Consider the following 50,550-nt stretch of genomic DNA (forward strand, 5'->3'; position numbering starts at 1 on the left):
TTGCGCTGTTATAGAGGGTGAATCTCGAATCCAGCTAGGGCACAGGGATGGTACCTCAGATATTTGTGGTGAACCCCCAAGTTCCAAACTATTGCACTAAGAAACCAAACAGCAGCTAAGCACATGCTGAAAGACCAAATTCAGAATTGAAGTTAATTCACAATGACAAAGAATTGTGCTAAGCTTAACAGAATAAAAAGAAAAAATCTGTCATATTTGATCAGCGTACAATGTATACCTCTATATGACTAAATATAGACATAGGGATATCACATCATCAAGTTAAACCCCACAAATGTAGATACAATTATTATTTGTTAATAAACTCTATGGAAGTAGATTTTAAAACATGTAAATGAAAACCATATTGCAAGCCTTTTGAATCTTCTTGATTGGCAAATGAAAATATATCAATCATGTGCTGAAAAGATATAGTGAAATAAGCAATGCTGCATCCTGATAATCAACTTCTCAATGATGCCTACTCTGAATATTGTACTGAAATTTGTAATTTTCCTTCTGTTACCATCTTCTGCATCAGCCAAATTCTCACTCCCTTCACCCAGTTTTTCACACTTTGCTTGCTTGTGTTTCTCAGTCTTCTTCATAATCCTTTGATGTATATAGTTTTTCTACTGATCCCCATCACTGCTGAAACACATTACCAGAAGTATAGTAGTCAATGCAATTAATTTGCTATCCTAAAGCTCTGGAGTTCAGAAATCCAGAATCTAGAAGTCCAGAATCAATTTCATTCATACAAGATCATCGTGTTGGCAAGGATGGTTCTTTCTGGAACCCCTAGAGAGAATCCATTTGTCTGCCCTATCCAGCTTCTAGAAGCTGCCACCATTTCTTGGCTCCTGACCTGTTCTCAATCACAGTCAGTCTCCTTCAATCTCAGTTATCACATCCATTCCTGACCATTATGCTCTCATCTTCCATTTACAATGCAGCATGTGATTACTTTGGTATCATACATACCGGGCGATTCATATTGGTCCCCACGTCATGATCTTCAACATAATTGCATCTGCAATGCTCACTTTATCATGTGAAATAACAAATTCAAAAGTTCAAAGGCCTTAAGGATGAAGATGTAGACATGTTTGATGGTGAGGTCATTATTCAGCTTCCCACACTACTACTGTATGCATTTTACCACTGAAGACTGAGAAAATATTTTATCAAGTATCTTGCTCAAGATCACACGGATGGCCGGCGCCGCAGCTCACTAGGCTAATCCTCCGCCTAGCGGCGCCGGCACACCAGGTTCTAGTCCCGGTCGGGGCTCCGGATTCTGTCCCGGTTGCCCCTCTTCCAGGCCAGCTCTCTGCTGTGGCCAGGGAGTGCAGTGGAGGATGGCCCAAGTGCTTGGGCCCTGCACCCCATGGGAGACCAGGAGAAGTACCTGGCTCCTGCCATCGGATCAGCGCGGTGCGCCGACCCCACTGCGCCGGCTGCGGCGGCCATTGGAGGGTGAACCAATGGCAAAGGAAGACCTTTCGCTCTGTCTCTCTCTCTCACTGTCCACTCTGCCTGTCAAAAAAAAAAAAAAAAAAAAATTCTAAAAAAAAAAAAAAAAAAGATCACATGGATTTAGGTGGCAGAGCCAGGACTTGAGCCAGGGCAATCTAGTTGAAAGATAGAAGTTTTGAACCACTGTTCTATTTATCCCCCCCCCCCTTTTTTTTTAAATTTTAGAGTTTTATTGATAAATAATTGATGCATAAGGAAGTGAATATATTTAAAGTATTCGATTTGATGAGTTTTAATCTATGTATTTTTTTTTTTTTTGACAGGCAGAGTGGACAGTGAGAGAGAGAGAGACAGAGAGAAAGGTCTTCCTTTGTCGTTGGTTCACCCTCCAATGGCTGCCGCGGCCGGCGCGCTGCGGCCGGCGCACCGCGATGATCCGATGGCAGGAGCCAGGAGCCAGGTGCTTTTCCTGGTCTCCCATGGGGTGCAGGGCCCAAGCACCTGGGCCATCCTCCACTGCACTCCTGGGCCACAGCAGAGAGCTGGCCTGGAAGAGGGGCAACCGGGACAGAATCCGGCGCCCCGACCGGGACTAGAACCTGGTGTGCTGGCGCTGCTAGGCGGAGGATTAGCCTATGAGCCGCGGCGCCGGCCTTAATCTATGTATTTATTTATTAAACTATTACTACTTCAGATAATAAATATGTCTATTGTTCTCCTAATTTTCTGGTGCCATTTGCAATCCATCCCTTTTTTCCTTCTCTTTCCAGTCAACCACTAATGTGCTTTTCTTTCATGATGGGTTTATTCTTTATTTTTTCATTTTCCCCCATCATTATATCTGCCCATAGTACGCTTCCATTGTCTGGCCCAAGTTTAGTTCCTAGTAGAATAGAGCTTGCTAGCTCCTATAGTATAGTGTGATCCAGTTAGCCGTGGAGTTGGCAGGTGAAATACAGACCCAAACCTATCATACCAGGATCTGTATTCATGAGAATTGCAGTAGACTCTGGGAGCTTCATGACAGAATCCACTGATAATGTGAGCAGGTCTCACTCTTCCTGGATATCTGTGGGAGATAGTGGAGAGTTCTATGTTGATTCAATTACTCAAAATTCTCTTGCGTTTAGGAAGAATTTTTCAGGCAATCAAAGTCTTTCTTTACAATGAGACAAGGAATTTGACAGCAACAATTCAGCATTTGCTCTAGGAAAATGTATTGCTCTTAGAAAGTTTCATTTAGGATTGGAAGATACAACTGCAGAAATGTTTGGTGACATAGACATGTGCATTCCTATGATAAGGAATATGGTATACAGTGTAGCAGAACATTGTATAAAAACTGTTAATGTTCAAAGCAAATAAAGTCGATGTCTACTTTGGAAAGGAAAATCCAGGCTTTGGAAGCTGAAATAAATTTATTCAAAACACAAGTAGAAGAAGCCAAGACAATGAAAATTATTATGGACAGTTGACAAATAGCTCAGGGTCTCCCTGGTGAACTCTGAGACCTGTGTGGGTAATTAGGCCACTTGTCTGTGGGAAACTGGGTGAAACCTTGGAAGCTTCCTTGGTGAAGGAGAATATGGATGATAAGTGAAAAAGAGGATAGAGAGAATGTCAATGACTCAGCAAAAGATCAAGAACATAGGGGCTAGCATTGTGGTGTAGGGTGTTGTCACTTGCGATGCTGGCTTCTCCTTTCAGAGCACAGGTTCTTGTTCCAGTAACACTGCTTCTGATCCAGCTCCCTGCTAATGTGCCCGGGGAAAGAAGTGGAAGAAGGCCAAAGTACTTGGATCCCTGTCACCCATGTGGGAAACTCACATGGTCCTTCTTCTGGGTTGCTGTCTTCAGCTATCCAGGCTGTTGGGCCATTTGAGGAATAAATCAGTGAATGGAAGATTCTTTCTCTCCCCCCATCCCCATTCTCCCTCTATCTCTCTGTCAGCCTGTTAAATAAACAAATAAATATTTTGAAGATAAGATCTAGAACACAGAGGCTGGCTGTCATATCAGGTGCGCATTTATACATTCAAAGTATAAGAAATGGCCACCCTACACCATCAAGGCTGAAGAGTAGGAGAAACAAAGTCTCTCTTGGAGATTATCAAAAAGATGTCCAAATGGAGGAATCCTGCATTAAATGGGCAGCCTGACATCTCGAGGAGGGAAGAAATGCAATGACTGAGCTTCATCAACAGAAACGGGGGTGAGCATCCCAGGTGTTACCTGATAAGGTAGAGCATGACTTGTGGTAAGAGGTAGAAATTCCTCAAATTGCTTGATGAACTGTGAATGTGAACTGGAGACTTACAGAAGAAGATTCCAAAAATCTCAAAGGCCAGCTAGAAAGCACCATTAATCTTCTCTCAGGCAGGTTTTTGTCTGGCATTCAAAGTTCTTGATCATTTGTAGAGAACTGGGGTGGATGAGTGAAACCTCACAATCTCTAGACATGAAGGTTTGTAGATACAAAATAAAGAATCCCACAAACAGCTTCCAAAAATGGATCCTGGGGCATTTGTTTATCTTGGTGGCATGTTTGTCAGTGAGCATTTGGTCTCTGATCTCCGTGTACTGAGTTCACTGAAACTGGAGGGTCTCTCTCCCATTCTTCTGATTTTCCCTTTGCCTTCAAGCTTTCCACCTCCTCCTCACCTAGCCCACCATGTTTCCAGTGCATGCAACAGGAGATTCCTGGCAAGAGGATGTTTGCTACTCCCCAGTTGCCCAAGAGACCTAAGAAAGCATTGATGTTCTGCTATCCCTGGGTTTTCCCTTGGACATCTCCAACCCCAGAAAACAGAAAAGTCACCTCCTATGTTCTCTCAGCCTGATATGTACTTAATACAAAAATCCTGAAACACAAGTAGCACCCTCAATCAATATACTCTTTTTCATTCAATAGCATTATCAAAATCTACTGACATACTTTTAGCTAAAAATTTTTATGCAGTTATTTTATACCCTTTCACTTTGTATCTGGCCAATATATTTATATTCAAGCTGGTTTTATTAGGTAAACATCACTGAGGTTGTGCTCATTCTATTGCATTGTCTTACTACAGTTTCCCTTACTAATATTAAGTAATAAACCCAGTTCCATGAGTTTGTCCTAATTTCCTAGGGAAGATCAAGTCAGCCACTGGAGTCATTTGAAAGATCAAACACTCTGCCCTGGTGCAGCGTTTTCTGTACCTCTATGGCAAGAGACAGCAGAAGGTTCCTTCCTAAGGGTAGTATTTAGAGGATGTTTTGTCATGGATAATGAATGGCCAGGGAAGGTTTTAAATTTCACTTTGGAAAAATGCCTCATCCAACATGCTGAGTCCCTTTAATGCTGTAACTCAGTCATTTATTAAAGAAAACTCCCTTAAATTTTTTAATGGAGTTGAATTCTTCCTCTCTGTTTTATCTGATTTTTGCATCCAGGATTTTTATTATTCACTTCTGGATCAGTCTTTAGCACTTCTATACTTCTATGTTTTTTTTCTACTTTACACTATTCATAAATTTTTCTGAAGTTCCATATTAGCTTTATGTTGAGTGTTCTGTTTTCTATATCTGGTGTCTTATTTAATTTGTAGGACTGTGTTTTATAATTTATGGACTATTTCTTAGAGGAATTTTAAGATAAGCATTAGCTTAAAACCTAAACAGAAAATCTAGAATTTCAATATATTTCTTCTCACAATTTCCCTTTTTAATATCATGTATTTGTGAGACTCATTTGTTAAAACTAATAAGCCGAAGCTGATACATCATTATTAATCAATGCCCACAATTCAAATTAGAGTTCATTTTTTTTTCTTTTTTTTATTTAATGAGCATAAATTTCCAAAGTACAGCTTATGGATTACAATAGTTTCCTCCCCCCCATAACTTCCCTCCCACCCACAATGCTCCCCTCTCTCACTCCCTCCCCCCTTCCCTTCACATCAAGATTAATTTTCAATTATCTTTATATACAGAAGATCAATTTAGCGTATGTTAAGTAAAGATTTCCACATTTTGCTCCCACACAGAAACACAAAGTGTAAAATACTATTTGGGTACTAGTTATAGCATTAATTAAACACCTAAGAGTAATTGTGTATTAATTACAGAGTTCAACCAATAGTTTTAAGTAGAATATACAATGCAACTTTTGTATTGTTGTGGCTTCCCCCCACAACCTCCCTCCCTCCCGTGGCCCTCCCCTCTCCCACTCCCTCTCCCATCCCGCCCTTCATCACGTTTCATTTTCAATTACCTTCATATACTGAAGATCAACTTAGTATATACTAAGCAGGGATTTCAACAGGCTGCACTCACACAACCGAACCAGGTATAGGGTATTGTTCGACTAGTAGTGTTGTTTTTGAGTTTCATAGTTAAACACATTAAGGACAGAGATCCTACGTGGGGAGCATGAACCCAGTGACTCCCGTTGTTGATTTAACAATTGGCACTCTTATTTATGAGTCACCCGAGACTCTTGCTATGAGCTGTCTAGGCTATGGAAGCCCCTTGAGTTCACCAGCTCTGAATTTGTTTAGTCAAGACCATATCACAGTGGAGGTTCCTTCCTCCCTTCAGAGAAAGGCGCCTCTTAGAGTTCATTCGTGGTACGATATAATTCATAGGTTTGGCAGAATCTATAGTGTCATTTATCCTGACATGCCATACAGAATAGTTTCACTGACTTAACGTCCTCTGCACTCCTTATTCATTGCCTCTGCCTTGCCCTGTGAGCCCTGGCAACTACAGGTCTCTTTGCTTTCTCCATAGCTATGCCTTTTCCTGAATATCCTACAGTTGGCATCATACATTAGGCAGATTGTGTAGATTGGCTTTCTTACTTAGCAAGGTTCATTTAAGTTACTGCCTTAAGCGTTTAGCGTCTTCGCTGTGTAATTACATCTCAGTGCTGCCCTCTGTTGATCATTTAAGGAACAACAATGGTGTTGTTCTGGAAATGAGGGAACTTAGTGTCAGGGAAGCAAAGCCCACCAGAGTAGTGGCTGTGTCAGGACTGGAGTCCAGGCTTGGGTCCATTCTACATCCTGGAACACAGGGGTGTTTAAATACTTAGGAGATATTCTGTAATTTTCCCTCCACAATTTTTGACAGATTTCTGATATCATAGTAATACTGGCCTCATAAAATGGAGTGGGGGCATGGATCTATCTTGTTTTGCCTTCTGCTTCTCTCAGTTCTTCTCGTGATGGCCACATAGTTGTCTTTGGAATGATGTCAATTTTTGGTTAAAGACCAATACATGAAAAAAATGCAATTTCAGATTATATTTATATTTTTCCAAAAAAGGTTTGTTTCTCCCTGACTGGGCAGACAGAAGGATGCAACATTTCCTGTAAACTTGGTGTCTAGGGACTAGTGAGAATACCCTCTTCCCATGTGGTTGTTTGAGGTATGGCCTTCTTGTTGCTCATCTAACTGATCGTAATAAAATCTAATGGTCAATACAAGAGTGATGTAAAAGAGATCCTAATTTTTGCGTATTTTATTTAGACTGTCAACCCACATCTCCAGTGGAAATTCTGAGGGTTAACACCCATGGACCCTTATAAAGGCACAATTCTGCAGGTCCTATTTCTCTCTCCAGGTGAGTGAGCTTTCTGTAATCTTCAGCCTTCACGTGAGTCCCTATCAGCACATCAACCTCACTGGAACTCTAAGTAAGACATTCCTTCTGTTTTATGCATTTTCATTTCACCTGCTGTCTTTCATCTAAATGACAACCAAAACTAAGTTTTTCCTGGTCAAGATGGTTATCTTGCTTTTTGGTCATTCTTGGAAAAGAGATGTTAAAACCAAATTTGAAAGCAAACAGAACATTTGCAAACACAATTGGTGCAAGGAGAAGAACGTGTGGTCAGAACCATCAGGGGAATAGCAAAATGTCTCTGTATCACTTTCTGCTTGCTAACAGGCTCTGCCACACGGCTAACATCATCAGGAATTGCTCTGGGCTTGCTACTGTACATCTGTTCTGCTGTGTGCTACTATCTGTTGTCTGTTGCGTGCTGCCAGATCCTGTCCTCGTTGTATGGGTGATAAGAAGAAGTAATTCCCACCAATTGCAGCTTTAATAGGGCAAGAGAGGCAACCAAGGTCAACACCAAACTGCTATTGCTCTTCCTAATTGGAACTACCAGTCAACATTACATTCACTCTGGTCTCAATGCATTGCTCAAACTGACCGGTTTGTTAGGAGAGGCAGAAGGGAGTAACATCCTCATGGGAGATGTCAAGTAAAGACTGGATCCACATGAGGCTAACTAGCTGTATGTAGGGAGGGTTACACTCTAATTACCCACTGATTTGAGTGGCTATATTCAAGAGCTAGTAGGCTTCCCAACCCAAGAGGGGGACCTCCTTTGATGGGGATATATATAGTGGTACAACATTTGTGGAGGTACTGACAAGGTCTGCGACCCTGTATGGCTGCCTTCCCTTGCTTCTGTAGCTGTCCATCCCCTGATACTGAGTGAAACAGAAGACAATGTGGTCAATAAGAACCAAAAGGGAGGCCACCACTCTCAATAAGGGCCATTAAGACCACCATAGGTGGTCATGTAAACAACCAAAGAGAGAGGAAAATATATTTCATAGATTTTACTTAATTGAAAAATTGAAGTGGAGAAAACTGTCTTGCCATGAGAGGGCCATCCAGAGAGGGGCTACTGCCCAGAGACATCAGCCTCTTTACATCTCCACTTTCTGAATTTATCAAGTGAGGCTGCACTTTAGAGTGTTTCCCACTCTGGCCACTGTGGGTAGTGGTCACTTAATCTCTTATATCTTAGGTTTGTAGCCAAGAACTCCCTTTTGTGACTTTTAAATATTGGTTTGCTATTCCCCATACCCCAAAAGTGGCTTCTATCTTGTCATCTGCTGGGCTTTCTGTGAAAGGAATACAGATGAGCAAGGCTCATGGGAATAAAATACTTACTCAAGAAATGTTTTCCAGGATGGGTATTAAAATGAGCACCTAAAAGGTAATCTATAGAAGTAAAATTGACACTTTGGTTGTAATGACTTTGAACAGCCCTCGTCTTGACTGTTGAAGAACAATTTTTTATACTATTTGTTGAACTCTTTACTTAGTATAGAATTAACTTATGTGTATAAAGTTAATTGAAAATATATCTTAGTAAATAAGAATGGGAACAGGAGAGGGGGAAAGAAGTGTGGGAGTGCGGGTGGGAGGGCCCGTATAGTGGGAAGAGTCACTATGTTCCTAAAGTTGTACTTATGAGATACATGAAGTTTGTATACCTTAAATAGAAGGTTTCTGGGGAAAAATCAATTGGCCTTTGTAAATATGAGTTACCCAGAAGCAAAAGTTGGGACCAGGATGGGGACGTAGGCCCAGAAAATTAACAATGGAAGAGAGGTAAGGGAGGCCAGGAGAAGAACAGTCTAGGCTGGTGCTGTGAACACCTGAGGCATTGGATATAAAGACTTTAAAAGAAAGTTAAAAAATTACATAAATAGATTTCAAAAATATTTCCAACAAAAGGGAGATAACTGGTGTTTTATGGTTCATGCTTTGTTTCAGATTGATACAAGTAAGTGGTATAAAACTGAGTGAACCTGAGGTTACTCACTGCCATTTTATGGATGGTGATGGAGGTCTCCAGGGAAAATCCCAGAGAGAAACGAGAACAAGGTTTACTTGGTGGAAGCAGGTTCAGGTGACTACACCCATGACTCTTGAGAATTGGGGAGGTAGAGGGCTTCTTACCAGGGACGTTCATTTTAGGTGCATCAGAAACATGGCAGGCAAACAGAAGAGGCTCAAAGACAAATACTTCACAGGGAACATGGGGAACTAGAATGTCTATATTTGGAGTTAACGATTTTTTTCTTATTTATTTTAATTAATTTTAAAATTTTTGTTTCATTTGATGTATTTGTATGTTTTTACAGAATACAGTATGTTTTTATGGAATGTTGTGCAATATTTTAACAGCTATGCAAGATTCATTGCTGTCTGGGTGACCCTTTGTTTCAGATATACAACCTTCTGTCTGGAGATCCTGAAGTTTCCTTCAGCCACTTGATTTGTTTACAAATGTGGTCATGATCTTTCATTTTATGTGAAAAATCTGCCATGGAGAAGATTAAAGCCTTTTTCCCAGCTGCCCTTTAAAAGATGTGTGTGTGTGTTTTTTTTTTTTTTTTTCTGTAGGAGTATAACTCATCATTGTCTTGAGAACTTCCCACCTCTTGCTGCAAATCTTGACCTGCCTTGTTGGGGAACACCTGCGATGCTCTCCCCCTTTTCCTGTGGATGAAGCTCAGTCACTTCATTTCCTCCTTCCTCAAGATATCAGTATGCACATCTGATGGAGGCTTTCTCAGACTGAACAATTTGATGTCACCTGTCAAGTGGGCTTTTTTCTCTTCTTCAGCCATGTTGGTGTTAACTGAGTTCTTATTATTTTGATTGTTTAAATGGCCACGCAACTCTGCAGCCTCCCTCTGTCCTCTTGAAGCCCTTTGCTGGGTCTCCACCATTCCCTCTATATCCTGATTCCACATTGTCTCCTGTGTTCACTTTCCCTAGGGAAGTTGCCAGGACTTTTACCTGAGCTGTGTCTTTCAGAGATGTGACCAGGTTCTCCCTCCAGATCCCAGAGCTCCGTGAAGTGACTCCAATCCTTTTTCAGTTCCCTGTCATAGTGTTGACTGTGTTCTAGCTCTTTTTACGTTTTTAACGGAATTGGTTTCATCTTCCTGAATCTGACTTTCCTTGGAGGAGTAGACATCAACAGTTCTTTCTATGAATATTGAGTTTTTTTTCACTGATGTTTTCTACAATGCATTTAACATTCCTCAGTGCACGTGTGGACATGTCCAGGTCACAAGATGATCTGCATCTTCTAATCCAGCCAAAATTCTTAGATGCATTGCACTTTACTAGAGAATGGCTACTCTTAGTTTCTTTGTCTCACGTACAGAAAGCCTTTCTTTGAGTTCCAAAAGCAAGCTGTGGACACCTAAACCATCCCAGTAACCTCCACCATCACACACTGATACACAATCAGTGAGACTTGCTCTCTCATTGGCAGTGGAGTCTTCCATGAAAATTTTCAGCATCTGAAGCAATTGCCACAAACCTAGATGTCCACTGATATGAAATTCTCAAGGTAGGCAGGTCTTCTGCTGCCACGTTTACACACCATGGCCATGGGTTTCAATAGGAACCAAACTTAAACTAGGCAACAAGGGCTGACAATGGAAGATGTATTGTAGGGGAAGAAAATGAATAATAAAGAATAAACCCCTCATGGGTTAAGATCACAGTTGTTAGCAAGCTCTGCTTTCCAGCCATGTTGACCTGATTCAACTTGACCCTGCAACTTAAAAGGTGTATGATCTTGAAGAAGATGCCTTAAATAGCACTGCCTCAGTTGTCTGTTTGCAAAATGGGCAATAGAGTAGTGCTTCAGGCTCAATAATGACGTCACCACCAAAAGTGTCTCCGTGCTAATCCTTGGAATCTTGTCTTTGAATTTTTGAATTCATTACTTCACATGATGAAAAGGACATTGTAGATATGCTTCTGTTAAAGATCTCGACAAGGGAAGATTATTCAGGATGAGCCAGTGTAATCACAAAAGACTTAATATAGGAAAATGAGAAGATAATAGTCAGCAGAAAATGTGATGATTGGGATTGGAGTGAAGCAATAATGACTCTGGAGCCAAGGAATGCTGGCAACCTTTAGAAGCTGGAAAAGACTGGGAAATGTATGTTTTTTCTCTTTGAGCTTTTGGACAGGATTAGCAATGCTGATCTCTTGATCTCAGCCCAGTGCAACTGACATTAGATATTCAAATCTGGATTTGGAAGAGCCTAAATTTATATTGCTTTAAGTCACCACATTTGTGTTAATTTGCTATAGTAGTTATCTACACTAGTGCAAACACCCATGCTATATACTTGGTTTATGAGAAAGGATGAGTAACACCAACATGCAAAGTGTCAAAAAGCAGAGCCAGAAAAATGAAGAACTTAAATAATGGGGAAGGCGTCAATGAAGGTGAGATTAGAAATTCCAGTAAGAAACTCATAGGCATCATTGCGAAACTGACTTTATGTCAGGGTAGCCCATACTTTTTTAACACTTGAATAGTACATTTTTATTTGCTAAACAAGAAGAGTTAAAGCATAAGAAACTTGGTTTTAATTTACATTTTTAATCCACTTTCATGTATTTTTCATTGACAAACAATAATTGTAAATATTTTTAGGGTACAATGTGAGGTTTTGACACATATATTCACTGTAAGAAGATTAGATCAGGAAAAGTTAACATGACCATTATCTCACATAGTTATTCTTTATATGTGATGAGAACATTAGGAACTTGTTTTCACAATTTTAAAATATACAATAAGTTATTAGTAGCTATAGTTATCATATTGTGGAACAGATCATGAAAAACTTTTTCCTCCTGTCAGACTAACTGAAGTATTATGCTCGTTAGCTAACTTCTCCTCTTTCCTCATCCAACCCCATCTCTACACCAGCTTTGATCGAACTCCATTCTCTTGTCTACTTCTGTGAATTCAAATTTTAGATTCTATATGTGTAACTGAGATCAAAGTTTTGTTTTTCTATGACTGTTTCCTTTTACTTAACATAATACTTTTCAAGTTCTGAGCTATTTTTAGTGATACTTCAGTAATAACTCCTAAGTATCAAAATATAGAGTGAAGAATATATGTATAGAGAGTATGAAGACTAGGAAGTATATGTTTGTATTCGTGAAATACCAGGAAGTTTCCATCAAAGGAAATTGGTTGGTCAATGGATAGTGAAGGAATGGGAATATGTAGGATGGGAAGTCAGAGAAGGCATCCCACATAGGGAGAAGGAGATGAATGACGCTCCGGTTTAGGAGGAGTTTCAAACAGCAGCCCGGATGCAGCCAGGGAATCAGTCCTTCTTCAGACAGGAATGAAACAGAGCTGATATGGAGGAGGCACAGAAGCAAATCCATTGACAACTGGGGTGATGTTGATGTCCTTTGGATCAACCAGAGGTTTTAGCTTAAAGTTCTGTAAAATGGTGGTGAGGAATAAAAACAGCTCCATGCGGACCAAGCCCTCTCCCACACAAATACGTTTTCCTGAAAGTAACAACACAGAGGACAGATAATCCCTGAATAATAGGTTCCTTTGATACAAAAAAAATTATGTCATTACTATTTGATGGCTAACCTAATGGATGGATGGCAGGCAAATATAAAGGACAGCTGGAAGGATGGTTGATTTTACAGATGAGAAAATGGATGGAAATTCTTTATATACACCTAATATCTTCATTATTAAGCACTTGTCAGTCAACTAAAAGTTATACAATGTCAGCTCTTTGCCAACTTTCCTTCAATACTTTTTTAGAAACACACCCTGATTGCTTATTCCCTTGCTTCCTCTTTGGTATTCCATTCCATCATCTTTCCTTCTGTTCACACCATCCATTTAGTCTCTTGTCTAGCCATACCCACTCTTCATCAGTCTCCAACACACCATGCTGTCTCAACCTTTATCTCACGCTTTTCCTTCTGATTAAGAGGCACTTGTAATTTCTGATCCATCTTCACAAGAATAGTTGAGATCATCCAGTTCTCATCTTTCTGTGCCTGACTTTTCCAATTGCTCTCCATGACTCTTCAGGAAGTAGATTCTCATCCTTTCTGGTGTTATTCAGCAATGAAGCATAGATAACTTGAATCATTATTCACTACTTTTCTAGCCTGACACAGTGTGAGTTTCTAGAAGGAGGAATTATGCATAGGTGAGTGATATATTGAGAGGCAGAATTCAATCTTTTCACTACCTCTCTTACTTTGGAAAAAAAAGTGGTTTGTTTTTTTTTTTTTTCAATGAGGGTGGGAAAGTGCATGAGCATCCAGCATTTAGGTTGGTATTTGCAATCATGCACCATAAACAGTCCTACCAGTCCTACCAGTCCCAGAATAGACATCATAAAGGTCATCTGACATCATGAAGTTAATTTGTCTTCTGTATTAGTGAATTAATTTCTATTACCTGTTGAGAAAGGCATGAAGTAGTCACTCTTCTTAAAGTTGCCACTCTTGTCCAGGAAGTGGCCAGGGTCAAAGCTCTCTGGGTTGGGGAATTCTTTGTCATCATGTAACACTGATGTCAGTGATGTTATTATATTTGTCCCCTGGAATGAATAGGCACAGATAAGCTGAGTTATAATGAGGTCATGGAGCTGGAACAGATTTTGGAGATTAATTAGTGTCATCTTTTTGATCTCTAGTTGAGCAAACGCTCACCAAGGAAAAAACAATGACATTTCCAACTAGACATACAAAGGGAAAAAAAAAACACGCATGAATTTAAGGTCAGTGGCAATGATCTTGCTATGACAGCATACAATTGCATTTGAAGTTCTCAATACTTCAGTACTTAGATGTCAAACCATCTGTGTTTGTTCTCCTCCTTATCACCACATAGGGGCACCACATAGACAATAGGGTCTATCCCTACCTATTGCCCTTTTGAATCCCTTCAGTTTCACATATTTTGTATGTGATTATGGTTTAAAAATGAAGACTCTGCTGGCTCCTGAAATGTACACAGGGTCTTTTTGAAGGCTTCTTAGACAAGAGATTTGATCTGATTAGAAAATTTTCCTCTTGCTAGATGATAGCAAGTACAATTTAAAAATGAAATAAAAGTGAATATCATTGAAATGAAATTTTCTCTCTTAATTAAAAATGTGACAGAGTTCTTTCTTTTTTACAGATAAATGTAAGGCAAAAATATTCATAAGGAATGATTAATTATAAAAATTAGCATTTTCAAAAATTCAGTCAAAGATCACCAATCATAAAAGTTTTGGATGAATTGTTTGTGAAGTGGGATATTCACACCTTCTTAAAATGCCATGCCACATTTGTTTATTAATTAGCTGATAAACACAGAGAGATGAGATATGGTAAAAAGTACCTGACTAAATGAGGTCCTTTAAAACCAACCATTATGGGAAATGTACCAGCATTGTGCCCTATCTCCAATTCAGTGAGGGCATACGCAGCAGCATATGGTTTTCTTATCAAAATTGTAACTGAAATATAATCATTAAAAAGCAATCCCTAGGGCCAGCGCCCCGGCTCACTAGGCTAATCCTCTGCCTTGCGGCGCCGGCACACCGGGTTCTAATCCCAGTCGGGACGCCGGATTCTGTCCCGGTTGCCCCTCTTCCAGGCCAGCTCTCTGCTGTGGCCAGGGAGTGCATGGAGGATGGCCCAAGTGCTTGGGCCCTGCACCCCATGGGAGACCAGGAGGAGCGCCTGGCTCCTGCCATCGGATCAGCGCGGTGCGCTGGCCGCAGCACGCCGGCCGCGGCGGCGGCCATTGGAGGGTAAACCAACGGCAAGGAAGACCTTTCTCTCTGTTTCTCTTTCTCTCTCTCACTGTCCACTCTGCCTGTCAAAAAAAAAAAAAAAAAAAAAAAAAAAAAAGCAATCCCTAAAGCCAGATGAGAAACATTTTACCTGACAATCTATTTGTCCTCTTCTTACTGTCATTGTATTAGAAGAAATTTACAAAGGAAATTACAAAGGAAAGGGAGCCATGCTTGAATATAGAAGACTAAGAGACAAGATAAACAAAGTGTCTTTGTTCCTTGATTGAATACTAAATTGTAATGGAAAAGAATATAAAGAATGTGTTAGGAACTTGGAAATTTTAAATGTAGCATAGATATGCAGCAATTGATAAGAAGTGAAATTTTGCAAGGCCAGTAATTCACACATAAATAAAAGTTAACTTGAAATGGACCATTGATCCAAATATATGCCCTAGAGCTATAAAATTTTTAGAAAAATGTAATGGTAAATCTTTGATACCTTGTGCTATAAGACATTTTTGATAGGACTCAAAAGTACAAATAATTCCTCCTCTAATTATTTTTTATCAGGTATCTCAAAATTATGCTTATAGTCATCATACTTCAGTCCAAAAAATGAGCACTTATCATTTTAGAGTTTATAAATACCCTATGCCTTAAGTGAAAACTCAGGAACCAAATGTGTTTCTATTTTCAGATTTTTTTTGGCATGTTAGATGTTTGCAGTGTAAACACTGTAGAAAGTGTGGTACTCTTAACATATTGTATGGAAATATTGTGTAAGAGAACATCTTGTATTTTAGAAAACATGAATATTCATCCAAACTTTAAAAAATAAGAAAATAAATTATTCACCTCAGTTTAGTTAAAGTTTTAGCTGCCCAATAATATTCCAAACTTTTTTTTAAAATTTATTTGACAGGTAGAGTTATAGACAGTGAGAGAGACATAGAGAAAGGTCTTCCTTCCGTTGGTTCACTCCTAATATGGCCGCTATGGCTGGCGCTGCGCCTATCCGAAGGTAGGAGCCAGGTGCTTCCTCCTGGTCTGCCATGCAGGTGCAGGGCCCAAGCACTTGGGCCATCCTCCACTGCCTTCCTGGGCCACAGCAGAGAGCTGGACTGGAAGAGGAATAACCGGGACTAGAACCCGGCGCCCATATGGGATGCCGGTGCCGCAGGCGGAGGATTAACCAAGTGAGTCACGGTGCTGGCCCCTAAACTTTTATTTTCTTGAAGATTTTATTGGTAAAGGATTTCTCACCATATTATGAAAAACACTTTATATTTGTGCTATCCAATAGAGTATCCATGTGCCATATATAGTTACTTACATTTAATATTAATTAGTTGAAAGTAAATAAAAGTAAAATTCATTTATTCGATTACATTTGTAATGTAACAGGTACTCAACAAGCATCTATGGCTAATGATTTCTTTATAGGACAATAAAGATATACAGCTTTGCCATCACTAAAGAAAGTCCACTGGACGTGGCTTTCTCAGACCAATTATCAGCTAATCACAGTCCATACTAATCTTGTCATATTTCTTATAAATCCCTTGAGCTAAGCATTTTAAATTGAAAAATATTAAAAGATATATAATACTTTGTGATACATGAAAATAATATTGAAAATTTCACTGTCCACGAATATCTGAACACACCTTCTTCATTTATTTACATATAAACTAAGACAGCTTTTGTGTTACAATGGAAGAATTGAATATTGGCTGGAGAGATCCTATTGCCTAAAAAGCTAAAATATTTACTTTATGACTTGTTACAGAATGTGTCTTCCAACCTGTCTTAGACTATTATTTCTACCTAAGTCAGTGGTTTTTCCCTGTAGTATAAGAATATGAATCACAAGAATGCAGATAGAATCAGCTACCAAGCATTGCATATTGTGTTACTAGGTTGTCCCATACAAAAAGAAGAGGTCAACTCAAAGGTGCCGGTCACAGCATGAGTCACTATGCAGAGGGCTCTGATGAGCTCAGTAGGTGCAACACTTTCTCCTGCAGTTCCCTGGGAGCTGACACAGTGGACAAGGGAGATTGTGTTCAACAATTATATATTTACCATTGTAATTACCTATTAGTTAGCAATGTGGGCAAGAACGAGTTTGACTAATATTACTCCAGATCCCAAAATTGAAAAAGAAAAGTGCTCTAGTTGTGCCCTTTTTCAAAAACACATGGATTGAAGTCTCAATTCTTTTACAAAATCTGTTAGCATAGAGGGAAGGCCCTTTACCTCACGGTAACCTGTGCAATTCCTTCTGGTGTAGAATGTCAGTAGTTATCACATTACTGAACTCATACTTATTTTTTTCTTCTATGAGAATGGAATTTTTATTTATACTTATATATTTGTAATTTTATTAGTAATACGTGCTGACTCAAGTGGATTGGAAGAGGTTGGAGTATAGCAACTAGAAAGTATGATTGCCGGCATTGCAGCTCACTTGGCTAATCCTCCGCCTGCAGCGCCGGCACCCCTGGTTCTAGTCCCAGTTGGGGCGCTGGATTCTGTCCCGGTTGTTCCTCTTCCAGTCCAGCTCTCTGCTGTGGCCCGGGAAGACAGTGGAGGATGGCCCAAGTGCTTGGGCCCTGCACCCCATGGGAGACCAGGAGGAGCGCCTGGCTCCTGCCATCGGATCAGTGCGGTGCGCTGGCCGCGGCAGCCATTGGAGGGTGAACCAACAGAAGGAAGACCTTTCTCTATGTCTCTCTCTCACTGTCTAACTCTGCCTGTCAAAAAAAGAAAGTATGATTGCAAACTTTGTGTAGAAGTCAGTTTGGAGGGTGCTGAGATATAAATTGATTATCAGGATTGCACAATTAGGAGAACCTCAGCTAGGTCAGCTGACAGCTGCATTAAATTTTCCTGCATGCTGTGTCCACTCCTGACTCACAGTAAGAAATGAAACATTATTGTCACAAACTAGCAGGGGAGGAAAGAACCCTTTCTTGAAGATCAAAATCAGCAGAAACCACATTTTTTTCAAACATAACTTGTATTTAACCAAATATTAATTAGACATTCCAAGGACATAACCAGGTATCCACAAATGAAAAATGGAAGGTAGGAAGGTGATAAAAATAGATTCAAAAATAAAGAAAACATCACAACTTATTTTATGAGACCAGCATTACCTTGATATCAGAAATCTGATAGGAAAATTTCAAGGAAGAAATACTGGGGAACCACCTCTCACAAATTTAAATACAAATGTCCTTTACAAATGATAGAGGATGAGGTCAACTTGTGTTTGTGGGCTTGTAGTGTGCATATTTAGTGGAGAAACAGAAGGAAAATATACCAGTATATGAATAGAAACATAGAATCTAATTGTCTAAATTGAGTACACATTGATAATAAGACATGGTATGAAGATAAAAGAAAGCAAACTTCCTTCATCTGATAACTAAGACAATATCTAACAAAAACAAGATGAACCATGATGATTAATAACTTACTATTAAATGACCAACTACCAGAGATAAGAAAAAAGCAAGGATGTCCATCACCAGTTCTGCTCAATGCTCCCTCTAAATCCTCTTGAGGGAAAAAATGTAGTGAAAAGAAATTAAGGTTACAAGAATTAGAAAAAAAGAAATAAAACAAAATAGTCTAATGAACATAAAAATTCCAAATAAATATACACACAAATTTTTGCAATAATTATTAAATGCAACAAACTTGTAAGACAAGAGCAATCAAAATGAAATTGTAATTACATTTTCATACACCAAAAAAAAGAAATGAAAAAACATTTTAAAATTGCATTATTTTTATTAGAATCAGAATATTAATTACCAGGAAAGAAACCTGGTAAAAGTGTGTAAACCATTACATAAAAACAAAATATTATTAGAAAAACAAAGAAAGTCCCCTCCAAATTGGACAAATATACAAAATATATGTACTGGACTACTGTACATGTTAGCATCTCTATTCTTTCTGAATTGACCTATTGATCTAATGTCACTCCCCAAAATTCTAGGAGAGTGTTTCGGAAAATTAACAACTGATACTGACATATTTGGAAATGTAAAGACCTAATAGTAGCCAAAATGATCGTGAAAATGGAGAACAAACTTGGAAGACTCACATTTCCAGATATGAAGCATAGATATGAAAGTTTCTAGTTTGAGGTTACATAGTTTAGACACAGTGCTAAGTCCATCAGGCTGCCACACATATGAGAATCGATCTTACCTCATACTGGGTTGGTACCCATTGGAAAAATACTGTGAACTTGGGAACTTCAAGAGCACTGAAGTGCAATGTGGGAGAAAACTTCTTACCTTGGGGATGAGGTAGTTCCTGAATTTAACATCACGAGTCACGGCACGGGGCAGACTGGTGGGGACCAGGTCGATGAATCTCTGGATCTCATGCATCACAGCATCCGTGTAGGGCATGCGGCTCCTGTCCTGCATGCAGGGGCTCCGGTGTCTGCCAATCACACGCTCAATCTCCTCCTGCACTTTGGCTGATAAGACATAGAAAGAACTCATGGGAAAGAGAAAACTGACACAGTTGCCACAGAAACTCGAAGTTACATGAGACATGGAGTTATCCCAAAGACATTTTAAGTGTGAATTATATGTCCCACATATTTTTAGACTTATAAAAAGAATTGCCATAAAGTGGAGTTATATGATTTGCTCACAAGGTAGGCATTAAGGTAAGTGTGTACATAACAATATGTTATCATGTTTGGCAACTAAAATAATAATAGAAGTGATGATGAGTTTGAAAACATGAATATAACATTTATCACATAATTAATTCCAGAAACTACTATCATTGCAGAAAAATCAGAAATGGATATTAATTTTTATTAAAATAATATAGGATGTTTAAGACTACATTTTACTGGAAAATCTCTAAAAGATGCTCCTCAAATTAAAATGGGGTTATGCCTTAATTAACCTATCTTATGTTGAAAACGTCATTAGTGTGCAAATGCACCTTGCCTCTCATATGATAGCTTCACTCAAATCTCTTAAACATGTTCCGAATACTTACAAAATCTAAAATTAGTCAAAAGCACCTAATAGAAACTGATTTTTATAATAAAATGTTAAATAGCCCATGCAATTTATTGAATGTAGAACACTGTAGGGGATCAGTTGTTTTCTCTCATGATGTTGGGACTGGCTGGAAACTCCAACTTGACAACCAGTTTCACAAGACAATATCACTATGTATTGTTGGCCCCAGAAAAAGTCAAATTTCAACATTTGAAGCATGATATCAACATGGATCTGAATCACTTCCACATTCTAATAAAGTAAAAAAAAAATTGCAAGTCAAATGATCATACAATTGGGACTATTCATCCACACACATGTCTGTGTTGTATGATTTCTGTGTGTGCACACGTTCGTTGGAATAGTTTGCAAGGCACTTTTTCAAACTCCTTCTCCCTAAATGCAGCATGTTTGAACAATTCTTGCAGTGTCTTCTTACACATATGTGCATATTTCTAAACAATGATTCTATATCTGTTTATATTTTTTGATCTATCCGAGTTTAGACAACATCTCATGACTTTCTTGCATGAGATAAAAGAATTGACTTCACCTTCTCAAACCAAAACACACACAAGCAGACATATACACACATGCACTATTATGAGGAGTCAGATGGGTTAATAGGTAGTCAGGGTGTCCCAGTGGAATTTGGGGTATAAAATATTTGCTTCCTTCCCTAAAAAGGAAGAACAAACAGGCCGCCCTCCTTCCTTCAGAATCTCCAGATTTACCAGGGGAATTGCAAGGGAGCTCTTCCTGATCTCACAGGTTATTGTGAAAACAAGTTACCTCTCCCGCCCTTCTGGATGGTCTTTTGTTTTATCATGAACAGGCCAGATAGGATGGAGAATTGTAAATCTGGTCTTTTGATGGGTTTTTGTCCCCACCTGGTAACTGAATGCCAATCTGACTGTCACTTTTTTTTTTTTTTTGGCTTCAAAATTGTACTTAAAAAACCCCAGTACTATGAGGTTCTTTGTGTTTTTTTCCTCTTTTGGAAGTCCCCCTCCATGCTGCTCTGACTGGAGGTCTTTGACGCTAATAAATCTTTGTAAATCTCTCTGCTGTCTGCTTGGAAATTTTTCTTCCATATGAGAAAAAGAACTGCAGTATCAATAATTTCTCCACCACCATTTTCCCATAACACTACTTCAACTACACTTTCACTTATTTATTTCTATCACAATTTTAACTATATCCATATATGTAAACTATTATAGCCACATTAATACTAATAAAATATTATTATAGCATTTTTGGCATTTTTTAAACTTATTTTGAACAATTTGTATCAATTTGCTGGTTACATATTTGTGTCTTTTCCAAACGTTCAGCTAGTTTTATAAAACTCCTTGTTATAAACTTTCAAACATAAATCCACAGATACCAATGATACCAATCACAATCACTTCTTCTGTTTTATTCTTTATCTTCCCTCAAACCTGCTTCATCTGCTTAACATAATCTGAATTGGTTATTTCTTGGGTGTGATGCCTAGAACCTTAAATTTCCATCCTTTCCTTGTTCCTGAGTCCCTGACTGCCACTGTTTTGAATTTGTTAGCAGACAGAATACAATATTCTTTTCCTTTTCAGATTCTCACAAACAAAATAGAACTGCTGAGACTGTGACTGAGTAAAATATCTATTCAAACAGGTAAATGATGCTTGCTTGTGAATTCCAGAAACTGGTCTTGAGAAAGCCAATGCAGTTGCAAAGTAATCTGATCCATCTGGCCAGATTTTATTTAAATTTAACTGTTTTAAAATGCAAAGTGGTACAAATAACTAAGGGCATGATATGCATGGGATCCAGGCTGTGTGGGTTTCATCCTGATTAACGAAACACTAAAATCTCTTAACACAATACTTTGCTTCTTTCATATCTCAGCCAAACAATGTTGTAACTATGTGGGTATCCTGCTAGGTCCTCCTCATGATAAAGCCAAGGCATTAGGCAGGTTTCCCCAGGAACTGCACAGACATCTGAGAGAGCCTGTGTCAGACTCCCACTCAGCTTCAGCAGCTCTCTCAGCGGCCCAAGCTCCTTTGCTGCTTTCTTAAAACTGAAGATCATTCTCACTAAAAAGGACTTTGAAACTCAGAAGTCTGTATTCCCTCATTTATCAATAGACTAACTTATCTCTTTACCCTCAAATCTTGTCCTGATTAATTTGATTCATCAACATGGACAGAGACTGAGCTTTTAGCAAGTTTCAAATATTCGGTGAAGCACACAGTCTACTCTGTTTCTGAGAATACAAAATTAGGGAGTAAATTTTTTGGCAAGCAAAAAGATCAGAAAAATCCTTTTTCTTTGAAAACACAAGATAGTATCATTGCTCTTAAGAATTATAATGGCCATGTGATTCCTAATGCTTCACATATGACTTAATTTGTCTTTGAAAATTTTTATTATTTTAACTTTTCCCTGTTGTTCTCTGAAAATCCATGACCCTGTATCTTGGAATTGAGGATTTTAAATCTCCCTCTGCTGCAAACCTGCAAAATCTTTTCTGTTTTGGTGGTGAGGTGTAGGTCTTTCCCCTCAGGTTGTGAATTCTCTGCACTGCATATCTGGGTGCTAGTTTTAGAGTTCAGGAAGCAGAAAAGAGCTAAGAATCTCGGAATTCAAGATGTGAACTTGTACTTGTGCCCTCTTCTCAGCCCTGTGATTGGTCCCTTCCATGTTTCTGCAAGGTGTCCCTGACCATTTCTCCAAAGACTCTTCCGTGAGAGGAACAGTGACCTGAAGGGGGCATAGAGGGAATCTGACAGTGATGGCCTTCTCATTCTGTCTCCATCTTCCAAAATGTATTTCACCCTTGGTACCTCCAAATCCTGAGCCTGAAGGAGATTGTACAGACTAACTTTTCCATGGTAGAAAGTCTTGTTCTGACACCTAGGATGCAGTCTCATCCTCTTTGCTCATCAGTCTCATTATCTCCTTCTAGGTTTCAGAAACCTGCTGAAGAAGTGTTGGCTGTTCTGTCTTCTCCCCTTCTTCAACCTTGGAAAGACTAATTTCTGTTTGTAATTACTTTGTAATTCCTTTAGTGAGGGTCTTCAAACATAAAAGTCTTTTCTGCTTCTACTCTGCTATGAGCAACTGGAACTCTGTAAAGATAAATCTCTAAAACAAAGTTATTCATAAATTTAACATTACTCACCCAAAGCAAAATTGCTATTTTTGAAAATACTCGTTCAATTATAACAGACTGTAGAAATAATGAAATAGTTTTAAGAACATCTTTTGCCTAGAGAAAAACATATTTTCGATGAATCTACTTTTTAGAAGACTTCTCAGAAAATTTTCCTGGCCACCTCTCTAAATTTCTAGAATTTATCCTTATACTTCGTTATGGAAAGAATCTTTTTTTTAATCATCCAGTGTTGCTCCCCCTCTTCATGGAGGAATGACACAGGACCCTGCGCTGTTCTTTTGTCTGCTCGGCCCTCCCCGGGTTTGCTGCTGGTTCTTCCCGGGTTGGCTACCGTCCCTTCCACATCCGTGGAAGGGCGGTTCCCCATGCCACTTTCCCCACTTCCGCAGGGGAGCGGCACACCGCCGGCCGGCTCTCTCGGGGGCTGCTCAGGTGTTCCCCTTAGATGTTCCTTGTGCATGTTGTCTCTCTCCTCCTTTATAGTCCTCTTCCACCAATCCCAACTCTGCTACCCACACGCCGAGTACGCTGCTCTCCTCCAATCAGGAGCAGGTCCTACAGTTTATTGGTTGAACTGGAGGCAGCTGTGTAGAAGCTGTTTCCTCCTCTCCCAGCGCCATATTGTGGGAGAGCAGATGCATAGAATAAGTCTTAATTCCAGTAACAGTCTAGTCCGAGTTGCTCCCCACAATCCAGTAAGAAGAGACTTCAATATCACTATCAGGAATGATTTCTGCAGGAATATATCTACTATTTCAAGTGGTTTCTTCCCAAGTAAATGAACATTTAACTGTAAGCCAGTTTATGATGGCTATTTCTGTCATCAGTCATATCCTGATGCTGCACAGAAACCTAAGCATTACCATTTTGCTGCTTCTCACATTGTTCTTCATCTCTTACTGTTATCAACCCCTGTTGTGCAATGATGTCCCATTTTATTACTTTATTCAATTTGGGCCCAGGCAGCTGTTGGCACTTGTTTTAGTTACTAAAGTTTCTCCAACAGAAATAAGATGGAGAATGCTAGCAGTGTCTTGACAAATCTGTATTCTGAAATTCACCCTGCTCATCATCTGTGGTCTTACCTGTGACCTCTGGGTGCTTCAGCAGGAGCAGGAGTCCATATCTGAGAGTGGTGCTTGTGGTCTCTGTCCCAGCAGAATATAGATCAGATGCAGTGTATTTTAGGTTTTCAAGGGTAAATTCAGACTGCTGGTTGTGTTTTTCCTAGGAATGATTAATCAAATTTTGTAACAAATTGTTTTCTAGAATATTGATTCCAATAAATATAAAATAATTCAGTTTGTATAAAATTAAGCCAGCATAGAAACTGAAGAGTGCAGTGGTAGGGAAATCCCCTGTGTAAAATGGTAGCCTGTAGAGTAGGCTACCCGTTTGTCATTCCCTACAATCTTTCCTCTTGTTTGCCACGATGCCCTGTTCACTGTGCTCTCTGCCACTAGGTGGGCCTTGAAACATATTTCTTGTCACTGATTGACAATCAAATGTGTTGATACCACTGTCTCTTACATTCCTTTTTCTCAAAATGCAGATATGAAGGCATAGACAAGGTAGAAAACTGGTACTCTAAGTGTAGTGGTGGGAGGTGGTGCTTTGGGGTTACATTACTCATATCACAGTGGCGTCAGCAAGACTTCCTTGTATGGCAGTTAAATAAACCCATCATTGAAAATCATTCAATATTGGGGTTTATCTTCTTTGTAGACAAAAACAGTCTTAAATTCATAGAAATATATAAACAATGGTCATATTATGAAGGATCTAGTGATCCTAAGAGTACGCAATTATCTTCTTCTGATAAAGAATTTTCTTTGGCTCAAGATTTCTGCTGGCAGATGAAGCTGAAATTGTTTGAAAACTAAAAGGACAGCATCTCAGAGATTAGTTTTCAGAGAAAAACAATGGTTCACAATGGTGCAATGGAGCTGGCCACAATTGTATTCCAGATGGGTGTCAGTAGTCACATATATTTAAGTTGAAAAGACCCTACCAAAGGAAACAGGGAAGAAATCAGCATGATGAAAGAATGTAAAGGCAGAAAACTTCCCAGTAAAAGTACAAGGATGATCTAAACCAACAATAGGAATATTTATGGAAAAATTGTAGGACCAAGCCATTACTTACCAATATCCTTGAAAGTAAATGGTCTAAATTCTCCAGTTGAAAGACAGAGCGGCTGAATGGATTAAAAAATAAGATCCATCTATATGCTGTTTACAAGAAACATACCTCACCAACAAAGATACACACAAACAAAAAGTGAAAGGATAGAAAAAGATATTCCATGCAAATGGAAATGATGAATGATCACGAGTAGCCATCCTAACATCAGACAACACAGACTTCAGGACAAAAAAATGTTAAAAGAGATAAAGAAGGGCACTATGTAATAATTAAAGGACCAATTCAACAGGAAGATGAGACTATAGAGAATGTATATGCACCCAATGGTAGGGCACCTAGCTATTTAAAACAAATGTTAATGGATCCAAAGGGAGATATAAGCTCCAAAACAAAAATAATGGGGGATAGAGGCCAGCGTTGTGGCATTGCTGGTGAAGCTGCTGCCTACGGTGCTGGCATCCCATGTGGGCGCCAGTTCGAGTCCCGGCTGCTCCATTTCCAATCCAGCTCTCTGCTGTGTACTGGGAAAACAGTGGAAGATGGCATAAATCTTTGGGCCCCTGCACCCATGTGGGAGACCCAGGGGAAGCTCCTGTTCCTGGCTTCGGATTGGAATAGCTCAGGCCATTGTGGCCAATTGAGCAGTGAACCAGTGGATGGAAAATCTCTCTCTCCCTCTCTCTGCCTCTGCCTCTGTGTAACTCCACCTTTCATATAAATAAATAAATCTTTAAAAAATAATAATGGGAGACTTTAAAACTCCACTTTTACCAATGGACAAATCAAATAGACAAAGATATCATCAAAGAAACAACATAGCTAGTCTACACTATGGATCAAATGGATCTAATTTATGTCTACAGAATATTTTATCCCACAGCTGCTAAATACACATTCTTCTCTTTAATGCCTGGGGTGTTCTGTAGGATAGATTATATGCTAAGCCATAAAGCAAGTCTCAACTTTTAAAAAATTGAACTTGTGCCATATAACTTCTCTGTCCACAGTGCAGTAAAGTTGGAAATTAGCAACATAAGAAATTTAGGCTGGAGCCATGGCTCAATAGGCTAATCCTCCACCTGCAGTGCCAGTACACCGGGTTCTAGTCCCAGTTGGGACACCGGATTCTGTCCCGGTTGCTCCTCTTCCAGTCCAGCTCTCTGCTGTGGCCAGGGAGTGCAGTAGAGGATAGCCCAGGTCCTTGCGCCCTGCACCCGCATGGGAGACCAGGAGAAGCACCTGGCTCCTGGCTTTGGATCAGTGTGGTGCACCTGCTGCAGCGGCCATGGGGGGGGGCGGTAAACCAACGGAAAAGGAAGCCCTTTCTCTCTGTCTTTCTCTCTCACTGTCCACTCTGCCTGTCCAAAAAAAAAAAAAAAAATGAAAAAAGAAAAAGAAATTTAGAAAATATACAAACACATTGATACTGAACAATATGATCTATAATCAACAATGAATCATAGAAGAAATGAAAAGAGAAATAAAAAAATTCCTAGAAATGAATGAGCACAACATTCAAAAAACTTAAGGGATACAGCAAAAAGCAGTGTTAACAGGAAAGTTTATAGCAATTAGTGTCTATATAAAGAAATTGGAAAGGCATCAAATAAATGATCTAATAATGCTTCTCAAAGACCTGGAAAAATCAGAGCAAACCAAACCCCAAATTAGTAGGAGGAAAGAAATAATAAAAAATTAGAGAAGAAATATACAAAACTGAAATAAAAAACATACAAATGCTCAGTGAAATTAAGATCTGCTTTTTTGAAAAGAAATTAATAAAATTGGTAAACCATTGGCCCAACTAACCCAAAAAGGGAGAATACCAAAATCAATAAAGTCAGAGATGAAAAAGAACTGTTAAAATGGATCCCACAGAAATAAAAAAATCAGAAATTATCATAGAAAGCTCTATACCAGGAAATTGGAAAATCAAGAAGAAACGGATACATTTCTGGGCAGATAGCAATTTATAAAAATTGAGACATAAAGACATAGAAAAACTGACAGACCAATAGCCAAGACGGAGATTGATCAGTGATAAAGACCCTGCTATAAAACAAAAAACCCAGGAAGAGAGGGCTTCACTGCTGAATTCTGTCAAACTTTGAAAGAAGAACTAATCCCAATTATCTTAAACAATTCAAACAATTGAAACAGAAGCAATCCTCCCAAACTCCTTCCATGGAGTCCGCATTACCTTACTTCTCTAAAAACAGAAAAACACGCAACAATGAAAGCAAACTATAGACCAATATCTCTGATGAACAGATGCAACAATTCTTAACAAAGCACTATCTAACGAAATCTAACAACACTCCAAAAAGATCAACCACATGGACCAAGTGGAATTTATCCTTGGGATGCAGGCATGATCCAACATATGCAAATCAATAAATGTGAAATATCACATTAAAAATTAAAGAATAGAAATGTGCCAGGGGATTCCAATACAATCCCATTGAGGTGGCATGCACCAATGCCATCTCATTAGTCCAAGTGATCAATTTCAGTTCACAATTGATCACACTGATAGGTCTAAGAGTCAAAGGGATCACATAAACAAGACTAGAGTCTGCTAATACTGGCTGATAGAATCAAAAAGGGAGAGAACAATCAAACATGGGAAGCGGGATACACAGCAGACCCATAGAATGGCAGATGTCCTAAATAGCACTCTGGCCTCAGAATCAGCCCTTAAGGCATTCGGATATGGCTGAAGAGCCCATGAGAGTATTTTAGGCATGGAAAGCCAAGACACTCTGGCGAAACAAAAAACAAAAAAACAAAAACAAAAACCCAACCTAAATGAAAGATCTCTGAGGGTGAGATCCCAGTGGAAAGAATGGGGCCATCAAAGAAGGAGGTACCTTTCTCTGAAGGGAGGAGAGAACTTCCACTTTGACTATGACCCTGTCAGAATAAGATCGAAGTCGGTGAACTCAAAAGGCTTCCATAGCCTTGGCAACTCATGACTAGAGCCTAGGGAGATTACTGACACCATAAACAAGAGTGTCAAATTGTTAAGTCAACAACAGGAGTCACTGTGTACTTACTTCTCATGTGGGATCTGTCCTTAATGTGTTGTCCAATGTGAAGTAATGCTATAACTAGTACTGAAACATATTCTACACTTTGTGTTTCTGTGTGGGAGCAAACTGATGAACTCTTTACTTAATATAATCGATCTTCTGTATATAAAGATAATTGAAAATGAATCTTGATGTGAATGGAATGTGAGAGGGAGTGGGAGATGGGAGGGGTGCAGTTGGAGGGAAATTATGGGGGGGGAAGCCATTGTAATCCATTAACTATACTTTGAAAATTTGTATTTACTAAATAAAAAAATTAAAGAATAAAACCCATATGACTATTTAAATAGATACAGAAAAAGAATTTGATTAATAATATAAAAATCTTTTTTATGGTAAAAACCTTAAGCAAATTGGATATAGAGGGAACATACTTCAAGATAATCAAGGCAATTTATGACAAACCTAAAGCCAGAATAATTTTGAATGAGGAAAAGCTGGAAGCATTTCCACTAAGATCCAGAATCAAGAAAGTCCAAGGAAGTCCACTCACACTGTTAATATTCAATATAGTTCTGAAGGTTTTGGTCGTAGCTATTAGGAAGAAAAAATAAATCACAGAGATACAAATTGGAAAGGGGGAAGTCACATTATCCATCTGTGCATATGATATGATCCTACACATGGGGGAAGCAAAAGACTTCACTAAGAGCATATTACAACTCATAAAACTTTGGCAAAATTGCAGGATATAAAATCAACAAACAAAAATAAATAGCATTTGTATACATAAATAATGCCAGGGCTGAGAAAGAACTTGGAAGATTAATCCTGTTCATTATAGTTACAAAAGAATTTAAATACCTTGAGATAACTTTAGCCAAGGATGTGAATGATATCCATAATGAAAATCACAAAACATTAATGAAAGAAATATAAGAATATATAAAATATGGAAAAATCCTTCATATTCATGGATTGGAGGGATTAATATAATCAAATAGCCATCCTACCCAAAGCAATATTATAGATTCAGTGTGATACCAATCAAAATATCAAGGACATTCTTAGATCTAGAAAAAATGATTCAAAACTTCATATGGAAACATGACACTGAATAGCTACAGTAAACTTGAAGACAGTAAAAACAAAGCTGGTGGCATCACAGTATATCAAGTTGTATTTATGAAATGAATGAAGTTTGTATTCCTTAAATAAAAGGTTTCTGTGAAAAAAAAGAGGTTTCAAGATATAATACAGAACAGTTATAACCCAAACAGATTGATACTGGCACAAAAATTGACATTTGGAACAATGGAATGTATCAGGAACTCCACAAATTAATGCACACACCACCAACAAAATAATCTTTGATAAATGAGCTAAAATTACTCCACGGAGAAAGGACAGTCTCTTCAACAAACGGTATTGGGAAAACTGAATCTTGGCATGTGGAATTATGAAACAAGACTTCTGCCTTATACCCTTAACAAAAATCAAACTCACAGTGGATCAAGGATCTAAACCTGACATGAAACCATTAAGTTTCTAAAGGAAAACTTAGGGGAAATTCATTGTGAAGGCAAGGAATTCTTGGATAAAACCCCAGAAGCACAGGCAATAAAAACAAACATATACAAATAGGATTACAGCAAGCCAAGGAGCTTCTGCACACCAAAGGAAATAGTCAACAAAATGAAGAAGCAACTGACTGAATGGGTGAAAACATCTGCAAACTATACACCTAATAAAGGATTAATATCCAGAATATAAAAGGAGCTCAAGAAACTCAACAACAAAAACACAAACCATCCAGTTAAGAAATGGGCAAAGGATGTGAAGTGGCCAATAACACAGAAAAAGATGCTCAGCATCACTAGCCATCAGGGAAATGCAAATAAAAACCACAGAGAGGCTCACCTCACCCGAGTTAGAATGGCTATCATTCAAAACTAAAGAACTAGCAAATTCTGGTGAGGATATGGAGAAAAAGGTGCCCTAATGCATTGTTGGTGAGGATGTAAACTAGTATAACCATTATGGAAGACAGTATGGAGAACCTTCAGAAAGCTGAAAATAGATCTACCACATGACCCAGCCATCCCATTCCTTGGAATTTACCCAAAGGAAATGAAATAAGCATAAGAAAGAGTTATCTGTACCCCCACATTTATAGCAGCTCAATTTACAATAGCTATGATATGTAATCAACCCAGATGTCCATCAATCGATGGCTGGATAAAGAAAATGTGGTATTATACACATGTGGATTACTACTTAGCCATAAAAGAGAATGAAATCCTATCTTTTGCAACAAAATAATGCAATTAGAGGCTATTATGCTTAGAATAAGCCAGTGGCCAAAAGACAAATATATGTTTCTTCTGATTTGTGGTAACTAGTACATAGAGTGAGTCCATAAAAAGTAATGTATATTAGTGAAATTGACATCAAATCAGCACTCTGATTTGTGATGCTGGTGCAGTAACTGGTGGCTTAACCTGCTACACTACACATTTCTTGTATCCTTTCTCCTCTTTCTCCCACACACTGAGTAAATATAATCATTTGAAAATTCACATCATGGCTCAATATTTTGTACTTCGCAATTTGCTCAGTTGTTTCCTTTCAGTGAGATGTGCCTTCCATCTCTGTCAGGTAGATTGTTAGTAACCAAAGAATGGGTTTAAGGGCCATTAGTCGTTTTAACAAATGAATTTTACTTCTCTAGGCTATTTAGTCCAGATCCAAACACACAAGGAGTACTTATAGAACTTTTTATGCATTTCTTGCCTGACAATATATTTACATCCCAAATAAATTAACAAAAGAGCCAGTAAATGCAGTCAAATAACAAAGCTCTTGTTGACATTTCACCTGTTCCATTTTGATCAGAAAGCAATCAATAAAGTCCCGAGGATTGTTCATATCCAAGGATTGTTGGTGTTCTTTTACTTTCTCTGAAATGAAATTTGGGATATAATTCATATCTTCAATAAATTTCTTGTGACTCCCTGGGAGATAGTCAATCAGAATTGGAAAATTGTTGCAGACCTAAAAAATAACAAAAAAATCCTTTACTAAATTAAAACGCTTAATGAAGATAAACAGACCACACAATCCAAGTACAAAACAGATATTTTAGCTTTAAAAATGGTATAGTGTCTACCTTGAGAAGGATTTTTTTAAACTTTTTTTAATAAATATAAATTTCCAAAGTAAAAATTCTGGAATACAGTGGATTTTTCTCCCCATAACCTTCCTCCAACCCACAACCATCCCATCTCCCACTCCCTCTCCCATCCCATTCTTCATCAAGATTCATTTTCAATTATCTTTATATACAGAAGATCTACTTAGTATTTACTAAGTAAAGATTTCAACAGTACTTAGTATTTACTAAGTAAAGATTTCAACAGTTCGCACCCACACAGACACACAAAATATAGAGTACTGTTTTAGTAGTAGTTTTACCGTTAATTCACATAGTACAACACATTAAGGACAGAGATCCTACATGGGGAATAAGTGCACAGTGACTCTTCTTGTTGATTTAACAATTCACACTCTTACTTATGACGTCAGTAATCACCTGAGGCTCTTGTCATGAGCTGCCAAGGTTATAAAAGCCTCTTGAGTTCGCCAACTCTGATCTTATTTAGACAAGGTCATAGTCAAAGTGGAAGTTCTTTCCTCCCTTCAGAGAAAGATACCTCCTTCTTTGATGACCTGTTCTTTTTTTGTTTTTTTTTTTAGCTGTCCTTTTTTTTTTCTCCAGTTTTTTTTTTATTTAATAAATGTGAATTTACAAAGTGCAATTTTTGCATTGTTGTGGCTTCCCCCCTACCCTCCCTCCCTCCGTGGCCCTCCCTTCTCCCACTCCCTCTCCCATCCCGCCCTTGATCGAGTTTCATTTTCAATCACCTTCATATACAGAAGATCAACTTAGTCTATACTAAGCAAGGATTTCAACAGGCTGCCCTCACACAACCGACCAAGGTACAGGGTATTGTTCGACTAGTAGGGTTGTCTTTAAGTTTCATATTAAAACCCATTAAGGACAGCGATCCTACGTGGGGAGCCTGTACCCAGTGACTCCCGTTGTAGAATTAACAATTGGCACTCTTATTTATGGCATCAGCAATCACTCGAGGCTCTTGCCATGAGCTGGATGACCTGTTCTTTCTGCTGGGATCTCACTCGCAGAGATCTTTCATTTAGGTAATATTTTTTTTTCTTGCCACAGTGTCTTGGCTTTCCATGCCTAAAATACTCTCATGGGCAATTCAGCCAGATCTGAATGCCTTAAGGGCTGATTCTGAGGCCAGAGTGCTGTTTAGGACATCTGCCATTCTATGAGTCTGCTGTGTATCCTGCTTCCCATGTTGGATTTCTCTCTCCTTTTTAATTCTATCAGATAGTATTATCAGACACTAGTCTTGTTTATGTGATCACTTTGACACTTAATCCTATCATTATGATCAATTATTAACTGAAACTGATCACTTTTCCTAGTGAGATGGCATTGGTACATACATGCCACTTAGATGGGATTGAATTGGAATCCCCTGGCATGTTTCTAACTCTACCATTAGGGGTAAGTCCGATTGAGCATGTGCCGAACTGTACATCACCTCCTTCTCTTATTCCTTCTCTTATATTTAACAGGGATCACTTTTCAGTGAAGTTTAAACTCCTAAGAATAATTATGTGTTAATTAAAGAGTTCAACCAATGGTATTAAGTAAAAAAAAAAATACTAAAAGGAATAAAATAGTAAGTTGTTCCTCGACAGTTAGCATAAGGGCTGATCAAGTCATTGTTTCTCATAGTGTCCATTTCATTTCAACAGGTTTCCTTTTAGGTGCTTAGCTAGTTGTCACTGTCTGATCTTATTTAGACAAGGCCCTAGTCAAAGTGGAAGTTTTCCTCCCTTCAGAGAAAGGTACCTCGATAAGGATATTTTAACAGTACATTTATAGTCAGTCTCTATTCTTACAGAAAGATTTGTGGGAGAAAACTCTGACTAGAGGTCTTTATATGATGATCACATCCTATACTCGCATGCCAGTTTTAGAAATAAAAAGCATGGGGTTGACATTTTGGCCTAATGTGTTAAGCTGCCGCCTACGATGCTGGAATTCCATCTGGGCTGGCTGCTCTACTTCTTTTTTATTTTTTTTTAATTATTTGAAAGAGTTACAGAGAGAGGTAGAGACAGAAAGAGAAGTCTTCCATCTGCTGGTTCACTCCCCAGATGATCACAATTGCTGGAGCTGCGCCAGTCCAAAGCCAGGAGCCAGGAGCTTCTTCCAGGTTTCCCACATGGTTGCAGGGGCCCAGGGAATTGGGCCATCTTTCACTGCTTTCCCAGGCCATAGCAGAGAGCTGGATCAGAAGTGGAGCAGCCGGGACTTGAACTAGCGCCTAAATGGGATGCCGGTGCTTCATGCCAGGGCTTTAACCCTCTGCATCACAGCGCTGGCCCCCACTCTACTTCTTATACATTTCTCTGCTAGTGTGCATGGGAAAGCAGCAGAAGATGGTCCAAGTTCTTGGGCCCCTGCACCCATGTGGGAGACCTGGATGAAGCTCCTGGCTCCTCACTTCAGCCTGGCCCAGCCCTGGATGTTGGAGCCATCTGGGGAATGAACCAACCAACACTTTTTCTCTACCTCCACCCCTTCTCTGGAACTCTGCCTTTAAAATAAATAAAATAAATCTTAAGAAAGGAAATAAAAAAGGATTATATCAAGTCTCTCATTTGTAAATCAATTATTTCCCACAATCTAGATATACAGGGTGGCATGAATGACCACAATTCACATTTGTAGATGACAACAGATGTTAAGAAAGTTTTGGTTTGTCTCTGTTTTTTTTTTTTTTCTCTTGCAGCCTTAGATGCAGAATAATTATTTCAGAACAGGGAGAGTTTTAAAAATACCATGACATTTGTTCAGTTGAACATTTTATAGATAAGGTCACTGTGCACATGAGGAGTTCAGCCACTTCTTGAAGATCCCACGAAGATCTTTCAGAAATAATACAGGGTATACCGGCTCAACACAGGGAAAAAAACTGCTTTTCTTTATGGTTTGTACTCTGCAATATCCAATCATTTTGTCATTTAACCCTGGGACCTTGTCAGCTAGAATCACAGTGAAGCATCAAATATCCCAAACCTGTTTAGTCTTCTGGTAGCCTCTGTCTCTCTAATTATTTACACTCCTTGGTAACCAAACTTAAGGTATTTCTGCCAATTATAATGAAGAGGTGACTGGGGAGCACCCCTGGTGATTAATGGTGTCTTGCAAAAAGGTCTGGATTTTCTAAGTGCTAAGTCCATGCTTTTTAATGAAAATGTGGCTCGGGAGCTTAGCTGAAACCTTCACTGGTCAGCTCGGCAGTGGGCTTGAATATCAGCCTGTATTTTGGCATTGATTCCCTGGTGTGTAAAATACACAGCTTGGCCATGGTTCCCAGTGTCCACTGACTGAGCTCTGTGCAGGACTGTGGTGTCTAAAGAGTCACTTCACAGCTTGGTCCATTATAATGATCAGTAAAGCACAAAAAGCACAATTCTTTTTAAAAGAAAGTATTTTGATCTCACCTGTATCCATGGGGAGTTCAAAATATCGATACCTTCATTCAACATTTTCAAGAATTTAAGAAAAGTTTGATCTGTGTATTCAAAACGGTTCTGGAAAATTATGGAGCAGATCACGTTGCAGGGAGCACAGCCCAGGATAAAGGTGGGATCACAGGGTGAGGCTAAAAAAATGGGAAACATTTAAAGGTAACATTAAAATATAGATATTAGAGCTCTTGTCTTTGAGATAGACAGGAAAGGGATTTTTACAAACCTTAATCTTCACCTGGGAATTCCCTCAACTAGAGAAAAATAGGCATTCATAAAATTAATATATCTTGGTGCTGTCCCTGAAGGTGTGTCCAGTTGTGGGGTCTTCCACGATGCCGGCCTTGGGCCGACTGGGAAGAACCCGGCGGAGGCTGCGGGAGGCCCAGCCGTGGTGGTCAATGCCCCTGCCCCTGGCTTCCATGAAGAACGGGTCGCTTCACCTACAGACCGTGTTCAGCCACGTTTATGGAATAAATAAAGCTCCTTGCTAATGGTTTCCCTCTTCCCAGCTGACGCCACGCTTACGTGGTTTGAACCTTGAGCCTCTGGTCATGATGAAACTTCGTGTTCCCCAAGTTTATAACACTCAGAGCTGAAAGTGTTGCAAGTGTGTGTGCTCTGAGAGCAGTCAGCACGGTGCGGAGTTCCGGGAGCTAAGAGTCAGAGATTAAAATAGTTTCCAGCGGAGAGAGAGACAAGCAAATTAAAGCAGCATTTAGAAGAACAGTTGGATAAACTAATGCAGCAATTACAGGATCTGGGAGGAACTTGACACAGATGAATGTGCAGAAACCAAGAAGGAAACACTGGAGCAACTGAGCGAATTTAATGATTCACTGAAGAAAATTATGTCTGGAAATATGACTTTGGTAGGTGAACTAAGCTGATGGATAGAGCTCTGATGCTAGGAAAGCTGGAAAGAGACCTGTACACACAAAGTGGAGATACTAACAGCTCTCAGAAAACTTGGAGAGAAGCTCACTGCAGAGGACGGAGCTTCTTGTCAGCTAATGCGGGTGCTCCCTGCTCAGCCAGTGTGAGAAACTCTCTGCGGACCTGGGCTCTGGAGATGAAGTCCCTGCTCTGGCAAGTTTTGAGGTCAAGAAAACAAAAAGATGACATGGCTTGGAAGTTCATGACATTGATCACATTCTTATTAAATGTGGTATTTTCTTCCTGAGGATTTTGAGTCATTGCAAAGAAATAGATTCTTGAAATGCATTAATTGCCTAAGAAAAGGTGACATAAAAACCTCCTTGTGACTTCTAAAAAATTAATGTATCTCTTTTAATTTGAATTGACCACTACATTTTATCTTGTTTTTATTTTTCATTTGATCTAGTCCAATAATGGTTTTCCTGATACTCCATTAAATACATAACCTATATTTAAATAACTTTAAGCAAAGATGTCCCGTATTTTGGTGGGAAATAGAACACATTTAAGAAGGTCATTTTTAGGGGCTAACGTGGTGCCATCTGTTAAGCCACAATAAGGGACCCCCTGTCAGAGTGCTAGTTTGGGTACCGGCTGCTCAACTTTGAATCTAGCTTTCTGCTACTGCACCTGGGAAGAGAGTTTAAGATTGCCCATGTGCTTGAGTCCCTGTTGCCAATGTGGGAGACCAGGATGAAGTTCCTGACTCCTGGCTTTAGTGTGGCTCAGATCAGGCTGTAGTGTCCATTTAGGGACTGAACCAGCAGATTGAAGACTGTGTCTGTCCCCCTTTCTCTCTACCGTTATACCATTTTTCCTTTCATTGAAAGGCGGAATGACAGAAACAGAGATACAAATAGGAAGAGATCATCCATCCCCTGGCTGCGACATTCAGGACTGGGCCAGGTTGAATCCAGGAGCCAGAATAATTTGAACCTAATGAACCACACAGGACTGAGGGTTAATAAACCAATGTGTTTTGAATTTATTCAAGCACTGGTATTTCTATGTGTAAAGATCCAGCACATATAACAGCTATGATGAGAAGTGAAAAAAAATTCCTCCAAAATGAGATTATAACTAACTTAAAATACATAAAGTAGTAAATATGCCACACAGCATAAATTTCAACAGTTTACATGTCCCAGTTGACCATGTATGAAATGCAAAGCAGCTATTAAAATCAATATTACATCCAATATTTAAAGACAGTTTGTGACTGGGCGAATATCTAAATCCTTAACTAAAAAAAGCTAAATAAAATGAAAACTTTAAACTGGTTCACACCTGTATTTCAAGTTTGGAAATGCATATTCGCAAGCAGCAATACAAAAGTATTCATGAAGAATGCAGTCTCTGAAGACTATGAAAACGTCTCTGCTATCAATACATCTAAATACAAACCTGACTCCATATTTGTTTTACTTTGATGTAGTGAGAGAGGTTAATTTTCAAAACAGATAAAATTCAGTCTTTAGATGTGAATGGTATGAAGGAGAGGATCTTTTTTTTTTCCTTAGTTGTTTGGGATTCCTAAAGCATGCAAAAGCTTTGAACAGGAGGGTCTACAAAGGAACTAGGGTTGTCATGGCATCCAGTTAAGCTAGAGTTAGAACCACCTCTGGGTCATCCATATCAGGAGTATAGGCACTTGAGTTGTAAATCCTGCGTCAGACAGTTGGGACATAGGACATCTACCACACCCAGGTCCCCCTGCTATCCTCTGCTCCCACATCCCTCTGGGTCTCCAAAACTGATCTGATTATATCATTTGCGGGCTTCTGGAAATGATGGCCCATATCAGAATCTTCAGCGTGAGCCTCTTGATTCCTTGATTTATGGAGAGCACCTTCATTTGGCTTTCAGGTATTAAATTCTACTTTGTTCTGAATTGCCTTCCACTCATCCAAACTCGTTTCTTTAAGATCATCTTCTTTTAGCTCCTCACTTCGTTTCTCTCATTTCAGTGTCTGCTGCTGGATGTTCTTCACTCGAAGGTGTTTCCTCAGTCATATTCAATTGATCCGAGTCAGTGAATTCATCTTTGACAGTTCTCGGGTTGTGAGATCCGCTACCTCTGAGGCTGTCCATGTGCTTCAGACCAGCTCCTTCACTTTCCATTTCACCTATCAAATTCATGTTCACCACAAGAATAAAATCCATCTGCTCGGCTCATTCCAAGTCCATGTCCTCCTGTACCTCTTCCAGGGCCTCCATGGCCTTGGGCAGGTCTGCCACTTACAGGCCTAGCAACTGAATACCCCACTCCTGCACCCCTTTCTCCAAGTGGCTTTTCAAACCCTCCTTCCCTAGGTTGTCATCTTTCTGGTCTTCTATCAATTATTTCCTCTTTACCTTGAGGTTGTTGATCAGTTCTTCCAACCATCTTATTCTGTCTTTCCTGAGCACATGGGCAGATGTGCCTCCGCCTTCCTGTCAGCCATGCCAACATTGGAGGCAGCAAGTTTTTGGGGTCTTTCTGGAACTCTTTGTGCAGCTGTGCCTCTGCTGCTTGGAGTTGGTCTGGACTTGGCCGAGCTTGTGCTCTTGGCCCCAAGGCCCCCAATGCTGGTCCCACCTAGCTTTGTTCTTGTTTTCTGTTGCCTGCAGCACCTGGAAGAGCTCTGATTCTTCATCAAATATGTGGTCAATTTGGTTGGTGACCACACAGCTAAAGCCGAAGGCAGAACATGATGCTGACTCAGAAGGCCTTCCTCCAGGGATTGCAGCAGACTGCACCGAACCAGGAGCCTTTTTGTATTCTATTTCTTTGGTAGAGATCTTTCACACCCTTGGTTAAATTTATCCCAAAGTATTTAAATTATTTTGTAGCTATTGTGAATGGGAATGATCTTACATATCATTTCTCAGGCTTGGCATTGCTTGTGCACACAAGTGCCACTGATTCTTATGAATTTCAATACTCTTTTGGTGGAGTCTTTTGGTTCCTCTATAAGTAGGATCATATCATCTGGAAACACAGATATATTGACTTCCTTTTTCCCCATTTGTATCTCTTTGATTTCTTTTTCTTGCCTAATGGCTCTGGAGAAAACTTACAGAGCTATAATGAATAGTAGTGATGAGAGTGGGCTTCCTTGACTGGTTCTGAATCTTGGTGGAAATACTTCTAGTGTTTCTCCATTCAATATGATGCTGGCTGTGGCTTGTCACATATTGTCTTGATTGTATGTAGATTGTGTTCCTTCTATACCTAATTTGCTTAAGATTTTTTCATGAAAGGATGTTTTATTATATGAAATGATTTCTCTACATCTATTGAGATAACCATATGGTTTTTATTCTTCAATTTGCTAATGTGATGTATCATGTTTATTGATTTGCATATGTTAAACCATCTGTGCCACCCTAGTCCAGGTCGATAACCTTTAATCCTGTCTTTTGCAACAAAAGAGATGCAACTGAAGACTATTATGCTTAGTGCAATAAATCAGAGCCCCAAAGACAAATATCATATATTTTCTCTGATTTGCAGTAGCAAATACATAGAATACAAAAATCTTGAATGTGTAAGAATGAAACTGGTATCTTATGATTTAATTGTTGTATGTAGCCCTTGTCTATATTCCTGTGCAGCAGTGGTCTTTCTACTTTTTACTTGTTGAACACTGTATTTAGTGGAATATTTTTCCTGTGATTATAAAGTAAATTGAAAGTATATCACCACAAAATTAAAAGAAAAGAAAGAAAGGAGGAGGGAGGTGAAATGGAGGAAAGTATTGCATGTAATTAATTATATCTATGAAATATATGAAATCTGTATTAATAAAAAGAATTTGATGAAATGAAAGAGCAATAAGCAACAGCAAACCTGCTGAGTTCTGTACTCCCAGGACAAGATCTTTTACACATTACAGAGTTGTAAGATTTCAGAAAAAAAGTTTATTTTAGCTAGGGAGGTAGGTGGTAATTTGTGACAATATGAAATTTCTTTGTGTGTTTGTGTGTGTGACTCACAGGTATAAATCTGACTTTCAATATTTTGCTTAATTTACAAATGATATGTGACAGCATTGTAATTGTGATCCAATTAAAAACTCAGAACCATGTGACAAACATTTCAAAAGTCACTAGAACTGACAGAGGTAAATAATTACCTTAAAACCCTAAGTCAGAATTAAAGAAAGAAAGTAAAAAAGGTAAAAAAAAACCAAAACAACATACCCTGAAAACAGAGCAAACTAACCAGGGCAAGAATTAACGATAGTCAAAATCAAGGTAAATTTTGCACCACAGTCTTTGGATAATTGGAAGTGTATGCTGTTGCATATATTCTCAAAATATATTGCTGAATACATTACACAGAGAGGAATATGAAATAGTTCTGGTAATAATTTTCGGTGTGCTCTTTATTTCTAGAGAAATTATAATTAATAAGAATCATGACGTAATTAAACCAGATGTTAGCATCATTACTGGTGGAAACTGTGAGCCCCAACCTTTGAAGAAACCAATCCTCAGACAGGTCAGTAAGGCTGACTGTACAAATCTAGCCACAGTAATTGAAAGCACATGGCACTTGGTTCAGCTCCACAAGAGTGTAAGGGGCTTATTTCCACTGTGATACAAGTAGGTTTTCCACAGTGAAATGCTGTTGAATAGGTACCCACAATTATGTTATGGGATAAATACTGCTCTTTAACTCTTTAAGAAAATTAAAGTTATAATATTCTATGTATATGCTGAAAAGATTTGAAAACAAAGAAACAACTGTGAACAGCTTTTTTACAACTTTTACACCTATGCCATAGGCCCAATTGTGCCTGTCCACAAACAGCATAGATACAACTGAAATTCCTTGGCACGGCTCGGCTTCAAACCATCATTTCCCCTATGCGGGCCGATAGCCAAGTCTCAGAACAGAAGGCCTGGAATGCCATGCAAGGTTTCCCAGGGCAGCATAGAGAAGGAGCAGTGTGAGGTCAGGGATGGGGAGTAAGGGTCACCCACCGTTGGTTTTTCTCAGCTCCTCCACCAGGCAGCGGGCCTCCTCTTGAACTCGGTCCTCAATGCTCCTCCTCCCCATCCCGAAATTCCGCAGGGTCATGAGCGAGAAGCGTCGCATCTCCTTCCATGTCTTTCCATTGCTTAAAATGATCCCTGCCGGTGGGAAAACAGAGATTAAGAGAATGATCCTGGGCAAGGAAAAGGGAGAATGCACGCAGCAAACACATGCATGGGCTAAGCTCTGCTGAGGAGGCCTTCACATCGTCTTCTTATCCACTTTACTGCTGCGTAACACACACACACACACACACACACACATGCACAGAAATGCTGACTTACCAAGTCCTTTATTTATTCTTTCAGCCACTGGGAAACTTCCTCTTCCAGAAAACTCCTCTCCAAGATCAATCAGAGCCTCCTTCACTGCCTCGTATCCATGCAGCACCACAGTGGGCTTCATGCCCAGATACACAGTGAACACGGGACCATAGATTTTTGAAAACTACAAAATTTACCAAAATAAGGCATTATTTGGTCTATGTATTGTGGAATATCTTAGGCTTTCATTTTAAATATTTTATTCTATCATAACATTATAAAATATTTCTGAATTCTATTCATAAATATGATGGTGATTATTATAGGTGTTATTGTTGTAGGCAGGCATACAGGATAAAATTGATTATGTTTGTGAGCTGGAAGACCATGCCTTCACCCCACCCCTGTGTGACCTCATCCCCCTACCTGGCCACACCTGTGTGCCCACTGGCTAATCAGGTTAATTAGCCACTCCCCTTTGGAAGTGGATTAAAAGTGTGGTACATAGTGTGCCTGGCCCTTTTTGGCCTTTTTGCCCTTTCATCTCTGGCCTTTTGCCAGTATGGGCCCGTGCTGCCCTGCGCCTACAGGGATTGTGGCCTTTGGGCCACCTGCTTCATGCTTCCTGGCCTAGATGCTCCTCTACATGGCTGGCTGCTGGTACTCGGTATGAATCCAGATTTCCCTCTCTCTCTTAGATGGGGCCCTCACTCTCCTATGCATTTCTCTCACTGAATAAAAAGCTTAAAATGTATCATGCTGCCTCGTTCATTTATGCTGGTATTCAGAATTCTTTTCTGAATATTAGGCAAGAACCCACACAGGTTTATTAATATTGGTAATTTGTTAATAAGCACACAGTGATATCACATAACATCCCATATTCCAATATCATATGGTACTCCAGATGGGACTTTTGGGGGACTTTTAGGGGGCTATATTCTGATTTCATTATGAGGTGGATGGCTTACCGTGAGCCAAGAAATAGTGCAATTGTACATGTTCTACTTAATTTCTGCTGAACACATTCAGCAGGTTTATATGCTTTGTCTCAAGTACACAGTATCTAAATTTGCATTGCAGATTCATATTTGAGCCTCTATTTTTTTCAACTTCCAGTGCTTGAGAATTATCAGTCCCCAGTGACACCACATATAGAGCAAAGACCAGCTGACTGCTTAAGCATCACCAGCACAGCTTGTCTAGTATCCCTATTAGAAAAAGAGCTGCAGATTGGTGCTTCCTCACATGGGACACCATGATGTTAGGAAAAGAGGCACAGAATAGAGAAGAGGCAATGTACGAATTTACAGCCAGACTAAATTTATTCAGAGAAAATAAATTCGTAGAGGTGGGTGACCAACTGTCAGCATACACATAATGGAATGTATGGTAGAAGGCCCTGACACCCAGGGGCTGGGCCTTTTTATATTTTAGGAGGGCTAGGGATTGGGGTGGGGGTAGGTGGCAGCGGGGGGGGGGATTCCTGAAACTGGTCTTTCAGGTGCCTGTCGGGGGTGGGGTATGAAGGCAATAGGGTGTGAGACCTAATTGAGATTCAAGGGCAAGGAATAAATTCCAATATTTATCTATGTTTGGAGCAATGAGAGAGAATGGCTGAGGCTTATGTCTTTGTTCCATCAATCCCAGTTAAAAATACCAGAAAGTGTATCTTTATAAATGACCCCAGGTAATTGTAAGACTGGCCCTACTTTGAGACATGGGGATTTCAACACAGAGAGTATAAGAATGGCTGCGACAGGACATGTGACATCTCATGGAAGAACAACTTCTATCTTCCTGCAGCATCTGTAGTGGATAGACAGCAGCTGTGTGCAGAATCCAATGGGATTCTATTACCTCCTGGTGGACCCTGAATGGTTAATTCTCTTACTCACTTATGCTGGTTCTTAGTCCTCAGCCATGACTTTTTTTTTTTTTTTGAAAGACAGCTTTATTGAGTTATGACTGGCGAATAAAATTATGTGTATTTAGGGTATAAAAAGCTGTGCTTTGATAGTTTACATTTCAAATGCTTAGCACAATCAAGCTAATTAGCGTATATACTGCTTCACATACCAAGCATTTCTGTGTGTGTTTTTTAAGAACAGTTGTGATCTAGTCTCTTAGTGATTTTCATGTATAGAACATTATAATGTTCTATAATCACCATGAACTACATTCTGTCTAGAGTATCTATTCACCTTGTAATTCAGGGTCTGTAGTCTTTAACCAAAATAATCTTTTCCCTATGCCTTACCCCTAGGCAACCACTTTCTATACTGTGTTACTATCAGTTTGATTTCCTTTTTTAGATTTCATGTCTCAAGGAGATCCTGAAGTGTATGTCTTTTTTTGTCCAGCTAAATTTATTCCTCTTGATGTCATCTAGGATCTGCAATGTTGTTGCAAATAGTAAAGTTTCTTTCTTTGTTATTTTTTAATTGACTCATTAGAGAGAGAGGAGAGAGAGGGAAAGGGAGATGGAGATGGAGAGGGAGATGGAGAGGGAGAGGCAAAGAGAGAGGGAGAGTGAAAGAGAGGAAGAGAGAGAGAGAGAGAGAGAGAGAGAGAGAGACAGAGAGAAAAATGCTCACATTATCTGGGCTACTGCCCAGATGCCTGCAATGGTTGGGGAACAAAGTTAGCATCTGGAGCCTGGAACTCAATTTAGGTCCTCCACGTGGGTTGCAGGAACCCAGTTACTTTAGCTATCAGCTCTTCTTCCCAAGGTTTGCATTAGTAGGAGTCTGGAATTAAGAGCTGGACTGAGGGCTGGCGTTGCGGCTCAATAGGCTAATCCTCCACCTGCGGCACCGGCACACCAGGTTCTAGTCCTGGTCGGGGCACTGGATTCTGTCCCGGTTGCCCCTCTTCTAGGCCAGCTCTCTGCTGTGGCCCGGGAGTGCAGTGGAGGATTACCCAAGTGCTTGGGCCCTGTACCCCCATGGGAGACCAGGAGAAGCACCTGGCTCCTGGCTTCGGATCAGTGCGGTGCGCTGGCTGCGGCAGCCTCTCTCTCTCTGTAACTCTGACTTAAAATAAATAAATAAATAAAGAAATCTATCTTTAAAAACAGTTTTAAAAACCACATGAATGTTTTGTCTTTCAACCTGGAAACCTTCGATATATCTTTGGTATATATAGTACTAATATTATAGTTGCTTATAAATAAAACAGGTAGAATAACTCATACATTATTACATTTATTTTAAAAATTATTTTATTATTTGAGAGGCAGAGTTACAGAAGAGGGAGTAAAACACACACACACACACACACACACACTGTCCACTCTGTCAAAAAAAAAAAAAAAAAAAAAAGAGCTGGAATCAGGAAACAAACCCAGGTACTCCAGTTTGGGATTCAGGGGTTTTAACAGGATCAAGGAAAAACAGTAGCTCCCTCTTACTTTTTAAAAGCTAAATAATATTCCATAGCAGGGGGCCAGAGCTGTGGTGCAGTAGGTTAATCCTCTGCCTGCAGAGCTGGCATCCCATATGGGCGCTGGTTCTAGTCCTGGCTGCTCCTCTTTCCATCCAGCTCTCTGCTATGGCCTGAGAAAGCAGTGGAGGATGGCCCAGGTCCTTGGGCTCCTGCTCGCACATGGGAGACCCGGAGGAGGCTCCTGGCTCCTGGCTTTGGATCAGCACAGCTCCGGCTGCTGCGGCCATTTGGGGATTGAACCAGCGGATGGAAGACCTTTCTCTCTGTTTCTCCCTCTCACTGTAACTCTACCTTTCAAATAAATAAATAAAATCTCCACTGCTTTCCCAGGCCATAGCAGAGAGCTGGATGGGAAACTCTAATATACTGTGGAAACATCAAGATCCACAAGTATACTGAATATTTCCTATACAAAAACCACCTAACTGTTTGACTCCAGGAATATACTCAACTTAATAGTAACTTTATTTTTACTTATCGTTGCAAGTCGCTGAAGGAACATAATGAATACTCACACTCGAGAAGGATTTGCTAACGTCCTTTAAATCCAACTGCAGGATATTTCCAATAATCGGGAGAGGAGTAGGGCCAGGAGGGAGCTTTCCTTTCGTAGAGTTCCATCTCCAGAGCAAAAGGAGAAATAAGCAGGAAAGACTGAGCAGCAGGAACATGGCTGGATCCACTAATGTCTTCTCTTCTTCCTGAGATAACTGGGAGTGGAGAATCCCAGGGTTTTATAAACCCCCTGCTAATTCAGTGTGTGTATCCTTTTGATATACTAAGTGACTAATCAGTCAAACAGATCAGCTTTGATCTTTTCTGAGTAGACTTTTGCCCTGTGATAGAGATAATAAGAATGCTTGTTAGTCTAGCTCTCCTGTCAAATCTCCTTCAGTTGTAATTCTTCAATTATTTTAAGATAGGGCATAGGAAGTACGAATAAAAAAGAAAGTCAGGTGGTGGTGTCACTGTGCAGCCAGGATTAAAAAACAATGATGTAAATAATGTGACCAAAAATGTTCTCAGCATTTTGGATTCTTAGATTGTTAAATGGTTAGAAATCTTTGACTTGGAGAAAATGAGTGTACTCTATAACTCATATATAGAAAAGGTTTACTTTGTAAGACTTTATAAACACTAAGAAATGAAGTAAGCATTTGGCTCAGGGGTCAAGACACAGTTTGGACACATATATTCCACTTGTAGTGACTTCCTCCACTTTTGCTCCAGCTTCCTCCTAAGGCACACCTGGAAGAGAGCAAGTGATAGCTCAAGTATTTGGGTCCCTGTCACCCATGTGGGAGACTAAGATTGAGTTCTGGGCTCCAGATTTCAGCCCGCCCCAGCTCTGGCTGTTGCAGACTTGTGAGGAGTGAACCAGTGGATGGAAGATCTGTGTCTCTGGCTCTCTGCCTTTCAAATAATATAAAAATAAATTTTAAAAACTGTGGCTGGCACTGTGGTGTAGTGAGTAAAGTCGCCACCTGCAGCGTTGGCATCCCATGTGGGTTCTGGCTGTTTCTGTTTTGATCTAGCTTCATGCTAACATGCCTGGGAAAGCAGTGGAGGATAGTCCAAGTTCTTGGCCCCCAGATTCCATTAAGGAGACCCAAAAGAAACTCCTGGCTATTGGCTTCAGACTGACCCAGCTCTGGCTGTTATGGCCATTTGGGAGTGAACCAGAGGATGGAGGATTTCTCTTTGTCTCTCCCTCTCTCTCTCTGTAACTCTGACTTAAAATAAATAAATAAATAAATCTATCTTTAAAAACAGTTTTAAAAACCACATGAATGTTTTGTCTTTCAACCTGGAAACCTTCGATATATCTTTGGTATATATAGTACTAATATTATAGTTGCTTATAAATAAAACAGGTAGAATAACTCATACATTATTACATTTATTTTTAAAATTATTTTATTATTTGAGAGGCAGAGTTACAGAAGAGGGAGTAAAACACACACACACACACACACACACACACGGTGTTCTTTTATCTTTGATTCACTCCCCAAATGGCTGTAACAACTGGTAAGGGGCCAGGCCCAAGCCACCTGCCTGGAACTCCAGCCAGGTCTCCCATTAGTGTGGCAGATATCCAAGTACTTGGGCCATCATGTGCTTCTTTTCCAGGTCCATTACTAGGGAGCTCGATCAAATGTGGAGCAGCTAGGGCTGTAACCCAGTGCTCATATGGGATGCTGGCATCACTAGTGGTGGATTAACTCATTTCACCACAGCATTGGCCCCTAACTTTACTTTTTAAATTAACAGATAACCCTGTATGCTTACCAGATATAATGTGATCTTTTCAAGTATGTATTCATTTTAGAATTGTTATATCTGGCTAATTAAAATTGTATCACATCACATATATAATTTGGATATAAACACATACATCCATTTTCTTTACATTTTTCTTTTAAAATTTTTATTTACCTATTTTAATTTTATTTGAAGTAAGAAGGATATTGGAGAGACAGAGCTTTGATCTGCTGGTCCATTTCCCAAAAGCCTTCAATATCAAAGGCTGGCGCAGGCTGAACCATGGACCCTGGAACAAGATCAAGGTCCACCCTATGTGTGGAAGGGACTCAACAATGTAAGCCATTACTTGTTGCCTGCCAAGATGTAGATTAGCAGGAAGCTTCAATCAGAGATGGAGTAGAGACATGAACCCAGACGTGATTTCTGATATGGGAGCAGGCATTCTAAGCAGCATCTTAACAATTGTACCAAATTCCTGCCATTTGTTTTACATTTTTCAGGAACACAATATATCTACTCTACAACAGATTCCTTGAAATCTTTCCTCCTATCTAATTATAATTATGAATCCTTTGACCAATATCTTTTCATTTCCCTCTTCCTTTGTGACCTCAGCCTCTGGTAATAACCATTACTCTCTTTGCTTTGGATAAATTACTGTTTTTATATTACAGATATGAATGAGATCCTGCAGTATTTTTCAGTTCTTGGCTTACTGTACCAAACAAAATGTTCTCCAGGTTCACCAATATTGTAGCAAATGGCAAGAGTTCATATTTTAATGACTCAGTAGTATACTAACAACTCATACATTTTGAAGGATCAAAAGTATACAAAGTCGTTAACTAAGTAGATATATACAATGTTTATCATTAAAAACCCTAAAATCTGTGGAAGATAGAGGTAGTGACTTGGAATTTTGATTTTTCAACTGGGGAACAGGGACTCTGGGAGACTATGAGATCTGCCTAGAGTCAGCTCACAGATTGTAGGGCTGGGATTTGAACTAAGATCTTCTGATGTCCATTGTTGTGGATATGGCTCTGCAGCCTTGTCCTTAACAGCAATTTTAACAAACAAAACTACAAATTATTAGTTATTCTGACTTCCATTGCACTGATTCTGTTTATACATCATCAGGTCACTGTAAGAATATCTGGGCCATGCCGGCGCCGCGGCTCACTAGGCTAATCCTCCGCCTAGCGGCGCCGGCACACCGGGTTCTAGTCCCGGTTGGGGCGCCGGATTCTGTCCCGGTTGCCCCTCTTCCAGGCCAGCCCTCTGCTGTGGCCAGGGAGTGCAGTGGAGGATGGCCCAGGTGCTTGGGCCCTGCACCCCATGGGAGACCAGGAAAAGCACCTGGCTCCTGGCTCCTGCCATCGGATCAGCGCGGTGCGCCGGCTGCAGCGCACCGGCCGCGGCGGCCATTGGAGGGTGAACCAACGGCAAAAGGAAGACCTTTCTCTCTGTCTCTCTCTCTCACTGTCCACTCTGCCTGTCAAAAAAAAAAAAAAAAAAAAAAAAAAAAAAAAAAAAAAAAGAATATCTGGGCCATATTCTACAAAAAAAGGTGGAGAACTAGAGTTCTCCCCTCTCCAGCATTGCTCAGTATAATTTAGAACACAACCAATATCAGAGGAATTTAGTTATGGGATCATTTCCATCTCCCAATCACCTCCAGATAAGGTTCTTCTGTTATTTTAGTCATATATTGCAATGTAATATTGCACAGCCAGGAAGTGAGATGGAGACAGAACAACAGGCTTGTGTTTGGGTGATGAATGGGAGGAAAGAGCTTCATTAAATAGATTCATGGCACAAAAAGGCCACAATATGCAAACCCAAACGGGAGAGGACTTTCCGTACATACATTGCTGGATCTAATAGCAATGCCTGTACAAGTCTGTGTCCTGTATATTTATCATCATATTTATTTTAAATTGGTTGATATAGTTACATCTAAGATATTGGAAAAATTAAATTTTTACCAAGATCCCAGTAATATAATATTTATTCTTCATGCTTACATGGATTTTGACAGTTATAGGTAATTTTAATCCATTTGAGTAATTTTCATTTTCTCAACTACCTTCACCTGAAGTAACATTATTCCCATTTCAGGGTTGAAGGAGGTGGACTTTGGAGATTCAGTACCTTGGCCACGGTCATGGCATCTGCAGTTGGTAGATCTGAGGCTGGGAGCCTCATCTCCTGACTCTCACGGTCTTTCTTCCTACAGACAAAACCTTCAGTTCAGGAAAATTTACTTAGGGTGTACTATGAAGAAGTCTGCTCTGGTTTACCCTAATTTATGACTTCCAGAATGAACAATGAATTAATATTACAGCATCGGGTACTTACAATGGAGGTCAGAAACGTTTGGTTGTGAAACCTTTAGACTTGCATAATCCCAGGTTATGGTGAACTCTTTAGTCTCCAAGAATCAATGATTGCTGCTAACTTGCATAGCTCTACAGTCTAACAGAAAAATTCTCTTTTATCTAGGATAAAATGAACTCAGTGACCCATTAGTCACTTAATTCTTTAAGAATTGGTTGTCTCTCCTGAATGAAAGGTCTCAGTGAACAAGACCCCAGCAGAAAGAACGGGCCATCAAAGAAGGAGGCACCTTTCTCTGAAGGGAGGAAGGAACCTCCACTGTGACATGGCCTTGACTAAACAAGTTCAGAGTTGGTGAACTCAAGGGGCCTCCATAGCCTCAACAGCTCATGGCAAGAGCCTCGGGTGATTACTGACTTCATAAATAAGAGTGCCAAGTGTTAAATCAACAACGGGAGTCACTGGGCATATGCTCCCCACTTAAGATCTCTGTCCTTAATGTGTTTTACTATGAGAGTTAACGATAACACTACTAGTTGGACAGTACTCTATATCTTGTGCGGTTGTGTGGGTGCAGTCTGTTGAAATTTTTGCTTAGTATATACTAAGTTGATCTTCTGTATATAAAGATAATTGAAAATGAAACTTGATGAAGAGTGGGATGGGAGAGGGAGTGGGAGATGGGAGGGCAGTAGGAGGGAGGGAGGTTGGGGGAGGGAAAGCCACAACAATGCAAAAGTTGCACTTTGTAAATTCACATTTATTAAATAAAAAAAAAAAGAATTGGTTGTCTCTATTCTCCTCCCCCTTCCTCTCGTGAGGCTCCCTCCTGGCCTTGCCTTGTTTTATTAAATGAGAGACTCATCAGTAATGAAACAGGATAGATCTCGAGATCCACCACTTTATTTATATGAGTGGGGAACTGGTGTTTCAGTGAGGGAGTTGAAGTGTCGCTGATAAATCAGAACAAGATGTTGCTTTAGAATCCAGGTTTTTAGTCCCCAGTTCAGTAACTTTCACATTAGATTTCCCATCACTGCCCAAATGGTGGACAGGAAAGCATCAGCATGATGACGTAAACAGACACAGCTTAGTTACAGCTGTTTGTTTTTGTTTGTGAAGTAACCATTTTCATTGTATAATAATATACATTGAGAATGTGTCACATGTTTTAAATATGAAGTTCAATGAACTCTCACAACTTTTTTCAATGAACTCTCTCAATTTTGCTAGGACTCCAGAAGTCCACTCATGTCTGTGTTAATTATTCACTCCACTCCTTCCTAAATGTATGCAGTATCACACGATATGGAATTTTGCCTGTTTCTGATCTTCATTAGTGGAATCACACATTAATATG

At 39.6% G+C, this 50,550-nt stretch overlaps 1 protein-coding gene and 2 pseudogenes across 1 annotated transcript; 1 reads left to right on the forward strand and 2 right to left on the reverse strand.

Annotated features, from left to right (window-relative positions):
• Positions 1–12,295: 12,295 nt before the first annotated feature.
• LOC100353460 (cytochrome P450 2C18) lies at positions 12,296–45,334 on the reverse strand. The gene is made up of 9 exons (XM_008270238.4): positions 45,098–45,334; positions 41,157–41,319; positions 40,821–40,970; positions 34,884–35,044; positions 31,152–31,328; positions 24,183–24,324; positions 19,200–19,387; positions 13,551–13,692; positions 12,296–12,628 (listed from the first exon to the last, which is right to left on the reverse strand). The coding sequence occupies exons 1-9, from the start codon at positions 45,251–45,253 to the stop codon at positions 12,447–12,449; spliced, it is 1,461 nt and encodes a 486-aa protein (XP_008268460.3). The 5' UTR covers positions 45,254–45,334; the 3' UTR covers positions 12,296–12,446.
• LOC108178433 (protein LZIC pseudogene) lies at positions 35,246–36,032 on the forward strand (annotated as a pseudogene).
• On the reverse strand, positions 37,544–38,857 carry LOC103351383 (SERPINE1 mRNA-binding protein 1-like; annotated as a pseudogene).
• Positions 45,335–50,550: the final 5,216 nt, after the last annotated feature.

Source organism: Oryctolagus cuniculus, chromosome 15 (assembly GCF_964237555.1).
Source record: "Oryctolagus cuniculus chromosome 15, mOryCun1.1, whole genome shotgun sequence".
Classification (NCBI taxonomy): domain Eukaryota; kingdom Metazoa; phylum Chordata; class Mammalia; order Lagomorpha; family Leporidae; genus Oryctolagus; species Oryctolagus cuniculus.

Excerpts from the sequence above, each read along its gene's own strand:
- LOC100353460 (XM_008270238.4), bottom strand. The coding sequence starts at position 45,253 with ATGTTCCTGCTGCTCAGTCTTTCCTGCTTATTTCTCCTTTTGCTCTGG. Across the intron at positions 41,320-45,097 it reads TTAGCAAATCCTTCTCGAGT|TTTTCAAAAATCTATGGTCC; the intron begins GTGAGTATTCAT and ends TAAATTTTGTAG. Across the intron at positions 35,045-40,820 it reads GGAGCTGAGAAAAACCAACG|CCTCACCCTGTGATCCCACC; the intron begins GTGGGTGACCCT and ends CCATTTTTTTAG.